This window comes from Solanum dulcamara, chromosome 8, assembly GCF_947179165.1.
Source record: "Solanum dulcamara chromosome 8, daSolDulc1.2, whole genome shotgun sequence".
Taxonomy (NCBI): Eukaryota; Viridiplantae; Streptophyta; class Magnoliopsida; order Solanales; family Solanaceae; genus Solanum; species Solanum dulcamara.
In genome coordinates this window covers 4,927,342-4,999,430 of record NC_077244.1, presented here as the reverse complement: position 1 = coordinate 4,999,430, position 72,089 = coordinate 4,927,342, and the positions used below count along the sequence as shown (strand labels likewise).

At 34.8% G+C, this 72,089-nt stretch overlaps 2 protein-coding genes, 1 long non-coding RNA gene and 1 pseudogene across 3 annotated transcripts; 3 read left to right on the top strand and 1 right to left on the bottom strand.

The window, feature by feature from the left end:
* The first annotated feature begins 11,647 nt into the window (after positions 1-11,647).
* Positions 11,648-17,750, top strand: LOC129899436 (elongation factor 1-alpha-like; annotated as a pseudogene).
* Positions 17,751-21,412: 3,662 nt separating this feature from the next.
* LOC129899435 (elongation factor 1-alpha-like) lies at positions 21,413-23,850 on the top strand. Its single transcript, XM_055974403.1, has 3 exons — positions 21,413-21,518; positions 22,208-22,682; positions 22,763-23,850. Exons 2-3 carry the CDS (start codon positions 22,221-22,223, stop codon positions 23,642-23,644), a joined length of 1,344 nt encoding a protein of 447 aa, XP_055830378.1. The 5' UTR covers positions 21,413-21,518; positions 22,208-22,220; the 3' UTR covers positions 23,645-23,850.
* Positions 23,851-26,542: 2,692 nt separating this feature from the next.
* Positions 26,543-40,562, top strand: LOC129898592 (uncharacterized). Its single transcript, XR_008769404.1, has 3 exons — positions 26,543-27,001; positions 27,516-27,629; positions 39,910-40,562. It is a non-coding gene; the product is annotated as an uncharacterized LOC129898592 (long non-coding RNA).
* A 3,113-nt stretch (positions 40,563-43,675) lies between these two features.
* Positions 43,676-51,004, bottom strand: LOC129898591 (uncharacterized). The gene is made up of 4 exons (XM_055973183.1): positions 50,780-51,004; positions 45,141-45,243; positions 44,768-44,844; positions 43,676-44,036 (listed from the first exon to the last, which is right to left on the bottom strand). Exons 2-4 carry the CDS (start codon positions 45,239-45,241, stop codon positions 43,921-43,923), a joined length of 294 nt encoding a protein of 97 aa, XP_055829158.1. The 5' UTR covers positions 45,242-45,243; positions 50,780-51,004; the 3' UTR covers positions 43,676-43,920.
* Positions 51,005-72,089: the final 21,085 nt, after the last annotated feature.

Sequence of the window (72,089 nt, the reverse complement as noted above, 5' to 3'; positions counted from 1 at the left end):
GAGTCTGTGACTTTGTGAGAAACCAACGTGAGAGGAATAAAAATATAAAAGGAAAACAGATACTAGGGTTTTAAAGTTTTAACTTTTATTTTATGTTGTTGTCTGCTGCTCAAGTGCTTAGTGTTTAGTAGAAATTTAGGATTTAGAATTTAGAATTGGGCTTGAGAGCTGGGCTAATGGACTTGGATTGTTGGACTTGGACCGCTGTTTAGTGTTTATTAGAATTTATAATTGGGCTTAAGAGTTGGGTTTGGATTGTTGGGCCTTAAAAATAAGTATATTAATATTAAATTAATAATTAAAACGTATAAAATATCTTTAATTATTTATGAAAAACTAATATTATACATATAAATAATTATAAATTTTATGTATATAATTATCGGTTTGGTTCGGTTATTTATTCGGTTATTTTTTCTATAACCATAACCAAACCAAATATTATCGGTTATTCAAATTTAAAACCAAACCAAACAAAACTGAATGTCGGTTTTTTTATTCGGTTTGGTTAAATTTTTGCTTTGGTTTTGGTTTTAACCAAAACTGTGAACATCCCTAGTAACAACATATCCAAAATCAACTCCAAATCAAATAACAGTTTTGAAAATCAAAATGTTTACTTAATACAATCACTATCTGTCTATGAAACCTCTATCGCTATCAATGACAAGTCCATGGCTACCCAAAATAAAATACTCAAAGTAAAGATGAAAATAAACATCATCCATTCGAAAAGCAAGGAGATCTCACACTATCAGGAAAGAAGTAGATCGTCAACGCAACACCTGGTGATGATCTCTAGTACTTGTATCATAAAACGATGCAGGCCAAATAGCGTCAGTACATGGAATGTACAAGTATGTAAAATGACAGGAAAAGAATATTATTAACAGACTCAACATCAATAAACTCATCTCAAGAGACTCAACTCCACAATCAACTCAACTCAATACGGAAGGCAAGTTTAAAAATAAACGATGTTTTAAAAGAGAAATAGACTCTATAAAATACAACTCAACCAATCAACTATTCATTTTAAAAGTTTGAGAGTTTCTCTTAAACGACAACCACCACCTATGAGTTGGTGATGTATACCAAGCTGACGTTGTTGCCACGCCTATCCAATAGTTTGCCACGGTAAGGGACGAATCAACCAATCTTGTATCCATAATCATTCAAATCAAGCCCTTTTTTGGGACAAAGGGAAATATATGATTTTACGGTTCAATCCTCTTCTATGCTGGCTACATAGTTTATTGAGTTCAACTTGTTAGTTACTCTTACTCAATTTGATGCTCGATACTCCTCTCAAGACTCAATATGCTCATAAGACTCAAATCAAATCACATTATTTAAATTATCTCATCTAGTCACATTGGACTCAAATAAACTCGATCTCATCTCAATCGTCAATTCTTTCATTTAGACCTCTTTTCAAAACTTATTCATGACTCATCAAAACTTCAAATCAACAATCATTTAGACTCCAAAAAGTTCAAGTTCAAAATGACCATAAATGTAAAGACTTCTACTATCCAATTCAATTCGACTCATTCTCAGTCACATCACCAATCAAACTTATAGAATCAATCATGGTGTAACAAATATTAAAAATAATACTTAATTAGGGTTCATGGAATGAAAGCATTAACGGTTATCTTAAATATTCAACTCATCAATGTCAACTAGGCATAATCGAATATATATATATATATATATATACAAGGACTCATTAGAATCATAGTTACATAAAGAACTCAAATTATATGAACATTCGGACTCAAGTCATGGATCAATTCGACTCAAGGAAGATGTAGGGCACGTGGATGAACTTAGTCTAATGTTCTATAAGACTTACATACTTGGAAATAGAAGACGCAATCAAGACTTGAAGGAATGACTTGAAATCTTGAACCCTAGTTCTTTCTCTTGTCCAATCATTGCTCTAAAATAATTTAAGTGTTAAATAAGAGAATAAACGTACATAGTACTGATAAGGGACTCGAAATAATCCCAAAATATTGAGATTTTGATTTGGAGAGGAAAAGATCAAACTACCCTTCATAAAATTTGACTTTAGCCATCTACGGGTCGTTCTTATGAGCCATCATTTCTTATACAGGTCGTAAGACCCATTCGTAGGAATTTTATGCACATTCGAGTAGCTACTGGGATGTGACACTGAAGTCTATGACTCATTGTTATGAGTCGTAAGAATTTCTACGAGTCGTAACCAAGATTCGTAGAAAAGAGCCCAAAGACTGAAATTTTTCTAAATATTTAGAGGTTCTATAAGTCCTTTCTACGATTCATAGAAAACTCTATGAGTCCTAGAGTTGAATCGTAACTTTTGATGATCTGGAAGCCTCTAGTTAAACGGTCACAATGTTTTACTCTGAACTTGAATGAACTTTAATTTTATTTTTCATAGGCCACATAATTCTTTATATTCTAGGAGATATGATCATTTCAAATTGACCCAAGTAAAATCTTATATTGAAATTCAATCGGTAAGAAAGCTTTCAACTCAACTTTATGCTAGAGGATTCTTGTGACCCTAATTCACATCAAATACACTTTAAATGCTCAAAAATCAGTCATGATAATTATATTACAATTAGAACTTATTGGATTCGGGCCTATACGCATACGAAGAATGGTTTAGGTCTTAACATAGAAATCTTTGGGGGTGCTACAATATCTCCCCATTGGGATCATTCATCCTCGAATGATGACCAAGCTAAGAATTTATATGGCATGAATACAATGCAAGAACTTAAAAGATTCAAACTCAAGAATAACTCACTAAATTGCTCAACTCAGGAAGGGACTATCTCAAAGATAAAAGTAGGAATAGTACCTTCAACATCCATGGTAGGATGAACGAATAGGTGAGGTTACTTGGATTTCATATCCTCCTCGGCTTCCCATATAGTTTCCTCAACAAATTGATTTCTCCATAAAAATTTAACTGAAGCGACCTCTTTGGTCCTCAATTTATGAACTTGACGATTAAGGATTTAGACTGGAATCTCCTCATAAGTCAAATTCTCTTTCACCTCAATGCTTTCAGTCGGAACAATAAGTGAAGGGTCTCCAAAACACTTCTTAAGCATAGAGATGTGAAACACAGGATGAATAATTGCTAACTCTAATGGCAACTCCAGCTCATAGGCTATACCAGCAACTCATTCACAATCTTATAAGTACCAATGTTGTGGGTATTAAGATTCTCTTTCTTTCCAAATCTCATCATACCCTTCATGGGTGAAACCTTCAAGTATACCCAATCATGCACTTCAAACTCCAAATCTCTCCTCCTAATATCAGTGTAGGATTTTTGACGACTTTGCGCACTTTTTAACCTCTCTTGGGTAATCTTCACTTTTTCAATAGCTTGATGAACTAAGTCTGGTTCAATCAACCCAGCTTTATGAATCTCGAACCAACCAATTGGTGATCTACATCTCCTCTCACATAAACTTCATAAGAAGCCATCTGGATGCTCAAATGGAAGCTATTATTGTACACAAACACAATAAGAGGTAAATGATCATCCTAATTTGAAGTCGATGACACAGTCTCTTAACATATCCTCCAAAGCTCTTGAATTGTATGCTTTACCTGGCTTTCTGTTTGTGGTTGGAAAGCGGTGCTAAGTTACATTCTTGAACCCAAACCTTTCTAGAATGACTTCCAAAATTAAGTAGTGAAATGAGATCCCCTATCTGAGATAATACATAAAGGAACCTTATGAAGTCTGACAATCTCTCAAAGATACAATCTGGCATAGTCTGCTATGGTGTCCATAGTCTTAATCGATAAGAAGTGAGCTGATTTGGTCATCCTATGCACAATCACCCAAACAAAGTCATGCTATATGCAAGATCGCGGTAAATCTATTATGAAGTCCATATTGATAATCTCTTACTTCCATTCTGGAATTTCAATATTCTAAGCCACTCCACAAGGCCTTTGGTGCTCAACTTTGACTTGTTGAAAGTTTGGGCACTTGGACACAAACTCTGCTATATCTCTCTTTATTCCACTCCACCAATATACTTCTCTTAAGTCATAGTACATCTTTGTAGAAGTTGGATAGATAGAATACCTGGAGCTATGGGTCTCTGCCATAATTCTTTCTCGAATGCTATCAACACTTGGAACACACAATTTCCATTGATACCTCAACACTCCATCTCCCCTTTGGCAAAAGTCATTACCTTCTACTTGTGGACATCATCTTTCAATTGGAAGAGAATAGGATCTTGATCTTCCTTTTATTTCACCTCTGCAACTAAAAGTGATTCAGCCCCATTCTAAATAATAGTACCACCATCACTAGAGTCAATAAGTTGAACTCCTAACGTGCAAGTCTATGCACCTCTCTAGCCAACTCCTTCTTTCCCTTATCTACATGGGTAGTGCTCCCCATAGATAACTTGTTAAGAGCATCAACAACAATATTAGCTTTACCTTGGTAGTAGAGAATGCTCATATCATAGTCCTTGAGCAGCTCTAGCCATCTCCTCTACCTCAGGTTCAGCTCTTTTTGAGTAAACACATATTAAAGGCTCTTGTGATCAGTGAACATATCAATATGCATGCCATAGAGTTAATGACACCAAATTTTGAGTGTAAATACAACGACTGCCTAATTAAGGTCATGAGTCGGGTAGTTCCTCTCATGAATCTTAAGCTATCTAGAAGAATATACAATAACCTTACCCTTCTGCATCAACACACAACCAAATCCAACTCTAGATGCATCACAATAGATCACAAAACCATCAGTTTCCTCGGGTAGGGACAAAATTGAAGCAGTAGTCAACTTTTTTTTTCAATTCTTAAAATCTCTTCTCACAAACATCTAACCATTGGAATTTAGCCTTCTTCTGAGTCAGGTTAGTCAATGGAGAGAATATATATGAAAACCTCTCAACAAATCTATAGTAGTAGCCGGCAAAACCTAAGACGCTTCTTATGTTAGTCGAGGATGTGGGCCTTGGCCAGCTTTTAACCACTTGAATCTTCAGTGAGTCAACTCGGATACCCTCACCATATACGACATGGCCTAAAAGTTCCATAAAAGCAACCTAAAATTAACACTTCAAAAACTTAGCATACAACTCCCTATCTTTGAGAGTTTGAAGAACAATTATGAGATGATTAGCATGATCCTCCTCATTCCTCGAATAGATCAGTATGTCATATATAAATATAATTACAAACATGTCCAAATACTGTTTGAACACTCGATTGATCAAGTAAATGCTTCAGGCGTATTAGTTAGATTGAAGGACATAATAAGAAACTCGAAGTGACCATATTGGGTCCAAAATGCAGTCTTTGGGATATCATATTGTCTCACTTTTAACTAATGATAGCTTGATTTGAGATCTATCTTAGAGAAATAGGTGGCACCCTGAAGTTGGTCAAACTAATCATTTATCCCAAGAAAGGGATACTTATTCTTTATGGTGACCTTGTTCAGTTGACGATAGTCAATGCACATTCTCAATGACCCATTTTTCTTTCGCACGAATAGGACAGGAGCACATCAAGGTTAGAAAATTGGCCTATTGAATCCCTTATCTATGAGATATTTCAACTGCTTTTTCAACTCTTTCAACTAAACGGGAGCTATTCTATACAGAGAAATAGATATGGGTTACGTATCAGGAAGAACATCAATCCCAAAATTGATTTCTCAATCAAGGGGGACTCCAAGAAGATCATCAAGAAAGACTTTGGGAAATTTATTAATAATTGAGACTGATTCAAAAGATGAATACTCCACACTATCATTTTTAACTCGCACGATGTGATAAATACACCATTTTAAGATTAACTTTCTGGCCCTAAGGTAAGAAATAAATCTACCCTTAGGCACAATAAGACTACCCTTCTATTATAAAATAGGTTTATTTGAGAATTTGAACTTAACAATCTACGTCCTACAATCAACAGAGGCATAATAGGTATAAAGTCAGTCCATGCAAAGGATCACATCAAAATTAACCATGTCTAACTCAACTAAGTCAGCCATGTTATTCTTGTGATAGATTGACACAGTACAATCCCTATAGACCCTCTCAGCTAAGATATACTCACCAATAGGAGTGGACATACTAAAAGGCTCAAGAAGACACTCGGATATTTTATCTAACTTATTATCCATATAAGGGGTTACAAATGACAATTGATACTCGGATCAAGCAAAGTATAACAATCAAAAAAAAGACTTGAAGCATACCAGTGATAGCATCTGGTGAGTTCTCCTGATCCTGGCAATTAGCCATAGCATATAGACGGTTTGACCCTCCGCCCGTACTTGAAGTAACAGCTCTCTAATTACCTCTAACTAGTGGTGCCATATTAGAAGACTAGGTTCTGTTGCTCCACGTCGGACAGTCTTTCTGAAAATGGCCCACTTGATCACATTTATAACAACCACTCTTTCGCTCTCTGCACTCTCCCAAATGAAGCTTACCATACTTGTCATAAGGTGGCTTCCCCTTTGATCCTTAAGCCATAACACCTTGGGGTTGGGAGCCCTAGGCTATGGAATTTTGGTGGATCTATTCTTGTTTATCATACATGTGATGCGGTGCAGGTGCACTTGCTGATGGCAGAACATAGTTGGAGAATCTCTTCTGAAAAAAGGACTTGTTCTTATTACCTTGCCTCTGCTCATTCTTATGCCCAGCTGATTTAGCTTTCTTGCTCAAGTGTTTTTCTCTTTTTTTTTCTTATGATCCTCGACCTACTGAGCATACACTATCAACCTTAAAATATCCATATCAAAAATCAATAATAATTCTTTACATTCTTTCTTTACATGTTTACCCAGGCTTGAGACAAACTTCCTCATCTTTGATCTCATATCTAGGATCATCTCTGAAGTATATCTCGACAGTTGGATAAACTTCAGACCATACTCTTTTACTATCAGACCCTTTTATTTTAGGTTTACAAACTCCTCAACTTTTGCTTTACTCAATTATCTAGGAAAGAAGTGATCAAGAAATGATCCCTCGAACTCATCCCAAATAGCAGGCACACCCTCCTTACCACGACCCTCCTTCCACAGGTTATACAAACATTAGCAACTTTCTTGAACTGATAGGAAACCAACTACACACCCTCAATATCAGTAGCATGCATTGCTTTCAGTATCTTCCATATTTTATAGATGAAGTTCTAGGGTCCTTTCCAGCCTTAGAACCCATGAAAATTGGTTGGTTCATTCTCAAGAAGTCTCTAATCCTCGTGGCAGTAGACGACTCTTGAAAACTAGAGCTAGGAGCTGGTAAACTCTAGCTACTATTTTGGGCAGCTATCAACTGAGTGAACATAGCAATCGCTCCTCGAAAATTGGCCTCTGAAGTCGGTGTAGGCTCAGTAGTAGGCTATTGGGGTGCCTCAATAGACCTTGCAGATCGATACCTAGTTCTTACTTGTGATGGTAGGGTTATCTCGGATAGTGGGATCTCGGTGCTAGCGACGTTCTTCTGACTGACAGTATGTTTAGGAGCATTATCTACAATCTGTAAATGCATGAATTAGAAAGGAACTTGGAGAGGTACACTCTTTTGCACAAACTCAAAATATGAAGAAGTGAAACAAATTCCTAATGTCCTATACCCTCCTGATTATAAGTGTGGTACATGACACACCCATAAGAAAGACTCTACTAGATATGACTTTATAGACACCTTAGGACTCTGAACTTTCTGCTCTGTTATCAAGTTTTTCATGCCTCGGAAGGATATCCTAGGCGTGGCCGGCACTTGAAAACCATCGCTAGTCCCCAAGCGAACCACTGGATCTAATTACACATTCATTCATTTAGCAAAAGATTCAATTTGAATTTAAAAGAGATTTATGTAAAAACAGATCCCAAGTCAACTCCAAATAAAATAACAATTTTGAAAACCAAAACGTTTACTCAACACAGTCACTGTCTGTCTATGGAGCCTCTATCACTATCAAGAAGGTTCCAATGACAAGTCCATGGATACCCAAAATAAAATACTCAAAGTAAAGATGAAAATAAACATGATCCCTTCGAAAATCAAGGAGGTTTCGCCACTATCAGGAAAGAAGTAGACCTCCAACGGAGTATCTAGTAATGATCTCTAGCACATGTATCTGCATCATAAAATGATGCAGGCAAAACGACATCAGTATATGGAATGTATAAGTAAGTAAAATGGTAGGAAAAAAATACGATCAACAGACTCGACATCAATCAAATCATCTCAAGAGACTCAAAGGAAGGCAAGTTTAAAATAAACAATGCTTTTAAAGAGAAATAAACTCAGTAAAATACAACTCAGCCCAACAACCATTCGTTTTAAAAGTTTGGGAGTTTTTCTGAATCGACAACTACCACCTATGAGCCGGTGATGTACAATGAGCCAACGTTGTTCTATCTCTATCTAATACTTTGCAATGGTAAGTGATGAATCAACCAATCTTGGATCCACAATCAATCAAATCAAGTCCTCTTTGGGACAAAGGGAAACATCCAATTTTATGGTTCAATACTCTCTAACGCTGGCCACGTATTAAGTTTGAGTTGTTAGTTACACTTACTCAATTCGATGCTCGATACTCCTTCCAAGACTCAATATACTCATAAGACTCAAATCAAATCACATTATTCAAATTATCTCATCTAGTCACATTGGACTCAAATCAACTCGATCTCATCTCAATCGTCAATTCTTTCATTTAGACCTCTTTTAAAAACTCGTTCATAACTCATCAAGAATATAAATCAACAATCATTTAGACTCCAAAATGTTCAAGTTCAAAATGGCCATGAATGTAAAAACTTCTACTATCTAATTTAATTCAACGCATTCTCACTCATATTCACCAATCAAACTTATAGACTTAATTATTATGTAACAATATTAAAAATAATATTCAATTAGAATTCATGAGAATGAAAAAATTAACGGGTTATCTCAAATATTCAACTCATCAATGTCAACAGGCACAATCGAATATATATACATATACAAGGAATCACTAGAATCATAGTTACATCAAGAACTCAAATCATATGAACATTCAGACTCAAATCATGGATCAATTCAACTCAAGAAGATATAGGGCACGTGGACAAACTTAGTCTAACGTTCTAATAAGCCTTACATACTTGGAAATCGAAGAAAAAATTAAGACTTGAAGGAATGACTTGAAACCTTGAACCCTAGCTCTTTCACTTCTCCAATCCTTATTCTCAAATAATCTAAGTGTTAAATGAGGGTATATGCTTATAAGGTACTGATAAGGGACTCAAAATAGTTTTAAAATATCGAGATTTTGATTTAGAAAGGGTGAAAAAAGACCAAAATACCCTTCATAAAATTCGACTTTGGTTGTCTACGGGTTGTTCTTACAAGTCGTCATTTCTTCTACAGGTTTTAAGACCATTCGTAGGAACTTTGTGCACATTCCAGTAGCTACTGAGATGTAACACTAAAGTCTATGACTCATTTTTATGAATCATAAGAATTTCTACGAGTCGTAATCAAGACTCGTAGAAAAGAGTCTAAAGACTAAAAATTTTCTAATTGTTTAGAGGTTCTACGAGTCCTTTCTATGATTTGTAGAAAACTCTATGAGTCGTACATTTGAGTCATAACTTTAGATGATTTGGAAGCCTCCAGTTAAACAGTCATAACGTTTTACTCTGAACTTGAAATGTGGCAAACTTATTGGCATTGGAAAGAGGACTCAAAGAACTTTAATTTTATTTTTTATACGCCACATAATTCTTTATATTTTAGGATATATGATCATTTGAAGTTGATCCAAGTAAAATCTTATATCGAAATTCAATCGGTAAGAATGCTTTCAACTCAACTTTGTGCTAGAGGATTCTTGTGACCTTAATTCACATCAAATACACTTCTAATGCTCAAGAATCAGTCAGGATAATTATATTACAATTAGAATTTATTGGATTTGGGCCTATACGCATATAAAGAATGGTTCAGTTCTTAGGATAGAAATTTTTGGGGTACATTAATTGTAGGAATCCTAATAATTAGATAAAAAAAAACTTCTCCCAAAAAAATAGCGTCAAAATCTAAAGAGTCAACCAAAAAAATATATGTATGAGAGAGACAAAATATTTTTATAATAATATGATTGTTGGCTAAACTTCTCTCTTGTTCTTCTCTCTTGGGAGAATGGAAAGTTCGGATCCATAGTTGAAATAGTGGGGTAAGAAAACACTCGGCAAGTTTGCTTGTTGTGATTTCACATGGCTTTCTAAGTTTACCAAAATCAACTTGATGCAACTACGACAATAAGTTTACCATTACAACACTTGTTGTAATTACAATAACATTCTGAATTATTAAGTTCATCAATTGGTAATGGTAAAGTATGGCTTGTTCCCGGACTTTTAGAGGACGCATAGGCAAGGAGAGACGCAAAATCCCATCTATGTCGAAAAAAGTTGTACCATCTATTTTGTGGTTTACTACTTAACAATAAGAAAGCTATTATGGTTGGAATCTCGTAGAGTTTTTATGGCATGCTGCCTATATAGACATGACTCGCCTATTAACTTATTCTAGTTGTGTTCTTGATGGACTTGCATGACATATAGTTCCTAATCGCGTAAGTTAAACGAAAAGCTATTTACGTCTCAATCATGCTCCCGTGCATATGTGTCTTCCTGTGCCCTTCTCATTTTTCCTTTTTGATATCAGACCAGGCCGTCCTCTCCAGAGGGAGGAACAAGGTTTCGTATATCTGTTGCATACAAGAAATTTAGTGGTTAGTGGAGTAAGTTTGATGGATAAAATTATCTAATATTTATTGCCGGCGAAAGATAACATATATTTTGTCAAATTAATATAACTATACACAAGTTAACCCAAACCCTATGTCAAAAATAATAACTAAAGCCAAGTGATAATTGAAAAACTGAAATATTTCAATTTGCTTGAGTTTTTCTATTTTTAAGAACAGAATGCCCAGCTTTACTAATCACAAACAAAGAATAACTATTAGCGGTCGTTTGTTTGAATAGAAGTTATCCTGCTATTATTTTTATTGGTTGTTTGGTTTGTTGAACTAAAAGTAATATGGATACATAAATATGTCCTTCAACCTGACCTTATTTCATAGTTAACCTTCCAATTTTAATGTGCACAAGTAGACACTTAGACTTATATAAAATTAAAAAATAGACACACACGTCTTACGTTTATCCTATTTGAATTATAAACTAATAAGTTTATCCCATGACAAATTATGATGAAATTATTATATCATCCAAAAGGAGGGATAACTTTTCTCATTACTAATTATTAATTTCGGAATAAATTATTTCAGGTTTGTCAACCAAACAACAAATTAAGTAACATTATAATTTAATCTCAAAACTATTTAGTGTTATGTTTCACACCAAACAACCCCTTATTATCGAACATATATAAATTATTAATTTAAATTTAAGTTAAATAGATAACGTATAGTGGGTGAAATACCGAAGAGAAAAATGTAAGGGGTATTTATGTAAATAGACTTAAAAGCGGCACTGAGTGAACCCTAATTTTCATCCTCGTGACTATAAAACGCCCATTATCCCTTCCACATTAAGCCTTCATCACTTTTTTTGTGATTCCTCTTCTTTTGTTGTGCCGCAATCTAAGCTTTATCGCCTAATTTCTCTTTTCTAAGGTAATATTTTTATTAATATATAGTCAATTTTTTATGCTTGTCTGTTCTTGTTCTCTCAGTAGATCTGTAAATAAATTGTTATACATATTTTTATTAATCGGCTAGATGATTTTCAGTGTCTTCTAGTAAGATTACACATATTAAAAGCATTTTGACTTAATAAGCTAGATTAACTTTTCTTTATTGCGAATACCTGTTATTATTATCTAGTTTGATTTGTATCCCGTTCTTATACTGTCGATCCGTGGTTGACCTTGAATATAACCATTTCTGTATCTCTAAATATAAATCTGTAAATGTTTGTAATGAATTTTTCATATGCACATTACGTTAGTTTATAAACTGTAGGTATTTTTTCACTCACTGGGTGGACGCCTCTCGTCCTATATGTTTGATATAATTCAATTTTTGTACAAGTTTCACATCGTTCCATGAATTAGATTCATTCACTATACAATAATTTAGTCCAAAAATGAGTTTTTTTCTATCTTCAACACATCAGTTGCTACTTTTTGGGTTAACTTAAAAAAATTTGTATAATGTAGATAGACTTTTTGAGTATCATCACCACTAAAGGAGTTGTAGTTGTTTACCTTTTTGCAATCTTTTTGAAACCCTAAGTCATGTACATATGCAGCACTTGCTCTAAAATAATTCAATTATTAATTTTTTTTTCTATTTAAGTTTTCAATAAGTTCTTTAATATTGCCTTCCACATAATATGTTAAATGGAGAAGTATATATAGCAAGAAGTTCATTGTTTTGTTGTATATTACTTGTTATTGAAGAATCAATTGGTTAAAAGCTATGACATGATTATTTTTTCAGTTGTAAATGTTGAATGTGCTGAATTTAGGAATATTTTATATGCTTTTTGATATAGGTTTTTAATCTGTGTTGTGCAAGTTGCAGTTTCTTAGTCTGTCAAGATGGGTAAAGAGAAGATTTAGATTAACATTGTGGACATTGACCACGTCGACTCTTGAAAGTCTACTACCACCGGTCACTAGATCTACAAGTTTGGTGGTATTGAAAAATATGTTATTAAGAGGTTTGAGAAGGAAGCTGCTGGGATGAACAAGAGGTCATTCAAGTATGCATGGGTGCTCGACAAATTTAAGACCGAACGTGAGCATGGTACTATTGCTTTGTGGAAGCTTGAGACCACTAAGTATTATTGCACTATGATTGATGCCTTTAAACACAGGAACTTTATTAAGAACATGATCATCGAAACCTCCTAAGATAACTGTGCTATTCTAATTATTGACTCCACCACTGGTAGTTTTGAAGTCGGTATCTCTAAAGATTGTCTTAGACGTGAACTTGCATTGCTTGCCTTCACCTTTGGGGTCAAGCAAATGATTTGTTGTTGTAACAAGGTTTGCTTTTATTGATAGATAGAATTATTGTTGTTTTAAGCAGGATATGTGTGATGCTAATTGTGTTTTTTTTTCTCAGATGGATGCTACCACTACTCCAAGGCTAGGTATGATGAAATTGTGAAGGAAGTTTCTTCCTACCTCAAGAAGATTGGTTATTACCCTAACAAGATCCTCTTCGTCCCCATCTCTAGTTTTGAAGGAGATAAACTGATTGAAAGGTCTACCAACCTCGACTTGTACAAGGGACCAACCCTCTTTTAAGCTCTCAACCAGATTAATAAGCCAAGAGGCCCTCAGACAAACCCCTCTGTCTTCCACATTGGTGTTATTGGAACCGTCTCTGTTGGTCGTGTAAAGACTGATGTGATCAAGCCTGGTATGGTTGTGACCTTTGGCCTTCTGGTTTGACAACTGAAGTCAAGTCTGTAGAGCTGCACCACGAAGCTCTCCAGGAGGCACTCCCTGGTGACAATGTTGGGTTCAACGTTAAGAATGTTGCAGTTAAGGATCTTTGGTGGTCATACCTTCTTTCCAAACCTATCCATAATTCAACTAGACCTTTTTTACTGTCTAGTATTAAACCTTTAGGCTTTCATCCAGATGATGATGAAGAAAAATCATATCCTTCGTTTTATCCTGACTTAATGTTTCATTTTCTTTGATTATTATATCACCAAAGACTCTTAGTGTTATGCCCCTTATTTTTGGTACATAGAAACATCTATCTAGCTTTTCTAGAGCTACCGTGTGATCCATATTATCTATAACGTTATCAAATAACTCTAAGAAAGAGAGGATGTGATGCCCCATAATAGTGAAGGTTGGAAATAAAGTTATAAAGATTTGGAAGGAGTTGAAGGCCAAGTAATAAGTCGTGGAACTCGACTTACTTGCGTAAGCTACCAATTTGGGTGTTTTACATACTTAAGCTACTGGAGTGCATGTCGAGCTCACGTAGCAAGGATTACAAGGTTCTTAAAGTAAGACAAGGTTACGCACCCACGAAAGAGGCGGACGGAGGCATAGCACCTACTTGGAAACAAGTAGGTGATGCACCTACATGGACCAAGTAGGTGATGCACCTACTTGGACCAAGTAGGTGACATACTTACTTAGAGTGGACCCTCACGTTGCCATGTGGTAGCTTTGGATTGGTTGCATGAGATGGCGTGGCTGCCTAAGGGCTTGACACGTGTCATTCTTAGGGACTAACACATGTCACTCTCCAAATATGGTATATATATAAAGTGATGACTAATTCATCATAATTCATCCATCTTTCACTTGGAAAATTGAGAGAAAACGTGAGAGACTAAAGAAAGGAAGCTATGAGTTTGGCCTAGGCAAGGTAAGTCCTCTGATTTTGCTCCGTGAATTAATTATTTAAGGTATCCCATGGTGATATAACGGTATTTAATAGCATAAATTAATTATTTGGGGCAGCAGGATAGTGCAACAAATATCCCGCTAATTTTTAGCATGTTAAGGAGCTTCCAAAGGTGAGTTTTGGCAAGGTAAGATCCCTCCTTTTGAGTTGGAGTTAATAAAGTTGTTATGGAGTATATTACTTGTGTTAAATGAAGTTGGAAGTAGGAAAAATTGCATAAGTAGGTTGGACGTTGTGAGCAAATGAAATCAAAGTCGTTCTAGTCAAGTTAAAGTTGTATAGGATTGTTATGATTGTGGGTTGTGTGTATGTTTTGTTCAACGGCATCTATTCAATGTATGATGCATCTTAATATGAAATGGCAACCTTGTCGGCTTGCGTTCCCTTTCACAATACGATCAGTGATAACTCCTCCGGAGACAAAAAAAGAAGAAAAAGAAGGGGCTATATGTATATAGAAATGTCATGACCCATTGGGGGTTCTTAGGTATATATACGGGGTCCAGGTTGGACCCCAATCACGGCCTACGGGGTTGGGTCGTGACACTTAGCCACAAGGGTGAATTTCATCATCAAGTACTAATGACAAATAATTTTTTTCAGAAATATCAAGTGCCACAAATTAAAGTTTTGACAAATTCGACATGATGAAAATTGAATTGAAAAGAAAATTGATTGACTTTTAAGAAAAAAGATAATTCTGATTTAAGCATATCTTAGTTGGTTAGAGATTTGTAATGACCTTAAGGGTCATTTTTGGAAATTTATGAAAAATTACCATTTTACCCCTATCATTGGTGTCCCCGAGTGTAATTTGTTTCATTTGTGTGATTGAATGTGTTAAAATATTAATAGTTAGTGAATTGGAAAAGTTCTTAAGTTTTATAGAGTTAAGAGGTAAAAAAATAGTTTTCGATACCAATCAAAGCTACGGGTCTTGAAATGGGTCCGTCAGTTCCATCAACTCCAGAAAGTGGAAATTGGTCTAGGGGAATCGTCAGAATCAGATTTGGAGTTGATATTTGAATTTGAGGTCTCAAGTTGTATTGTAGTTTTAAATGAGTTACGTTTGACTTTGGTCAACAAATTAAGTTCGGAGACTTGGATTGTATTTCTGATGATTTCAATGGTTTCAAGGGGTGTTTCTAATGCTAGAAATGGCTTTGTTGTAATTTTAAAAAGGTTCCGAGGGTATTTTGGGTATTTCAAGTGTCGAAACTAGTTTAGTTGTGACTTATCAGATTCTTGATCAAGAAGACCTCAAATTTAAATTCTGATAGTTCCATTGAGTCCGGACATTCAATTTAGTAATAGTGCATATATGGTTTGTATGTACGGGATTCCGAATGAATTTTGAGGGCCCGATCAAAAACTTGATCCTTAAATCTTTGGCTGATTTAGTGTCTGGTGCATGAGGAATCGCGATCGCAGGTCCCTTAGAGCATTCGCGGAGAGCAGCATCTCCCTTCTCCGCATTCGCGAAGTAGGTTTGCGTTTGCAGAGGGTCCTTTCATCGTGCTCCGCATTCACGGAGTTAAATGTCTGTGTTCACGGAGATCAAATTTCACATGAATAATGAAATATCGGAAAAATCTCCATTTTTCCATTTTGTATTCTTGGAGGTTGGGGAGGCGATTTGAGAAAAGATTTTCGAGGAAAAGTGTTGGGTAAGTGATTTTTGACCTAAAATCTTCCATTTTCGTTAATTAATTGGTGATTTTAACTCCTAATCTTTAGTTTCAATCCCCAAATTTCTCCTTTCTCTACCTAACCCGAATTTAAGGAAATGGTAATTTCTAACGCGTTTTGAACTCTATTTTTGTGGATTTTTCAACAATGAGTTTCTTATTACTAGTAGAATGTGATTTTACAATAAAATTCCAAATTTGATCCTTTAAAAAAAAGATCAATTTTTAGACTATTTTACCCATAATTTTGAAACCTATCAATATGGGTGTCATTGGACTCCTTATGACGCATATGTTTCATTATTGATAGTTGGTTAGCATTTTGAGCGTTGAATTCAAAGGTTGTTCGTTCGGTAAAACATTCGAGTGCGGTTTCGGCAATTGAGGTAGGTTTGGATATTCTTCTTGAAGCTGAGTTGGGTGATTAGACAAATTCTATGTTATAGACTTTGGAATAGAGTCGTAATGTAGTTTGAGACTGATAATTTATATTGTGATGCCCGTGTGGGAGCTTATATGTGCTGTGTAGCTCATGTAGGAGGGGCATATGTGACATTTTATATGTTATTTGAGGTTGTGTAATCCATGACTTAATTGAGTTAGAAATGTGAAGAGGTTATTTGAGTTGTAGCGCCTGCCTGAGGGGTTGATTTGGGGGTTGTGAGCGTGTATGAGTATTAAAATATTATTGAAAAAGGGGTGAACATTTAAGTTGAAGCATTTCCTTCTCATTACTGTTTATTGAGAGTGAATATTATGTTTAGGTGAAGTTTTGAGAACTTTGAACCTGATACTACATGTTGAGTTGAATATTACCTCCATGCCTTGTATGTTGTAAATGCATTCATCCTTATTCATATTATCATTGATCATTGAGAAGTTGAGAATTGTGGAAATCTTTTTTGAGAAAGAAAATGTGACATCTTTTGTATCCTTGACCACGAGTAGATGGCAAGCAGATAAGATATTAATATCATGAGTTCTTGGCCATGAGCTGGGTGGCGAGGTAGTTGATACATTGAAATTATGATGAAGTATATGGTATGCGAGACCCTCATGGGTCCTGCTTGGTAACACGACTCGGCAGGCATATACGACAGGTTGTGCGACAACCTTAAGCCCATTGTACTATTATATCATTGCATCATCATAATGCATTGCATTGATACCTGTGATATTTGTTCTATTTGTTTAATTGTGATATTGAACTGTAATTATGTATTTACTTTATTTGCACCGTTCTATATAAATTGGCGACAACATAGCTGGAGTGGAATTTTTCTGCGTGCAGGTGGAAGTATTCCTTAATTTATTTCATAGGTTTTGATTAATTCCTTATACTCAGTCGGTTAAATCTACTGAGTACATGTGGATTTACTCACCCTTACTTTTGTGTCCTGTTTTGATGGAGTTACTGGCCAGGGTGTCCAGCGCGATAGTTGATTTTAGCAGATACATCATCATCGGATCAGTGGTGAGATTTTGGAATTCAGATGATCGCTAGTCCATTTTTCTTTTATAGTCTTTTCTATATTCGATGACTTAAAATGTGTATTCAGACTCAAATTTGTATTTAGATGCTCTTAAACTTATGATACCATGTTTTGGAATAATTTTATTGTTGTCCTTTATTTTGTGTTTATTCGTGGCCTGACTTCCCTTTGGGAGTCCTATATGGTTTTACTTTTCAGCTTACACATCGGGATGAGGTTTGGAATGTGCCCCATCATGACCTCAATTTTTGGATTGTGACAAACTGTTATCAGAGCGAGGTTCACCGGTTTCATAAGTTAAAAAGCAGTGTTTCTCAGTACTAACTCTCTTATAAAATAACTCTTAATGAAAATACGAAAGAAAGCAATGAAATATTTTCATATGCTTCAAGGTGTGTTTCAACTAATGGTCAACTTCCTTATTTATAGGGGGAAAATGGATTGATTAATGTCAAGGATGATGTCATGGATGATATCATTTGAAGATACAAAAATTCAACATCTTAGTGTGAATATTTCAAATATTGTGGCTACAAAATCTTTGACATTTATGGTTGTTAAATGTGAACCTTATCAAGAATATCAAATCTTTGACAAATGTGGTTGCTAAATGTGAACCTTATCAAGTATACCAAATCTTTGACAAGTATGATTGCTAAATGTGAACCTTATCAAATATACCAAATCTTTATGATTGCCAAATTTCAATATTTGTGGCTTTCAAATCTTTGACAAACAAAGGTCACATTACATATTTATCCAAACTCTTTTATGAGTTTTGATTAGATAAGAAAAGAGTTTGGATAAATATATGAGGTACTTATACAACGTACTATTTTCAAAAGTACAATGTATTTGACATGTTAATATCCTAGCTTAGCAATATTCTTCAACGAAAAATCCTAATTCCTCTATATACATCTTTAACTTCAACTCCTTAACACTCAGTGCTTCTATTTCATGAAGTGTTATCTTGCATTAATTTGTCATGCTTTGGTTTGATTTCCTTTCATAGTAGAAAGAATAGAAAAGAAATCGTTATTAGAAAAAATGTAAGGGAGGAGAATTGTTACCATCGGAGTTGAATGCCGAAAGAGTGTCAAGTAGGGGTGTATTAGTCGGTTCAGTTTATTGATTTAACTTAACAGTTATAGATTTGTACACATGTTAAACCGTTATAGAATTATTAAAATATTGACTTATTGGTTATTGATTTATTGATAATTGATCAGTATCAATTCAATCATTGATTTAACCATTAAGATTTGACCATAAAAAAATCACTGAAAATCACTTCAAAAATAAGGTGACAAACCAAATGAACTACAAACCCGAGTTAACAGATTGCATCTAGCTCAAAAGCAAACACCTTCACATGGTAGAATATTGAGAATTTGAGATAACCAAAAGTAAAAGTATGAACTAAATTATAAGTCAAACACTTTATATACCAAATGATTAAATATAATTATTTAATTCACTATTGGGTTATCGATAAAAAAATCTCAAACAGAAAAGAATCGATACCCCAATAATAAAACAAATCAAAACTATTACCAAAATCGTTAAATCAATAACCCATTATTGATAAATCAATAAAAATATCATTTTGAATTATCGATTTCAATTCAATTTTGAACAACGTTAGTATCTTTTCCAACATGTCCTCATCATTTATAGTTTTCGCACATAATTTCAATTGAGACGTTATTCAAAATACATCAAATTATACTTAATTACGATTTTTAAAATCTTGAAAATGTAAGTGCATCCACTAATAACGAACCCGTGACAATACGTTTGCCTTAAGGTGGTCATATCTTCCTTTCAAACCCACCCACAATTCAACTGGATCTTTCACAATGAAGTATTCAACCTTCAGGCTTTCATCCAGATGACGACGAAGGAAAATCATGCCTTTCGTGTTATCTTGACTTGATGCTTTAGTCCTTCGATTATTGTATCACCAAGACTCTTAGCTACAGGGGTGATTTTCATCATCAAGTACCTGTGACAAATAATTTTTTTCAAAAATGTTAAGTGCCACAAATTTAAGCTTTAAAAAATTCGACATGATGAATACTGAATCGAAAAGAAATTTGATTAACTTTTAAGAAAAAAGATAATTCTGATTTAAGCATATCTCAGTTGGTTAGAGATTTGTGCTAATAACATGTTATAAAAGAATAGAAAAATATAAGAATACTAAACAAGAAACAAAAACAAAATAATATTGATAGTAGAATGTAGAGAGTCTTAGTGAATATACAAGCCATCCATTTTCAATTTTTGACAAATACTTTAGTACAATATATTTAAGTAATACAATAAGGGCCTGTTTGGAAAGTCACCTTGGTAATTGAATTTGGTGTAATTACACTTTCTGATAATGTTTGGTTTACCATGTAATTACTTGGTCAGTAGGTAATTGGGTGTAATTGATAGGGGTAATTACACTCTCCAATTCTCGGGAGGGGGGGGGAGGGGGCTGTGAATTGTTGTAATTACAAGCTAATTACTTTTTAATTTCTTCCTAATATTTCTATTTGTATTTCTTTCGTTTTAATTTATTTTTTATTACTATTTTTAAATTCTTATTATTTCTATTATTCTAATATTTTCTAAAAATATATTTTTTATTTTTTATTTTTTATATTTCATTTCCTTTTTATTCTCAATCTTTAGTTCATGTGATTCCAAGCAATTTTTCGTATTACCCTTTCTTAATTCTATGTTTATTTTTTATTAGCATAATTTTGTTCATATTCTAATATTTAAATTAAAGTAGAAGTCATTGTTGAACAAAATTGTACACTTACGTTTTTCTTTTCTTTTAAATCATATTTATGTACTTTGAAATTTGACATAAAAGTAGTATTATGTTAAAAATATTATTTTGAAATTTAGAACTTATATTATATTTTCAGTTTTATTTATTTTAGTATTATTGACTTGATATTTCACATTGCAAGCCATTTATTTTTTAGTTAGACTTGATAAATTATCTTTTTGTCAAATATTTTAATAATTTTATGACATTATATTTATAATATTAATATTTGTATCAAATATGCATTTCATAATGTTCAAAGAAATCTTATATTTTAAGTTTTTATAATAATTTAATTAAAATATATTAATTTAAAAAATATATCAATTATTTTTATAATATTAGTAAAAATGTATTATTAATTAATATATTTTCAAAAGACTATATGTATCTTAAATATTTAATTTAATATCATTTATAAAAGCCCTTATTTGTCTAATATAAATTTTAAGCTTAGATAATTAACTTTTATTTTTTAAATGTAATATAACTTGTGCAACGAAATAATACATTTATAATTACACTAACAAACATGTCATTATAATTACTAAATTATGTAATTACTAAACTGATAATTACTATACTAATAATTACACAAATTCTAATTATCAGGTTGCTTTCCAAACATATTCTAAATAGATCCACAATTGAATGGATTTATAACAAAATCTCCATTTTCTAAGCTAATTTGGGGATTTACAATTAATAATTACACAAATTTTAATTATCAGATTGCTTTTCAAACAGACTCTAAATAGATCCACAATTGAATGGATTTATAACAAAATCTCCATTTTCTAAACTAATTTGGGGATTTACAATTATTGCCCTTGTACAAACCTAAACGTCCTTGTAATTGGAGAAAACACAAGGACATTTAAGTAAATGTATGCAGTGGATGCCGAAAGAGCCCTACTGGAGCATTGCTTCCTGGGCTATAAAGAGTATCACACTCTACATTTCTCAAACCCTACGGCTTCGCTTATTTGTTTTGCGCGGCCAGTTCTTCCTCTTCAAAAGGTTCGATCTATACATTTCTTCTTTGCGTATTTTCGCTGTGATTTTATATCTGAATTATAAGTATTGTTTTTTTTTTTTATAAATTAGATTTGAATTGGATGTTGTGTGAATGTAAAATCGATTTAAGCATTTTTCCTTGGTTAATTTGGTTTTCACCAGATCTGTTGATGTTTATTTCCTTGTTATGGATCCTTTTTATATCAGCACTTGGAAATCAATTGAATAATAAATATACTACTATTTGTATGTTTTGAATATTTTTTTTTGGTGAATTTTCTATAGATTTTTGTTGTGATGGAGAAATGTGTCGTGAGTTGGTCAAGAAACTAATTGGTTGTTATAGACAGTCAATAATGTTTTCGTCATGGAAACTACACAACTGTTGCTCTATATCACTTCTATCAACAATACATACTCAGAATTTTTCAAAATACTATTTTAAAATGCAAAAATTTGAATGATTTTCTTGTACCCTATCCACACGTACCTTAGTCAATTCCTTGATGGCAAAATTTACATATTACTGGTCTAGTATGTTTTATCTTCTATGTTAGATCTAAGTTTCTCATTACTCAGTATCAAAGAGAACCATTACTGCTTAATATTTGTTACTTTGTAGAAATTATTTTTGGTTTCCATGATTGTCAAAAAAATAATTCTTGGTTTTCTGCTATTTGGATGATCTTCAGTTTCTAAGGCATCATGGGTAAGGAGAAGATTCACATCAGTATTGTGGTCATTGGCCATGTCGACTCTGGGAAGTCGACTACCACTGGACATTTGATCTATAAGCTTGGTGGTATTGACAAGCGTGTTATTGAGAGGTTCGAGAAGGAAGCTGCTGAGATGAACAAGAGGTCATTCAAATATGCCTGGGTGCTTGACAAGCTTAAGGCCGAGCGTGAGCGTGGTATCACCATTGATATTGCTTTGTGGAAGTTTGAGACCACTAAGTACTACTGCACTGTGATTGATGCCCCTGGACACAGGGATTTCATCAAGAACATGATCACTGGTACCTCACAGGCTGACTGTGCTGTCCTGATTATTGACTCCACCACTGGTGGTTTCGAAGCTGGTATCTCTAAAGATGGTCAGACCCGTGAACATGCGTTGCTTGCTTTCACCCTTGGTGTCAAGCAAATGATTTGCTGCTGTAACAAGGTTTGCTTTTATTGATAGACAGAATTAATTGTTGTTTTAAGCAGGATATGTGTCATGGTAATTCTGTTATCTTTTCACAGATGGATGCTACTACCCCCAAGTACTCCAAGGCTAGGTACGATGAAATTGTGAAGGAAGTTTCTTCCTACCTCAAGAAGGTCGGTTACAACCCTGACAAGATCCCCTTCGTTCCCATCTCTGGATTTGAAGGAGATAACATGATTGAGAGGTCTACCAACCTCGACTGGTACAAGGGCCCAACTCTCCTTGATGCTCTTGACCAGATCAATGAGCCAAAGAGGCCATCAGACAAACCCCTCCGTCTTCCACTTCAGGATGTTTACAAGATTGGTGGTATTGGAACAGTTCCTGTTGGTCGTGTAGAGACTGGTGTAATCAAGCCTGGTATGGTTGTGACCTTTGGCCCTACTGGTTTGACAACTGAAGTTAAGTCTGTAGAGATGCACCACGAAGCTCTCCAGGAGGCACTCCCTGGTGACAATGTTGGGTTCAACGTTAAGAATGTTGCTGTTAAGGATCTTAAGCGTGGTTATGTTGCCTCAAACTCCAAGGATGACCCAGCCAAGGGGGCAGCCAGCTTCACCGCCCAGGTCATCATCATGAACCATCCTGGGCAGATTGGAAATGGATATGCACCAGTGCTCGACTGCCACACTTCCCACATTGCTGTCAAGTTCGCCGAGATCTTGACCAAGATTGACAGGCGTTCGGGTAAGGAACTCGAGAAGGAGCCTAAGTTCTTGAAGAATGGTGATGCTGGTATGGTTAAGATGATTCCGACCAAGCCCATGGTTGTTGAGACCTTTGCTGAGTACCCCCCATTGGGCCGTTTTGCTGTGAGAGACATGAGGCAAACTGTTGCTGTCGGTGTTGTCAAGAATGTTGACAAGAAGGACCCAACTGGTGCCAAGGTCACAAAGGCTGCCCAGAAGAAGAAGTGAACAGTGCATTGTAATGTTGCTGGTGTTTCCAATGCTATCTATTATCATCGAGTGTGCTATCTAGACTATGTTTTATTTAGTTCTGCTTTAGTTTGGTCTTTGATTTGCTTATTAGGTCCTAGTTCTCTGCCTTGTATGTCAATTAACTATTCTCAGAACTGGGTACTTGACAGGCGGTGGCAAGCATGATTTTGAGTCCGTTTTCATTTGCTTTTGTTGAGGTGCCTTGGTTTGTTTTCCACGGTGGCTCAGGATTTTTGCTGTTTTTGTTAACCTAAAATTGAGACAGTTTTCTACTCATTGCCTTCTTTTGGATTTAAAAACGTCACATGGGGAACATTCTTTGTGGTGGTGGCGGCAAGAAAGGAGACTCCGACTGTTTCTTTTATTATTAATAGGGAAAAGTGTCAAGAATGCTACTAATCTACTATTTAAAATGCTTTAAAAATACTATCTTTTCACCTTTTGGTCTAAAAATATCGTTTATTTTTGTTTTTGGTTCAAAGATACCTCTCTTCACTTTTTGGTCTAAAATTACTCTTAATCCAAACTTAATTGAATTGAATTTTTTTACTAGTTAGTTAATTCTTTTATTTGTTCTAAAAGACAATTTTTTATTTTTTCAAATTCATAATATTAGTTTATCTCAAAATATTTAAATTTAAATATTTAAATCTAATGTAAAATAAAATAAAGAATTTTATTATTATTATTATTATTATTAAAATTTAAATCAAATAAAATATTAAATATTGGTATAATTAAATTTTAACACGATCATTTGAATATATTAAAAAAATCAATTCAAATAAATTAAAAATTATTCCAAAACTTAAAACATAAATTAATAGTGTATAAACGTAAAATAAAATAAAGAATTTATTGTGTAAAAATTAAGAGTAAAAATTTTAAGAATTTATTTGTGTTATTTTAATAGTAAGAATAAGAATTTTATTCTTTAGTTTTACACAATAAATTTTTTATTTTATTTTACGTTAGGCTTAAATATTTTGGGATGAGCTAATATTAAGAATTTGAATAAATAAAAAATTGTCTTTTAGAACAAATAGAAGAATTAACTAATTAGTAAAACAATTCCATTCAATTAAATTTGAGTTTAGAGTATTTTTAGACCAAAAGATAAAAGAAGGGGTATTTTTGAACCAAAAGCAAAGGTGGATGATATTTTTAGACCAAAAGGAGAAAAAAAGATATTTTTGAGTCATTTTCAATATATTAGGAGTATTCTTGACCTTTTTTCCTTATTAATAGAAAGCATAAATCCATAGCCAAAAACAGATATGAGCATCTGAATTCGGCATGTTCCTAAAGGCGACTAGAAGCATTGATAGATCAGAACAATTCTATCGAAGAAATGTGGCAGTGATGAACTAATTGGGTCCTTTTTCCCAAATTAGCTATATTTTTTTAGACAAAAAATTACTTGAGTGAACATTTTTTAATAAATAATTATTGGTTTTAGCGATACTTTTTATTTATTACTATCTATAGCAATACATATCAATATTATGATAAATCTGTCATGTATTAAAAATGAATTATGCATGCAATTTAAATGTATTATAAGTGTTTTAAAATATATTATGCTTGTTTGATAAGAAATCGACACAATATTTTAGAAGTGTATTAAATTGTATGATAAATATATTATCCATGAATAAAACTTGTATTATATGTGTTTTATAAATTATTTTTTGATAATATGTATTAAAACTGTATTATACATATATTATAAGTGTTCAGTGAGCAAAAAATATTATTGCTATAAATATTAAATATTTTCTTAATATAGTACATTTATGTAAGTTTCCCTTTTTAAAAAAAGTAAAAGTTTTATTATGTTAGGTAATATAAAGTCTTATTTAGATATATAGTGTGATTTTTCCTTAATATTTAAACTAATTTGAAGTCCAAAGCATGGTTTTGGGCCAATTTTAATAGAAAAATTACTTAGTTACACAAACATTCCTACCATATATATTAATCTACTTTATAGTTTGAAATTATTACATATTGTCTCACTAATTAATAATATCATACCAGATTTCAATTAAGATACACCACTTCTTCATATTTCAAGTCAGATACATGTATCAAATATATTAGATATATGTTTCTTTGATACTAGATGCATTCTGAAAAACATATACATGGGAAGAGAGGGAGCGAGAGAGGAGAGAGGCGAGCGAGAGAGTCAGTGTATCCTAAATACATGCGAATCACACCAGATATATCCCAAATACATTTCAGATTCATTCTGAAATAGAGATACATTGGGAGAGAGGCGAGTAAGACAGAGAGAGAGGTGAGAGAGAAAGGAGAGAAGCAAGCGATAGAGTTAATCTATCTCAAATACATGTGAATCACGCTTGGATTCAATGTAGCTGGAACAAATTACATGTATCTGCCAAAGTAAATATGGTACAAAAGATAATTTCAAAAAACTAAAGTGAAGACACATAATTAAGTACTAAACTAGTGGATTTGTGTTTGCTCAATTTTAATTCACAATTAATGCCCCAAGTCTTTTCCCAAAATTCAGACAAAAATGGCCTGTCATTTTCAACCAAAAATAAGCCCAAACCCGATATCTCAAATCAGCCCCAACAAATCCAACTCGTCAATCTATATGACGCCCTCTCACCAATCAAATGGTGACACATTATGAAGCCAAAGAAGCACAATCTAAGTCTTCTCGGGTTGAATTGAGGCCTTATTTATTTGCACTTAATAAAGGTCTGAATATGAACAACTGCATTTGTTTTCATTAAAATTTAAACATTTATCTGGTCTATTACAAAATCATATCATTATAATTGTGCAATATTGTATATATGATAGTCTAGCTTATTTATAGGGATTTGATTATCTAGTTACCATAGTTAGTTAGTACTCTTCATGTATTTATATCATTGTAATCTTTGAGCAATAAAAAATAAATTCTTTCCATACCTTATCGACAACATGGGATCAGAGCCTTGTCGGATTTGAAAAGGTGGTATGTCGAACTTCACGGCTGGTTATTGTCGGAATTAGCCACCGCCTTATTTTTTATTCTTGTGACTTAAAATATAATTTTCACCATCCTTCCAGGGAGAATCATCTCCCTTTGATCCGTCATTACCCAAAAATCTGGTGGCCGGAGGAGACGCAAGTGGGTTTCTAGTGCCGGCTTCACCACCAGAGACTTTTGAGTTAGAGCCACATGTGGAGGCGCGAGTGTGGACCAATCGTGATTTGGATTTTTGATTTGGCATCGCCTTGTAATTTCCGACTGACTTATGGCAGTCTTCTAATCATTGGACCAAGTTTTGAAGAATAAGCATCAACAATCAGGTTCTCCGATTTCTGATCATATTTGAGTTCGAATTTCTTTGTTCGCTGCTTTGATTTGTTTTGAGGCACAAAGTTGTTTGAATTCTCTTGCTATTGTTCGAATTTTACTCTCCACTGTTCAATTGGTTTCACATTTGGGCATTTCATATTTTAGTTTCTGGACCATCTCCTGAACAACTGATGTTTCAATCTATTTGTTTTGTATCTTAAATTTTGTTGGGTATCCCTTTCAATGGTTTATGTCTATTTGAATTGAACTCTTTAGTTGGGAGTTGATTACTTCACTGTTAAGACCTTTATATGTGAGTGGAGCTCTTTTTGAGTTGAATTAAACAATTGGACTTGTTGGTATGGACATAACTGTTGGGATAACATTTTGGTGCAGAGCTTTGGCAAGTTCTCTATTATTCTGATTTGATTTAGTGAGTTTGAAAAAATGACTGCTTCTAGTCCATTAAATGATAAAATGATTTTGATTTCGGCGGAAGAATTTGCTAAATTCTCTCAATATCAGAACTCAGTGAAGGAATCTACTTCAGTTAATGTTTTACGGAGTCAGATAAGACATGTCTTATCACGTCTTCAAATAAATGGGTGATTGATTCAAGTGCAACAAATCACATGACAGGTACTCGTAATGTATTTTCTAGCTTTCAATCATATAAAGCACACTCTCTGATTACTGTAGCTAATGGATACTCTTGCAACAATGTTGGATATGAGATTGTTAAACCAACCTCATCTATTACCCTGACGTCTTTATTAAATCTACCAAAGTTGGACTTTAATTTGATTTCTGTTAGCAAAGTCATTAGAGACCTTAATTGCTACATATCTTTCTTTCCCGATCATTGTTTGTTTCGTGATCTTACAATAAATGAGGTTATTAGTAAAAGACATGTATCTGATGATCTCTACATCCTTGATGAATGGGTGTCTTAGTCAGTGGCTTGCTCAAGTGTCGTGTCTCTATTTGAAGAACATTGTCGATTGAGACATCCCTTTGTACCTCTGTTAAATAAGCTTTGTCCTCAATTTCAAAATATTTCTTCACTGGAATATGAGTCATGTCGATTTGCAAAATATTATCGCAACTTAGTAGGTCCAAGGGTTAATAAGCGGGTTGAGTCGGCTTTTGAGTTAGTTCATTATGATGTTTGGGGATTATGTCCAGTCATTTTCAAAACTGGACATAAGTATTTTGTCACTTTTGTGGATGATTTCTTTCGGATGACTTGGATTTATTTTATGAAGAGTGGCTCTGAAGTTTTTACTCACTTTTGCGCCTTTTGTGCTAAAGTTAAAACTCAATTCAATGCTCCGGTTCATACTCTAAGAAGTGACAACTCTAAAGAATATATGTCAGAGTTGTTTCAGTCATATATGAGACAACATGGTATTCTCCACCAGTCTTCATACATTAATACACCCTCTCAAAATGGGACTGCTGAGAGGAAGAATAGATATCTACTCTAGACTGCTCGGACACTTTTATTCCAGCCGAAGGTTCCTAAATAATTTTAGGCAAATACAGTCTCTAAAACTTGCTTTCTAATTAATCTCATGCTATCTACTGTGCTTGTTGGTAATACACATTACAATGTTCTTTTTTTTCTTTCTAATAAGCCACTATTTCTAGTGGAACCTAAGGTGTTTAGAAGCATATGTTATGTTTGAGATGTTCGACCATCTAATACTAATTTAGATCCTAAGATATTGAAACATGTTTTACTAGGCTATTCTCGCCTTTAGAAAGGGTATCAGTGTTATTCTACTAAACTTGGCAAATATCTTATGTCAACTGATGTCGTATTTTCAGAGACAACACTATTATTCTATGCACCTCCTAATTCTACAAGTCGGGGGGAGGGGGGTAAGATGAGCGGTTAGCTTATCAAGTCAATCGTTTTTTGACAAGACAATCTGATGGTGAAAAATCACCACCCAACTATTGTACCTTAAGTACCTGCTCCAGCTGTGGTAGCAAGACCGCCTATTGTTCAAGTCTACTCAAGGAGGTGAGAGACTGATGATACTTATCATACACCAGTTCAGTCACCTAATCCTTTAGAAAATCTTGACCTCCCTATTGCTCTTTGCAAAGGAACAGGCACTTGCAAATTCACATATTCTATTGCTAATTTTGTTTTCTATGGCTGCTTATCATCTATGTCTAGATTTTTAATTACTTCTCTAGACTCTATCGATGTACCCTATACAGTGAATGAGGCTTTAAACCATCCTGGATGGTCTGATGCAATGCTTGATGAATACATGCCTTAGAGAAAAATCACACATGAGATTTGATGGATTTACCGAAAGGAAAGAAACTAGTGGGATGTAAGTGGGTCTTCACAGTTAAAGTCAATTCTGATGATTATGTAGCAAGATTTGAGGCCAGACTTATGTCTAAAGGATATTCTCATAGATATAGGGTAGATTATTCAGACACTTTCTCTCCAGTCGTCAAACTCATTTCTGTTCGTTTGTTCATTTCTCTAGCTGCTTTTGAGAATTGGCCTTTGCATCAGTTAGATATCAAGAATGCATTCCTTCATTGCGATTTGCAAGAGGAAGTGTATATGGAGCAACCACCCAATTTTGTACTCAGGGGGAGTATGAGAAAGTTTGTCATTTGAAGAAGTCTTTGTATAACTTGAAGCAAAGTCCATAGGCTTGGTTTGGAAAGTTCAGTGAGGTAGTTCAAGATTTTAGGTTGAAAATAAGCAAATGTGATCATTCACTCTTTTACCGGCAATCAACAGTTGAATCTATTCTCCTAGTTGTATATGTTGATGACATTGTCATGACATGAAGAAATTATGCGGGGATTTCTTCCTTCAAGTCTTTCCTACATATCAGATTTCAAATGAAGAATTTGGGCCTGTTGAGATACATTTTAGTAGTAGAAGTAAATAGAAGTAAGAAGAGAATTTTTCTGTCTCAGAGAAAGTATATTCTTGACCTTCTTGTAGACACTAGAAAGTTGACAGCAGTATATTCTTGACCTTCTTGTAGACACTAGAAAGTTGACAGCCAAACCTTGCAGTACTCCAATGGTTCCCAATGTGCATCTTATGCTAGATGATGCTAATTTTTTTGATGATCTAGAGAAATATAGACGGTTAGTTGGGAAGTTAAACTACCTTACTGTCACTCATCCTGATATTTCTTTTGCGGTAAGTGTTGTTATTAGCCAATTCATGTCTGCACCCACGACCAAACATTGGAAAGCTTTGGAACAGATTCTATGTTACTTGAAAGGAGCCCCTAGACTTGGCATATTGTATGGCAATCAAGGTCATACTTGTATTGAGTGTTTTGCAGATGCGGGCTATGTTGAATCCAAAATTGATGGGAGATCAACTACAGACTATTGAGTCTTTGTTGGAGGGAACCTAGTTTCATGAAGGAGTAAAAAGCAAAGTGTTGTATCTCGATCCAATACAAAATCCGAATACAGAGCTATGTCACAGTCTACATGTGAGATTATGTGGATATATCATCTGTTAACAGAAATTGGAATAAAGCATCATACACCAGCAAAGCTCTGGTGTGATGATCAAGCTGCTCTTCATATTGCCTCAAATCCGATATATCATGAGGTGGAATGTCATTTTATTCGTGAGAAGATTCAGGAAAAACTGATTTTCATTGGGTACGTAAAGACAAGAGAGAAACTAGCTGATTTGTTCACCAAAGAGTTGAATGGAACTCGAGCTGATTACTGTTGTCACAAGCTAGGCATGATTATTATCTATGCTCCAGCTTGAGGTGGAGTATTACAGAATCATGTCATTACAACTGTGCAATATTGTATATATGGTAGTCTAGCTTATTATTTACGTTATTCGTTATTTGTTTTCCCATAACGCTTTGAACTTCTTAGCCGTGTCTGACCTCCTTTTATGCTTCTTTTGAGCCGAGGGTCTCTTGAAAACAGCCGTCCTACCTTGTTAGGAGTAAGGTCTGCGTACACTTTACCCTTCTCAGACCTCACGTTGTGGGATTTCATTGGGTTGTTGTTGTTGTAGCTTATTAGTAGGGATTTGATTATCTATTTACCATAATTAGTTAGTACTCGTCATGTATTTGTATCATTTTAATCTTTGAGCAATAAACAAGAAGTTCTCTCCATACCTTATCGACAACATGGTCTAAATATGTCTTAATCATTAAAATCTTGAACAAAGTCTAATGATCATTATGAGGTTGTCACGCCCCGGGAGGGTATCCTAGACGTAACCGGCACTCAGAAACCATTTCTGGCTCCCAAGCGAACCACATAGCCTGATCACATATCCGTTCATTCATTCAATCAGCGGAAGATTTAAAAATAAAGAAATAATTTGGCGAGCAATCCAAATCAACGATCTAACTCAAGAAAGAAAGGCCATGAGCCAACAAATCAAACTCCGATCTTTGTCATTTAAAATAGTTTGACAAAAATAATTCAAGAACGGAAAATACTCAATCGACCCATCACTATCTAGTCTATGAAGCCTCTATCACTACTATCTATTTGGTGCCAATGACATGTTCATGGCTACCTCAAACCAAAATAAAAAAGGCTAACTCGATGCAATAATGTTATAAGCGGTGTCCTCCGAATGTAGGGAAGGACTCACCAATATGCTGAGTGTGTATAGATCCTCGATGATGCTCATATTGACGATCTCCTAAACCTGTCTCTGCATCATGAAACGATGCAGGTCCAGATGGACGTCAGTACATGGAATGTACGAGTATGTAATATGGCAGAATAAAACATACCTCAAGGAAGAATATCATCGGTCCAAATATCTCAAATCCGAAAGATAAGAGAGACTCAAATAAGGCGTCATAAGTCTAAAGTAAGAATACATTTGTAGACCAAGACCAATCACACATCATACCATCCAATCCAATCATACACAATATAGTTCAATCAAATCGTATATCCTCCGATTCAATCCAATCGTATACAATCGGTTCAATCCGGTCATATACGATTCAATCCAATCCAATCATATAAAATCAACTCAACAATCAACTCAAAGGACTCAACTCAATAAATATGCAAATTAAATTATGCAATGTTTTTCAATCCAACTCAATCATCAACCAATCTCAATCAAACCAATCATATCATGCACAAACCACTCAATTTGGGAGTTTCTCTAACCGACAATAATCCCACCACCTATATATAGGTGATGCACAACGAGTCACGCCGTTGCTCCGTCCGCTCATACTTGCCAAGGTATGAACAGTTCAAACCAATCATGGATCCGTCAATCAATCAAGTCCTATCATTTCAGGATAATAAAATAGGGAAACATCCGACACGGTACAATCCCTTCCTATGTTGGCGGCGTAGTTTATGGGATTCGAGTATGGACTATACTCTTACCCAATTCGGTGCTCAATACTCCTCCCAAGACTCAATACACGCATAGCTATTAAGTGAGTAAAATATTTAAAATACTCATTTAGCCTCATCGGACTCTTTCAAATCAACTCATTTAGTCTCATTGGACTCTCTTCAAAACTCAAACAAATCTGGCCTCATTGGACCCTCTTTCAAATCGACTCATCTCCAATCATCAAACTCTTCTCTTTAAAAATCTATATAAATCTCAAAATTTACATTTTAAAGGAAAATAATGCTCAACTCATTTATACTCCAAATACTCATGTTCAAAAATATTTAAAATGACTTCTCAAACTCAAATCATGCTTAAACTCTTTTTAAATCGTAGATGAAAATAATAATCCTTTAAAACTCAAAATAGTGTGTAAATAATTTATGCAAAAATGTTCACAAAACATTTATTTAAAACTCTTTCTCAAAAGATTATTTATTTTCAAAATATTCGTAAGACTCCAATCAACTCAATTTATGCACGTCACATACCACAAAATCACATTAGACTCCAATCCACTTCATCACACCACATCGTCAAATACCATTATTCACATCATCATCAAACATCATCATCACCTTATCATCATCATCAGACATCTACTCCAAAATTCTTATTTTAGTCCTATGTTCAATTTATAGAAGCAAAAGGACATTCTTAACTATCCAATTCATTCTTTTCATTCCAATCAATACACATATACACAAAACCATCCATCTCAACTCAAGACAAATTATGACCAAAGAAATCTCATCTTGGGTTCATGTGAATGAAACATGAATCCATACTCTCAACAAAACTCAACTCAAGAATATCGTCAACATCTATAAATCTATATACAAAGGTACATTTGAAATCAATAATATAAAAGATAACTATTTAGTAACTCAAGTCATTAAAAATATCAATCAACTAATAGTACCTAAAAACATTCTATAATTTAGGAAAACTTTCAAGAAAACCTTCTTTGAAGGTTCAACTCTTTCACAACTCCTATCCAACACATCTATGGGCATATGGAAGAACTAAATCCATATTTTAGGTTAGCCTTACATACCTTGTTTGAAGACTTGAAGAAACTTTGATGTTAGGTCTTCAATGGAAGGCTTGAATCCTTGAAACTCTTGTAGGCAATCTTTGTTGGAGAAGGATTTGAAGAAGAAGAGGAAGAAGAGAGGGAAAATTTCTAGGGCTTTTTTAGAGAGAGAGAGAAGCTGAAAATAATGGTCCAAAATGCTCAAGGATGGTGTATATATAATTTGGAAAAAGTCCAAGTTGCCCCTCTTCCAAAAATCTAGAAATTTGGGCAAAAGTCTTCCTAGCGCTATAGTGGCGCGTCGCGCCACTGCAGCGCCAAGCCAAAATAGGCTTAAAACCCTGAACATCTACTAGTGGTGCATCGCGCCAAGCCCCAAACTACTGAGGCTGTTTTCTGGCGCTATAGTGGCGTGGGGCGCCACTGGAGCGCCAAGCCCAAATTTCGCCAGGCTTGAAATTCCTGCAGTACTAGTCTGTAGAAAAATGGCCATAACTTTTGACTCCAAAGTCCAAAAATTGCAATCTTGGTGGCTTTGGAAAGAAGACTCAAAGACCTTTAATTTGATATGTCGTGGGCCACCCAGTTCTTTATATCCTAGGAGATATGGTTGTTTGAATTTGACCCTTATACTAACTCGTCCGAAAACTTTATCGATTGAAGTTCTTTGGACTCGACTTGGTGTTAGAGATCCCTTATGACCCCTAAACACATCTAACACACTTAAAATACTTAGGAATTAATCCTAAATCATGTGTAGAATTACAAGTCCTCCGGTCCTAGTCTACCCACACGTAAAGAAATATTTGAGTTTTTGCGAAAAATTTTCCGGGGTGTCACAGAGGTATTCTTGTGTGAATAATATTCACCGCCGCTCTATCCACAATCATCAGCCATCACCACCACTATCATTGTCTACCACCATTACCGTCGTCAGCCACTATTACCTTCATCAACCACCAATCACTTTTATCATCACAACTAGCATTGTCGCCATGACCACCAACACATCGTCAACCACCACACATTCTTCAACCATCAACATCAAACAGTGAACTACTAACATCAATCAACTACTCTTCATTTGGATATGGCTATCATTAATAAAATTAGATAAGTTGTGCTAAAGTTAGGGTCTTGATTGATCTTATGGCTAATTTGCATGATCATGTTAGGATGAATATCGAAGATTTTAAAAAATGAAGCCCAAAGGGAAAAAAAGGAGAAAAGAGGGGTAGAACAAAAGAAAGTGGAAGAAAATCAAGCCATAAAAGAACTGTAGGGACCAAATGGTCTTTTTCTAAGAAATTGGCTAGTGAAAAAATTGTAGAGAACCCAAATGAACGAAATGTTGTCAAGGGTAAGATATGTAAAAAATGAAATGGACAAAATAATTCTAATCCACTTTAATCTTCTAAAATCAGAAAGTACATATATAGTTTTCTTAGGATTCAGCTGATCGATCAGCTCAACTTAGACTATTTTGAATTTTTGACCCATTTAAGCTTCAACTACTGCATTTCAGACCTTTAACCTTATATTAGCTTCCCTTTCAAACGACGAGGTTGACTCGAAGAGGATTGTTGGGTTTAGCCCAATTTAGATATGGAAAGGAGGAAGTCCAGTTTGAATCGGATGGGAAGTTCATGTAAACGAAGAACTACAAATCAATCTTTATTCTAAAAATTGTTTAAACTTGTGCTTGTTTGGATTGACGTATGACTTCTAATTTATAAGTCAAAATTCACAAGTTAGAAATCTTAACTTATGATTTCTGATTTATTTTTATCATTTTAGATTAAAACTAAGTGCTTATAAGTATTTTTTTTAATTTATTCAACCAGTTCAAAAATGCTTAAAAACTATTTTAACTTAAAAACAAGCTAATCCCAATAGGCTCCTAATTAGTTCATCAATAAGCTCTTGAATGCAAGTTAAAATCACATTATGCCCGGAATGAGACAAATTAGCAGGAAGATTTTTAAGCACATTTATTGATTTTTTCTTTCCTTTTATCATTAGCAATTGATCAATCTTCACGCATAAATAAAAAATTCGAAAAAAATAAAAACTATTTAACTATTTAACTTGCACCAACATTTTCTCCAGATGCATGTTTTTGAATATCGAAATTAAAGAAAATTAGAAGTGGCGTGCACAATGAGATTCATATTTTTGAAATTGCATTTAACTGATCTGAGTTACGCCACTCTCTTGCCATCAAAATATTACTCCCTCTATTCCATATTAACTGAATTTCTAAGGTAATACACATATTAAGAAAAATATTCAATGACAAAATTTGAAACATATTTTCCTCTATTACCCTTTTGTTTAATCAACCTCATAAAAATGATTAAATGTGAAATCATAAGTACAAGTAATCCTTTATTGGAGTATAACATTGTAAGTAGTGTAGTTTAACTCCTAGAAAATTACAAAACTTCATTAATGAAAAGGGTAATCATGGAAAAAGTTTTAAATATTTCTCTTGAACTTTGAACAATTCAACTATTTTGAACAATGAAAAATGCTCTAGAAATTCAGTTAATATGGAACAGAGAGAGTATCTTTTTTGTTGGTGTTAGGAACAAATTTAAAACTTCACGTGCAACTCACGTGACTAAAATGTGAGAGTTGTTCACTTCTAAAGATATTTGTGATGTTTATTGATTAAAGAGATATCTTAAAGTTGTAACTTTTAAGTTTTGTATATAGTTTATTTCAGCCAATTATGACACGTAAGGCACAAAATAGTGCCGAGATAGAAATTTGTGATTGATTGAGATACACAATAATTAATTCCGTTATTGAATCTTTGTCTTCACGTTGGTTATCATTTTCGTTGAAATAATATTGCATGGCAAAATCAGAGTTTTGAAATTATACTATTGTTTTTAGTTTTTGATTATTTCTTGAATGCAAAAGTCATTAGTTAGGAGATTTTTTTTTTTGGTTAATTTTTTTTGCTGTTAAGTCATTTTATTTATAAATCACAAATAAACAAGTAAATTTTATCTAAATCTCATAGTGATTCTTCCCAATTATATTTTATTCATACTCTTTTAAAAATTACCCGAAATTTCTTCTTTTTTGTCACTTTTGGATACATCACGTAAAGTGATGTATTCGACGTCCTGATACACCACGTCAGTGATGTATCCGATCGATACACCACGTCAGTGATGTATCCGATCGATACATCACGTAAAGTGATGTATCCGACTTCTCAATACATCGCGTAAATTGATGTATCCGACCGATACATCACGTACAGTGATGTATCAGAGAATAAGAGAAAGTAGAAATTTTTGTAATTTTTTCAAATGGTAGAGAATTTTAGAAAATATGATAAAACAAGATGTGTATTTATGTATTTTTTTTCCAATAAACAAAGCACAAAATCCGGCCCAAGTTCAAAATTACAAATCATATAGGGCGGGCCCACTTTCCTAAAAGTTTCTCTATATAAGTGTCTCTTTCTCCCCTTTGATGCATCGCCACAGTACATATGCCTCTTTCCCTTCTTTGCCATGTTTCCGCCTTGCTGTCGGTGTAACTCTACTCTTCGTTCTCTTCTCCTGTGGGTGGTGCCATCTCTATATCCGCTCATCCTGACTTTTATATTATTAACACAAAAAAATTCACGGGACCAAGGTATCTTTCTTCCTCTTTTCAGTTCCCTCTTTTCAGTTCTTCCTCCGCAAGTGTCAATCTAACATTTCTTTGTCTTTTCAAGAGAAAGACTATTTTTGTCTGAAGATGAAGTACATGAAGGTAGCCATTCAGAGTTTGAAGCTCATTTCCTCAAGAGTTTGAAGCTCTCCTCCTGCACTTAAAGCTAGATTTGATGCCGCTCCTCTTTCACTTCATTGGTGTTTTTGTGAGCTAACCACGATTAGAATCTTTGTTTTAGCAGCTGTAAAAATGTGTATGTTATACCACCCTTTTATGAACATAATCATGCTGCTTAAAATCACCTCCATGTATGCACCACACCTGCTCATCTGTTTATGCATGTTTGAATCTTTTGGCGCTAAGTCTTAACGAAGGGATTTGTGCTTTTTCAGTGTTTATAATTTTCCTTCCAAGTGTTGGTCCTTGCTGGAATAAACTAAATATCTTTTTTTCAATAGAATTAATGGCTAAGTTAGCATTGTAGTTCGCAAGTTTGTTACCTTCTCTGTAGATGTGCTGAGTAGTTACCTCAAGATGCTTTCATTAATTGTTGTATACCCTTAAAATAGTCAGCTAATTCCCAAGGCACTTTCCATACTTCTTTAATGATATTAACTATTAATAGAGAATCTGATTCAGGCGTCATGTTGTTTATCTGATCCATCACACAACATTTTAGCGCCTCCAGAATGGCTCTCATCTCTGCTTCTGTGTTGGTTGTGAGCCCAATACTATCTTCCTCTGCATATATCAAATCACCATAGCTATCCCTCAAACAAAATCCATATGCATTGCTTCCTGGGTTTCCTTTGCATACACCATCCGTATTGCACTTGAGTGTTCCCTCCTCTGATAACTCCTATTTCACTTGGTTTGTTAGTCCCCTAAGATTTTGATTATACCTTCCCAATTCTCCCTTGCAATCTTTATCCATGGGTACTTTCTTTTCATCATGAATTATATACTTTAGACCACTTGATAAATCATACTTTGAAATGACATCTCCCCACCATGCTTTCTTGCATTTAATCTTCTCCATAGAATTTAAATAATCAGGGCTAGTATCATCCTATATATCTCCTTGGGCCTTGATTGTACCACCACATCATCATAATGTGATGTAGATTAGCTCCTTCCACTGCCATACCTATAAATTTAGCAAAATGCTTCCACAACTTGATAGCTATGGGAGTTGTTAGAAATAAATGTTTCATAGTATCTTGATGATATTTGTCACAACACCAATATCTAGACACCAAATTGATCCTCATTCTCTGTAGGTTATCATCTGTGGGGATTCCGCCTTTACACATTCTCCACAGGAAAAAAATGATTTTTAACGGAATTCTCTTATTCCAAATGAATCTGAAGATCTCCCTCTCATTCTTTCTATGTCTCAACAGATCCCAAGTTGATTTGACACTAAAAGTGCCACTTGAATTTCCCATCCACCACACCTTGTCCCTTCCTGTTTCTGCTAGTGTGGGAATAATGTTCTCTGCGATATATCTTACCATGTCCTCTGATATATGTTGACTCAGCTTAATATTGTTTCATCTCCCTTCACAGATAAATTCCTTTACCTCTATCTCTTCTTCTCCATTGCTCCCTTATTCTAGATAGTATAAAGCCCATTGTTTTGTTCAGTTGTCAAATCAAAAACTAACTTTGCCATTCTTGATCTGCCACCATATATTATGCTCCATTTCTTCTATAATTTCAATCATCTTCCTCCATACAAGTGATATAGCAGTACCTTGAGCAACGACATGATGCTTTTTTGTACAATACTTATTCCATATGTACTGACTCCATAGTTGTTATGCCCCGTGCTTTTGCACTTCGGAACATCTTTGTAAGCTTCTTAAATGTTGTCATGTGACCTAGATTATCCATAACGTTATCAAATAACTCTAAGGAAGGGAGGATGTGATGCGCCATAAGAGTGAAGGTTGGAAATAGGGTTATAAGGATTTGAAAGGAATTGGGGGCCAAATAACAAGTCGTGGGACTCGACTTACTTGCGTAAGCTACCAACTTGGATGTCTTACATACTTAAGTTACTTGAGAGCATGTCGAGCTTACGTAGTAAGGATTACATAGGTTCTTAAAGTGAGATGAGATTACGAACCCACGGAAGAGGAAAAAAGAGGCGTAGCACCTACTTGGAACAAGTAGGTGACGCACCTACTTGGGGTGGACCTCACACTGCCACGTGGTAGTCTTGGAGGGGTTGCATGGGTGTGTTGGACCAATGAGGGCTGGACACGTGTCACCTCTTAAGAGATAGCATATATATATATCATTTGATGACTAATTCATCACAAAGTCTTCTTAAGCTTAAAAGAAAAGGAAAAGAAACCCTAAGGAACTAGAGAGAGTAGCGTCGGCCAAGGGAGGAAGAAGGTAAGGCTCTGACTTTGCTCCGTGAATTAATTATTTAAGGTATTCTTTTGTTAAATAACGGTGTTTAATAGCGTAAATTTACTGGTTGGAGCAACACCAAAAGGGTAACGAGCAGCCACCACAATTTCAGTCGCGTTAGAGAGCTTCCGAGGCGAGTTTTGGCAAGGTAAGGTTCTCCCTTTCGAGTTGGAGTTAATGATGTTGTTATGGAGTATATTACTTGTGTTAAATGAAGTTGGAAGTAGGAAAAAGTGCATAAGTATGCTGGACGTTGTGAACAAACGAAATCAAAGTCGTTCTAGCCGAGTTAAAGTTGTTAAAGTTGCATAGTGTTGTTATAATTGTGGTGTTGTCTTTGGAGATGATTTAATTGCGTGTTGCAGGGCTGGAACGTGGGTCAAAAGAGGTGTGGGTGCTGCTGGTTCGATTCTCGGTGAATCTGTATTCAGTCCTTTTTACTTTGAACAGTTGAGTACAAAAAATTTCATCTTTCGTTCTAAGAAACATTCATACAGATTTCGAATTAATCGTTGCAAACTGATTTCGTTTTCAAAATTTTTCCGATAAATTTTGAAAACAAAGAGTCAGACTCTTATTTTCAAGTGTACATAATGTGAAATTGAAGCAACTTAACCACGCTCTGATATCAATGTAATACTCATGTAGGTACAATATAAAATTTGTGTACCTTATTGTTGCAGTGAATTGAAATCACAAACCGACAAGTGTTGCTCCAAGTGTCTTCGTTTTAATCAATAGAAAATAAAGACTTAGTTTATCACAAACTAGATGCCTTTTTGGTGTTAATGTTTAGTGAAGAAAGATAGTTCCTCTTTTTGATTTTTCTGTTTAGTTTTTCGTCACTCTCATTTCTGAGGAAGAAGCCATCCCTTCTTAAAGGGTGTTCTTTAATTAATCAGTTAAAAAGTTAATTGTTCCCCACATATTTTTTAATCAAGAAAAAAAACTTTATCTTCTTTTCCAAGAGTAAACAAAAACGGGTCGATGATCAAGAAGGATGCGCTAATAAAATTGACAGGACAATAGACATTATGTGTCTGAGAATTTTCATCTGAAATAAGGGGTTGAGCATGGTTGGTATGGTAGATCGAAATGATGAGCAGATGCATTTTTGAAAATTATGTTCTATCTTGGATATGATATACAAACTCTATACATCTATATAGGCTTGATAGAGGAATGATTTAGACCTCTTCTGTTTGCACTTAATGAAAGTCTAAATCTAGGTTAGAATTTGAATGGTTCAGACCTTAAGCCATTAAAGCATTTATTTGGTCTGAATAGGTCCTAATCATTAACATTTTGAATCAAGTCTTAACATCATTACGAGGTATTTTTGTGCAGATAATTTTCACAATCACTCTGTCCATAACCACAAGATACCATCATTAACCACTTTTGTAATCACAACCACCGTTGTCACAAACCATATGTCACCACCATCAACCACCTCCATCATTATAATTATATCCACTTTCAACACCACCACCACTGTCGCAGTCGTCATCGCCAATGTTACCATTATCTATCATTCCCACCATTGCAGTCAATCCCTACTATTAACCATCTCCACTTTAACAATTAGCACTTCCTCTAACTGCCAACAACACCATTATCAATTACCATACATTCTTCAGCAATCAACACCCTAACTCCAAACATCAACCAACTCTACCATTATAATCATCACCGTTAACCATCTCTGTCATCACAATCACCACCATCGTTGTCAACCACCACTACCACTGCCAACCACTAGTTACCACCACTAGGAGTGTCATCGATTGGTTCGGTTAGATTTTATGTATTATTGATTCGATTTTTGATTTTTAAATAAGCTAAACCAATAACAACCCAATAAGATATTTTTTATCGATTTATTGATTTTTGGTCGTTAACGGTTCGATTTTCGGTTTACCCAATAAGAAAATGGTCATAAAATAAATATATGACTTCTTCTTCTCTAACAATTTGGCGCGATGCAGTGAAACAAGCAAATCAATTGTAAATGCTTTGATATAGTGAAACAAGAAAGATAATGAGAAATTGCATCAATAAGAGCAGATGTAGTACAAATGCTACATCAATTACATGTTACATCCAAAACATAATATGAATTTTTTTATGTTAATCAAATTACATATGTTTACAAACTTGCAAAAGCTACAATTACAAACTAACACAAAAACCAAAGTAGTCCAACAAGACAACTTGAACAGTTGCCAGATCCCCTAGTGATATAGACATAAAGTGTCTAGTTAGGTTAATTATTAATATTTAATATTAATATTTATGAAGGATAAAGTAGTAAATTACTATTGTCTTAATGAGTTATAGATTTACCTAATAACCCAATACTAAAAACCAAAACCAAACCATTAACCCAATAATTTTTTTTTATAAAATCATTAAAAACTCGTTAACCCAACAACCCACTAGCAATAATCCAATAATATTTTTTCGGTTCGATTTTTGCACACCCCTAACCACCACCAACCACCTCTACAATCGATGTCATCCACTATTGTCAGTCGCTACCACACCTAACATCTCCATCATTATAGTTATATCCACTGCCATCACCATTGACGCCACCTTCGCCATCACTGTAAGCTACTACCACCACTGAGTTCAATCCCTACTACCAACCACCTCCACCATCACAACTAGCACCGCCATTAACTACTACCAACATGTCTTCAACCATCGCACATTCTTTAGCTGCCACCACCAACACAGCCAATTACTAACATCAACAAATAAATAAATTATGCATATTTAGATGTTTAAAAACTAACAGTTTTATTCATTCAGTGTTCAAATCTAAAGACAATATCGTAATCATTCAAATGTACATTCAGATTCAGACATCTTAATTTTAATGAAAACAAATGAGACCTTAGAACGGCTTGTTAGGCAGAGCATACTGCCTTTTCTATTATGTCTTTTGTAAGCAAACATGAAAATTTGTGATCTGGCCTGCGGTATTCTGCCCTTTGTGTGTACATTAGTTCCTCAATATTTGTCTTAAGTTATGATAATTCCCTGTATTCTATTATTCAGAATTTGTGAAATCTGTGGTACCAATGCACTGAACATTGCTGGAGAGAAGACAAATGAAGCCAATAATGCTACAGTAGCCACTCTTGCAGGATCTGTTGCCCTTTCTGAAACCTGAGGCTAATGACATGAGTGTTGTGTCATGAATTTCCTACAGGCATCCATGGTTTTTGCTTGTCATCTCATGGTTCTTTCACTTCAATTTATTGCCCTACATGCTACTGAAGATCGTCCTGGCAGAAATAATGTGTTCTATATTGTCAGGATTCAACATAAATTAACTAGCTTTTATGTTTGGATATCAACCTACCGCAACTTTTCTCCTTCATCCGAGCTTAGAACTTGCAGAAATGTATTCTTAACTCACAACATCAACAGCTCCACCGACAGAAATTTCTAATGTCGAGCTACATCTAGGTAGATAACAGGTTTATAAAAGGCGAACTGGCATCCAATACAGAGGCGAATCCAGAATTTGACATTTGTAGATTCCCACCCATCTCAAATTAAAAAATGAAAAAAAAAGACAAAATAAAGGGCTAGATGGTGACCAAGGGATTCAAACCCTTGACCAAGAGGGCAACAAAGCTTTAAAAAGTTCTTTTCTGCTACTAAACCAAGTCATTTTTCTTATATATTTACTGGAGTTTTCAATACAAATACAGAATTCTTGCAAAAGTTACTGGGCTCCCGGGATAAAGTTACTTCTCCTTACATATTCTTGTGGCATATGAAATGAAACATGATAGCATATTGAGTCATATATGAAGCTCTAATCTTTTACAAAAGGTATTCCTCCATAGACGGCCTTCAAGCACATTCTGAGGGTGCTCTTAGTTCTTGGACCGAATGGAAAGTTTATAGAGATGTGAAAGGCTTACACAACTAAAATAACAGAAGATAAGATTACAATAACAACTAAAGAATAGCTAAGTTTAAAAACAAAAGGCCAACCAAATTTGAGAACTTGTTGGCCTCATTTACATACTAAGGTTTCTATGGGTGGAATTCATAATGCAAAAACTAAGACAATACGCGCATGAATGCAAGCTGATATGAGATCCATGATTCACTATCACATAAACTAGAACATAAAATTACTACTGACAACAAACAATGTGCAGATTAATATTGCCATACAACCCAAGGTGCATTCTTTAGCATGATTTTGCAAAAAAAGCAACTTAGTGCACCAAATAAATAGAGCAATTACATTAACAGGTTTCCTCGTGTTTGCAAAACAGGAAAAAATTGCACATGGACAGAAGGCTATATAAACTATTAGTCAAATTATTTCTTGATATCCATAGTGCTCAGACCTTTCCGGTTTTAAACTTTAAAACAGCCTGATCAAATGTGCCTCTAACGTGCTCGCAGATAAGCATTAGATCCTGACATGAATCATTCAATACCTCTCTTGCTGGATCCCCTGCAATAGAAGACCACTAAATGTTGCAGAAAAATCTTAACATACCAAAACTCAAACAGAGATCCACAGCATTTCTCAGAATAGAAGTGTATAAACATATGGAAGCATAAAAAGACTATTGTAAATTGTTTGAAAGGATTCCCAAACAGTCATATCATACGATGTACAACACCCAAGGGTGTGGCTTAGTGGTCAATGAAGTGGGTTGAGAACCATGAGGGTTCAAATCCCAGCAGAGACAAAAAACACTAGATTTCTTCCCATTTGTCCTAGCAATCCGTCTGAACCTTGGTGGATAGAGTTACCTAGTACCTGTTGTTGGTGGGAGGTGACACGTGTTCCGTGGAATTAGTCCAGGTGCGCGTAAGTTCGCCCGGACACCAGGGTTATGATTTTTTTTTTATCATACGAGGTACATAGGCATGCTGTAGAAATATCTAACAACACAATCTACTGCATGAACCAGATCAAATAAGCTGAAAGAAAAAGGCGAGTTTTTATTGGGAAGGGCATCAAAATATTTTCTACAGCAAAACCAAATGGCCAGAAAGTCCTGAAGCAGCTATTTAAAAAGTTCATTATGAAAGTTTTCGCCAATATCAAGCATGTTATGTTAATACGGAAGCAGGATGCAAATTCCAGTTATAGATAAAATAAGTTCAAAAAAAAATCAGAAAATATAAGCTTTTCTTTTTATAAGTTATAGAAATATCTAGATATTTAAGCTTTACCAGTAGTCTGAACCCTTATATTCACTCTAGCATCAGAGGGATGTGGAATGCTGTAACCACAAAATGTTACTCTGGGACTGCAAAAAAGTAGATATAAGTTAATCATTGTCCTAAGCTTGTTGCATAAACCACTCTAGAAAAACTAGGGAGGGTGAGGCAGGGTGGGGGGGGGGGGGCAAACAGAACATGTCAACATGCAACAACATTAACATAAGATCAGTGGAATGTAACAAAATGAGATAAGGAGGCTATCTATTTTACGAGTTGAGTAATAATCTTCAAGCAAAATTCTAAAAGATAGTTTATATTAGTACTTGCAGTGATTACTGAATAATGAAAGAAGAAAGGAAAGAGGAAGAGATGAATTACTAACTCTTGATTTAGAGTAAATCTAACAGCATTTGCCAGTGTATGGTCCTCATCTGTCAGCGAGAATGTTGCTTGTGATTGATCTTCGAATGAACCGTGCTCCATGACTGTTTACAGAAATGAGGATAATTTGAAAATAATTACCAAATTTTTGAAAAAAATGTAATCTATAATCGAAACAGAAGAAAAGAACCATATAAGAAGTGAGATAAGAGTTGTCAAATTGGGTACGAAAGCAAACTTCTTTCACCTGACACATGTTTCTCCTGACTAGTGCTTTCAGTGAACTATTATCTAAAGAGCAAACAATATTATACTACTATGTTTTGAGAAAAACAATACTGTACTACGATTAGAAAGCAGTCAAAACCCCAAGGACCTTAATTATGTGATTCAATGTTTTACAAGACCAAAGCATAATCAACTATGAATGTTTAGTCAGTGTTGTCAGAGGCACAAAACATGTTGAGTGCTTCGCCTCGCTTAACGAGTGGTGTCGTCATCAAGACTCTAAGACATACTTTTCCTTGTCATTTAGCGTAATCCCGAAGAGGTGGCACTAAACAACTGATATGCCACTTATCATAATCTTTTTTTCAATTTCTTTGTCCATATACTTTTTATTCATGCTTATAAGTAGTAGACTTCATGCCTAGTCAAACACCTTCACATAAATTGAGACGGAGGGAGTACTACTGTTCAAACAATGACTAAGATCTCATAGCAGGCCCGAAAGCTGTTCATCTCATCTAATTTTTTTCAGAATTAATGCATTATCCCTAACATGCTTTTATGCCTTTAGATCTTCAATATATTTCTTATTCAATATCTATTTTTTCTATTTCATCAAATTAATCGGACTACACATACATATTTGTATGTTTTCTCCATTTGTGCCTTTCTTCATTAAAGTCCACGCTTTATTTACGCTTTGCACTTAAAAGCCCCAATAGACCTTAGAGTTTTTTGCACTTTTTGCCTTTGATAACACTGTTCAACTAGTCAGAGGTACTGCTTTTCTAGATTTGGATCATATCAAAAAATATTTCAACAGACTACAGAGGACAAAATGTATGAAAAAACATGAAAAAGTGCCAAAAGAAAGGTAACTTGAGGAAACAAGTAACCGCATATAAAATAGCAGTAGAAGTAAATGTAGTATCCAAGCAAACTATGTCTTGGAGTTCCTTGGCCAGTGACGCACTATTTTGGAGGCTATGGGTGCAATATTGTCACTGCATGACTCAGGTTTTTTAAATATTTTTTCATTTGAACAAATCAATCACCTACTCCTCATTCCCAAACTCTCTTCCTGTACCCAAGATTAGGACAGGATATATTTTGTAACTCACCAAAGGATATTTTTTGATTGGTAAAAGTGTAAAACATATCACATCTAATATAAGTATGAATTTCAAAAGAGACTATAAGAGGTCATTTCATAGCTGGTTAGAGTTATGCAGATATTAGTAATGTAGAGATTAGTTATGAGGGAATCTACGTATTATCTTATGCAGGGATTAGTTATTCATGTATTAGTTATTCCACTTTCTATGTTGCATAAAATAATACATGGATTCTCTTATAACTTATATATGTAGTAGTTATGTAAGTTTCTAAATTGCAAATCAAACAACGTATTAATTTAATACATGAATAACTTACCTGTAACCAGATACCCAACGTGGTATTACTTGAGCAGGATTTAATACCTGCATAACTCACCACCAAACCAGCTACCCCTAATTGTTCTATGTAATATATTTAACCATAGTCCTACCATTTCATTGATAGTCTCACTACATTGTAGAATGCAAACTGCAAAGTTTAGCTTTTCCAACAATGATAATACAAGCTAAGAAAATCTGAAATTTTAACATATGCCCACATAAATGAGCGGATATGCATTCTGTGTCAAGCCTACTTTCCTCGTGTTTTCAGATTCAGAAATCAATGAAACCAACATGAAGCAAAATAATTTTTTCCTTCAACTACGATTTTCTCAAAACTCATTTCAATTTATTTTTTTGGTTTCTCAGCCGGTGTCCGGTACCTACATATGTGTCGGGAAGTCCCACCTTGGGGCAAAGTTCTCACTAACAAAGGTGACTCCATAATGAGTACTTACCACTCCACCACAACCTTTGTTGGTAACACTTTTTAAATCATTTGAATTACCAATTATGTAGTTTTTCCAAAAATGTAAATTTTACTCTTTCAAGAAAAATCTATGCCCAAATAAACAAAAAAAATAAGATGCTTTGACCCATTCACCTAAATTGGGACAAAGAAAGTACTACTACATAATTTAACCCAATTAACTAAGATTGTGAAATTATAATCAAGAAACTTGAATCTTTGAGTAAAAGAGGGAATTTTCAGCAATAGAGATGAAAATAAACACTTAGAACAAATGGGTACCTTAATTCAAGGTCAAAGATGTAAACTTTGATGCTCCACCACAAGCAAAAGAATCTAACAGAGAAGTGATGGCAAAAGGTCCAAGAGAGCGAGAAATAGTTTAGGGTTTAAGAAGGGTTTAGCTGTTTAGGGCAAGACCTAGGTTTACTTATTTCACTTTTTATTAAATTAATTTAGTTATAAAGTGAATATTCAACCAAAATAGATTATTTGTTTAGAGGGTGTTTGGATTGGCTTATTTTGAAGTATTTTTTGACTTTTAGGCTATTTTTTATGTTTGGAGGTGTTTGGAAAAGATAAAAAAGTGCTTTTACAAATAATCTATTTTGGTTGAATATTCACTTTATAACAAAGTAATTTAATAAAAAAAGTGAAATAACTTAGATGAAATTAAACCTAGGTCTTGCCCTAAACAGCTAAACCCTCCTTAAACCCTGAACTATTTCTCTCTCTCTTGGACCTTTTGCCATCACTTCTCTGTTAGATTCTTTTGCTTGCGGTGGAGCATCAAAGTTTACATCTATGATCTTGAATTAATGTACCCATTAAGTGTTTATTTTCATCTCTATTGCTGAAAATTCCCTCTTTTACTCAAAGATTCAAGTTTCTTGATTATAATTTCACAATCTAAGTTAATTGGGTTAAATTATGTATTAGTACTTTCTTTGTCCCAATTTAGGTGAATGGGTCAAAGCATCTTATTTTTTTTTGTCTATTTGGGCATAGATTTTTTTTGAAAGAGTAAAATTTACATTTTTGAAAAAACTACATAATTGGTAATTTAAATGATTTAAAAAGTGTTACCAACAAAGGTTGTGGTGGAGTGGTAAGTACTCATTATGGAGTCACCTTTGTTAGGGAGAACTTTGCCCCAAGGTGGGACTTCTCGACACGTATGTAAGTACCGGACCCCGGCTGAGAAACCAAAAAAATAAATTAAAATGAGTTTGAGAAAATCATAGTTGAAGAAAAAAATTATTTTGCTTTATGTTGGTTTCATTGATTTCTGAATCTGAAAACACGAAGAAATAAGCTTGACACAGAATGCATATCTGCTCATTTATGTGGGCATATGTTAAAATTTCAGATTTTCTTAGCTTGTATTATCATTGTTGGAAAAGCTAAACTTTGCAGTTTGCATTCTACAATGTAGTGGGACTATCAATGACATGGTAGGACTATGGTTAAATATATTACATAGAACACTTAGGGGTTGTTGGGTAGATGGTTTGGTGGTGAGTTATGTAGGTATTAAATCTTGCTCAAGTAATATCACGTTGGGTATCTGGTTACAGGTAAGTTATTCATGTATTAAATTAATACGTTGTTTGATTTGCAATTTAGAAACTTACATAACTACTACATATATAAGTTATAAGAGAATCCATGTATTATTTTATGCAACATAGAAAGTGGAATAACTAATACATGTATAAACTAATACATGAATAACTAATCTCTGCATAAGATAATACGTAGATTCCCTCATAACTAATCCCTACATTACTAATATCTGCATAACTCTAACCAGCTATGAAATGACATCTTAGTCTCTTTTGAAATTCATACTTATATTAGATGTGATATGTTTTACACTTTTACCAATCAAAAAATATCATTTGGTGCTTAGTTAAATGGAAAATCTTGGCAGACCAAAATAAATTCTAGTAGTTTGGCTGGAAATTGAACAAATCAAACCTTAAATTTTAAGGTATTTTGCCTATTTGAAATTTGAGTTACAAATTATATCCTATCCTAATCTTGGGTAAAGGAAGAGAGTTGGTGTAGGTAGATAGCTGATAAAAATGGTCTAAATATGATGAATCCTCTGAATATGAATACAAAAGACTTTATACAAAGACTTGGGTACAGGAAGAGAGTTTGGGAATGAGGAGTAGGTGATTGATTTTTTCAAATGAAAAAATATTTAAAAAACCTGAGTAATGCAGTGGCAAGAGGCAATAATGCAATATTGCACCCATAGCCTCCAAAATAGTGTGTCACTGGCCAAGGAACTCCAAGACATAGTTTGCTTGGATACTACATTTGCTTCTACTGCTATTTTATCTGCGGTTACTTGTTTCCTCAAGTTACCTTTCTTTTGGCACTTTTTCATGTTTTTTCATACATTTTATCCTCTGTAGTCTGTTGAAATATTTTTTGATATGATCCAAAGCTAGAAAAGCAGTACCTCTGACTAGTTAAACAGTGTTATCAAAGGCAAAAAGTGTAAAAAAACTCTAAGGTCTATTGGGGCTTTTAAATGCAAAGCGTAAATAAAGCGTGGACTTTAATGAAGAAAGGCACAAATGGAGAAAACATACAAATATGTATGTGTAGTCCGATTAATTTGATGAAATAGAAAAAATAGATATTGAATAAGAAATATATTGAAGATCTAAAGGCATAAAAGCATGTTAGGGATAATGCATTAATTCTGAAATAGAAAATATCAAAATAGATGGCAAGGGTAGTATATTTTGCCATGATTTGGATAAGCTTTTTTAAGCTGCTTATAAGCTGAAAACTGCTTATTATAAGCTTAAAAAAAAGCTGGGTAACCCAACTTATTCTTTTTTGGCTTATAAGTTGTTTTAAGTAGGGTGGGCGTTCGGTAATTCTGTTCGGTTTCCGTTTTTTATATCGATTTTCGGTTTTAAGATTATGTGTACCAAAAACCGAACCGCATTAGTTCGGTTTGGTTCGATTTTTGGAAATTCGGTTCGGTTCGGTATAATAATTTTGGGTTTTTCGTTTTTGGGCCTGTTTAATGGGGTAAATTTTGTTTGTAAATTGGACTATTTTTTAAGGATAAAAATTAACTTTTTTAAACTCAATCAATGAATTCATAATAAATACTACTAACTCCATTTTCAATATTTCAAGATCCACACGCTTCCAAAAAAAAGCAATGCAAAATTGCAGATAACGTTGACTTGATGACTTCTATTCCGTGACATTAGTTTTTGACTCAGCCAAAAAGTAAAACAGATCTATATTTTTTGTGTTTCACCGAGTAGCATTATGCTACATAGACTACACACAGTCACACACTACAAACAGATCTATTTGTTCAGTGAATCTAGTAGCATACGTAGTAGACAGAGAGACTAAAAACAGTAAAACCAACAACTTCATGAACTCATTTCACAAAATCAGAAAAAAAAATCAGAAAGGGAAGAAGGACAACAAAAAATAGAAAAGATAAAAAGAATACAGTACCTTAATCACCGCTGCTAGCTGCCGTTGGTTCGCCGATGGTTGCTTCCGTTTACCACTGGATTTCGCCGCCGTTGCTGATGGTTCGCCCCGATTGGAGATGGAGTTCGCCGGTTCGCCGCCGCTGCTGTAGATGTCGCCTCTTAGCCTTAGGTTATTTTAGATTTTTTGTGTTTTAGACTTTAGTCTCGTTACTCTCTTGAAAATTAGAATTAGGATTTTTAGTTTTTTACATTTTAGGAAAATGCAAATTAGGAATATGAAAATTTTTAAATATATACAATAAACTAATTAATTTATTATAAATTTAGTCCTATTTTATTTACATAAAAAATGATTAAAATCATAGAAAATATATCGGAACTATACACTGACTATATAATATAAATTACTTACACATGATTTATATACTAAATATACATTATGATACACTCAAAAATTAAATATAATTTGACTATACATGAAATATACACTAAATATATATGTATATACAATGAATGACCATTTTTTTTTAATAATTATATTGGCCGAATGACCACCGAATGTAATTTGCCCGTAGGAATATGCTGCCCAGTTCAGTTGGGCTAATTTTAATTCATATTTGGGCTTGGGCATTTGGGCCTATGTATATAACACATATATGTATAATAATTTTTTTTAAAAAGTATTATAAATTTCGGTTTAAATCGAAAAACCGAATTATGTAACCCCAAAATCGAAAATCGAACCAAAATATTAAAATTATAAAAAATAAATCAAAATCGAACCGAATCGAAATATTTCAATTCGGTTCGATATTTTAATTTTTCGGTATTTATGCCCACCCCTAGTTTTCAGTAGGGCTGGGCATAAAATACCGAAAACCAAATTACCGAACCGAACCGGCTATTTCGGTATTTCGGTATTCGGTATTTCGGTTCGGTATTCGGTACCAAAATTGATATTTCGGTATTTCGGTTTCGGTATTCGATATTTCGGTATTCGGTAAATACCGAATACCGAACTTTTTAATTTTTTTTTATTTTTTTTTTACAAAAAACTGGATAAAAAATTACCAAAAAAATAAGAGTATAGTAAGAGAAAACTATCTCATTTTTTCATTTCCCTTACCATTTTCATTTCAACTTTCCCACGTTTACCGCATATTATATGCACACTTACACGTACATTATGGATAACTGCTAAAATTTAATTCACGTACATGTAAAAATTATAAATTCTAATTTCAAATTTATGCAATTGATTAAGAATTCTAATTTCACTTTGCATGATTCCCACGTTAGTTATCTACATAAATTGTTTGGTAGTTACATTGAAAACGAAAGATTCCAACTCTTTCATATCTTTGCATGAACTAATTAATAATTAGTGCAGTGATGTAGAATTTTTGGATAATTCAAAGAAAAACATATGTATAAAAATTATGTATGATATATTAGAGATTTTTGTTTTCACTCTTTTTCATTATTTTTATTACATTGTAATATATTTTTTATTCTGTATCGATTCATAAATTATTTTCTCTTTGTTTACGATGTATCATTTCTCCTCCGTAGAATGTGGCTTACGAGCAATTTTGATTTCGATATTCGGTAAGTTAAAATGCATATATTACTTAATTATGGTGTAGTAATAAAAATGTAAGTTAAGATATGTATTCTTTAGGTTAATGTAAATATTAAATGCGGATAAATTTTTATTGTATATTAACTATTAAAAAAATATGGTATTACCGAATACCGTACCGAACCGAAGTTTGATTTACCGATTACCGAATTACCGAACTGAAGTTTGAAAGTTCGGTATTTGGTATATACTTTGAATTACCGATTACCGAATTACCGAACCCAAACTTTAAAAATACCGAACCGAATACCGAATGCCCACCCCTAATTTTCAGCTTATAAGCTGTTTTAGATAAGTTAAGTCAAACAAATTTAATTATTTTTAGAGCTTATTTTAAGCACAAAATAGCTTTACGTTGGCCAGCCAAATACTCAAAAAAATCTGAAAACAACTTATAAGCAGCTTATAAGTTAATCCAAACGGGCTCCTAATTTCCAACTTCTTACAAGTCTTTTTAATTAATAAAAAAAATCATTATTTTGTAGAATTTAAATGTATTTAATATTATTTTCAATATTCAAGTTCTTTTTATTAAATATGATTAGTATGTATATGGTTGAACTTAGACTAATTTTTCTATTGTCAACCAGAAGCAACAACATAAAAGTCGAGATTATAAACTAATTTTTCTATTCTCAACAACTGTTAATTATATCAAAAAATTTATTATTATTATTATTTTTATTATCATCATTATTATTATTATTATTATTAAAATTTAAATCAAATAAAATATTAAATATTGGTATAATTAAATTTTAACATGATCATTTGAATATATTAAAAAATAAATTCAAATAAATTAAAAAATATTTCACTAATTAAAACATAAATTAATAGTGTATAAACGTAAAATAAAATAAAGAATTTATCGTGTAAAAATGAAGAGTAAAAATTTTAAAAATTTATTTGTGTTATTTTAATAATAAGAATAAGAATTTTATTCTTTAGTTTTACACAATAAATTTTTTATTTTATTTTACGTTAGGCTTAAATATTTTGGGATGAGCTAATATTAAGAATTTGAATAAATAAAAAATTGTCTTTTAGAACAAATAGAAGAATTAACTAATTAGTAAAATAGTTCAATCCAATTAAATTTGAATTGAGAGTATTTTTAGATCAAAAGGTGAAAGAAGGGGTATTTTTGAACCAAAAGCAAATGTGAATGTATTTTTAGACCAAAAGGAGAAAGAAGGATATTTTTGAGCAATTTTCAATATATTAGGAGTATTCTTCACCTTTTTTCTTTATAAATAAAAAGCATAAATCTATAGCCAATAACAGATTCATGTACGAAGTGCTTTTAGAACTTTTCAGTGCTGAAAGTTATTTTTATAAATAAGCAGTTGAGTGTTTGGATAAAAGTGTTTATGCTGAAAATAAGTTGTTGATGTGTTTAGCAAATAAAATATAAGGGATATAAAAGTAATTTCCTTGGTCAACGAAAATAGCTTTAAGCCCTCCAAAAAAAGTTAGAATTTCCAACTTTTCATTTTTGGATGACTTTAAGAACTTTATGACTTAAATTTAGCATTTTAAGTTGATAGTCAAACACCATAATAAACTAAAAAGGACCATCCAAATGGGATGAGCATCTTAATTCGGCATATTCCTAAAGGCGACTAGAAGCATTGATAGATTAGAACAATTCTATCGAAGAAATGTGGCAGTGATGAACTAATTGGGTCCTTTTCCCCAAATTAGCTATATTTTTTTAAAAAAGTAAAAGTTTTATTATGTTAGGTAATATAAAGTCTTATTTAGATATATAGTGTGATTTTTCCTTAATATTTAAACTAATTCAAAGTCCAAAGCATGGTTTTGGGCCAATTTTAATAGAAAAATTACTTAATTACACAAACATTCCTACCATATATATTAATCTACTTTATAGTTTGAAATTATTACATATTGTCTCACTAATTAATAATATCATACCAAATTTCAATTAAGATACACCACGCCTTCCTATTATTTCAAAATCTCCAAGTTGCATTTCAGCTTCCCTCTCTAGAAAGCCCTAAAAATATGCCCCTTTTCTGAACCCTAACAAATTATGGCCGCTTTGGCCGCCGGCCAACCATCACCGACGGCTACACCGCTAACTACGAACCATATGAACTTCCCCCTCCTCACTCAAACTCGTCGTGATACTCAACCATCTCTATCATCCACTTCTTCCTCACCAAACTTCGCCCAAATCCTTATGCATGGAACCTCTCCTAAAGCCAAAGGTCCATCCATACCAATGAAAGAGGTATCGTACCTTGAGGGTACCCCGGTGGTGCGCTGGACAGCCACAGAAGTGTTAAGAATGGAGCAGATGGAAAATGTACAAAATGCTATAGTGGGTAAGTTTTCTTATGGATGGCCGGAGTTGCAAGAGTTGAGAACAATCATCCCTCAACAGTGTGGAGTGAAGGGAAAGTGTGATATCGGTCTCTTGAGAGACAGACACTTACTGATAAGATTTTCTCTAATGGAGGATTTCATCAATATTTCCTCGAAGGGTGCCTATTGGTTGAAATCTAAGGATGGTTCTACATATCAAATGAGGCCATTAATTTATACTTCTACCTTTAAGGTTGAGGAAGAAACATCAATAGCCATGGCCTGGATCTCTTTCCCGAATTTACTCCCAACATATTTTGTGAAAGAATCGTTATTTACTTTGGCATCTGCAGTTGGGAAACCTCTAATTTTGGATATGGCTACCATAAATAAAACTAGACCCAACTGCGCAAGGGTAAAGGTCCAGGTAGATTTGCTATCTGATTTACCTAAGTGTGTGCTGATGGAAATTGAAGATGAGAAGACTAAGGACATCAGAGTTGAAAAGGTAAGAATACAATATGATCATTTGCCAAAATATTGCACACAATGCATGTTACAAGGACATTCAATTGATGACTGTCGAGTCCTGCATCCTGACCTGGTGGCAAACACGGCAAACATCAATGAAGCTGCAAAGAAGAAGGGGAAGGAACATGAGAAGGGATACGATACAAAAAGCAGAAGACAACAGGGATGGACACGCCCCTACCAAATATATGTTCCTAAAGTTCTATCAAGTGGGAAAGTTGTTACTTATCCAGGAAAAAAGGAAAAAGGAATAAACAACAATAAGAAACATGGTAAATTGGGGAGTGTTGTTTCGACCCATAATAATTTTGCTGAGTTAGGAACAATTTTGGAAGAAGAAGCTGATAATGTAGAATGCAAGGGAACAGATGAAAAGAGCAAGGAGGAAACAAGGCAGATACTAAAAAATGAGCACGAAAGTGAGAGTGAGGTGACTGATGAAGGTCTCTGTGTTATTAATGAAACAGAGCCTAACAAGAAGGAAATTGAATCGACTGATCTTTCTAAGAATTTTGAAGAAACAAGAGCAGATTTACAACAAGTAAATAAAGATGGTATCAGTACTAATGAGGAAGACATACTTTCTGACAATGGACACGACTCAGGATTTAATTTGGAGCAGACAAAAATGATCCCAGTCAATGAAATGCAGGGGATAGAAACAAGTGGGAATGATATGCAGATTTCAACAACAGGCAAGAAGGAGTTGGAGAAAAACCAGACTTCAAAGCTTGCACATTTGGATCACAGCCACGAATTCTATCTTAATGATACAATGAAAGATGGTGATCTGAGCATCTCAATTGACAATGGAATAGGCTCATTTCCTCCGCAAAGGGAAGTGGGCATGGATTTAGCAGTGGCACAAGTGGAAATGAACAGCTCTCAGTCATCAATCCACCAAAGAAAATCTTCTCCTTTGAAGGAACTGCATGATGTGATCTCTCATCACATACATGAGGCCACTGAGGTGCAAAATGTAGAGGACATTTTCTCTAAAAGTGAAGAAGAAGATTCAGTGGAGCAGATTTTAAGCACTGTGGTCAAAGAAGTAGATCTTTCACCAAGGTCTAAGCAACAAAGTCTCAAGAAAGGAAAGAAACAAGTAAACATAGATGCTATTCCCATGAGAGTGGTGTCAAGGAGAGGTTGTAAGCCAATTTTTAAATAATGATGAAGACACTATTTTGGAATATCAGATCTGTGAAAACACAAAAAGCTTTTCACAGAGTTCAAATGTTACACAGACATCACAAATTTTCCATTATAGCTTTAATGGAACCTTTTCAACACTACAGGCATATCCAGGCATTCAGAAGAAGATTAGGCATGACACATGCCCACTACAACTGCAATGGTAAAATTTGGTTCTTTGTAAATGAAAATATACATGTAGACATTATACAGGATCAGGAACAACAGATTACTGTAAAGCTTTTTTGCAGGAATTGGAAAAATCACTTATAGTAATAATGATCTATGCAAAGTGTGATCATCTTGATAGAATCAGTTTATGGGATAGTCTATACAGTCTGGCTAATCAAATGGAACTACCATGGTTGGTAGGTGGAGATTTTAATGTCATTATGAATGAAGATGAGAAGATTGGTGGATTGCCTGTTTTCCCACATGAATATGAAGATTTTGCATTTTGTATCAACTCATGTGAACTTCTTGAAATAAATTATAAGGGCAGCATATTCACTTGGTGGAATGGGAGGACAGGTAGTGACTGTATATTCAAAAGGCTGGATAGGATGATTGCAAACTCAAAATTACAAGATTGGTTTGCACACCTGGAAGTGCAACATCTATCCAGAACTGGCTCAGACCATGCTCCTTTACTACTTACTTGTGGTGAATTTGCACAACACATAAGGAAGCCTTTCAGATTTTTAAAATTCTGGACAGAACATGACACATTCTTGGAAGCAGTTAAACAAGCATGGAAGACAGATTTTGAAGGAAATGATTTTGTCAGTTTCAAACTGAAATTGAAAAATGTGAAATCTGCTTTAACTCATTGGAGTAGGGCTACTTTTGGTGATATCTTTAAACAAATAACAGTAAGAGAAGAGGTGGTAAGAATTAAAGAGCAATATTTTGAAGATGATCCTACTCCTGAGAATAGGATGGTACTACAACAAGCACAAGCGACTTTAAAAAAATACCTGCATTATGAGGAAGAATTCTGGAGGCAAAAGTCACATATGACTAGTTTTGCAGAGGGTGACAGGAACACAAGATATTTTCATAATATTGTGAAAGGTAGGAGGAAGAGATTACAAATCAGAACGATTAAAAATCAATAAGGTGCTTGGGTAGAAGGGGATTCACTAATAGCAGAAGAAGCTTGCAGTTTCTACCAACAACAATTCTCACAAGAAGCTACCATTCTTGATTTCAATCTGCTAAAACATGTTCCCAATATGGTGGATCAGGGAACTAATGATCAACTGGTAAGCATACCAACTTTAGAGGAGGTGAAGAAGGCTATTTTTGCATTAGCTCCAGACAGTACTGCTGGTCCAGATGGGATGACTGGTACCTTTTATCAGGTGTGTTGGGACATAGTAGGTATTGATGTGCACAGAATGGTGAAAGCCTTTTGTGATGGCCAAACTCTTCCTAAATCAGTAACACATACCAACCTGGTTCTGATACCAAAGAAGAACAACATTGAAACTTTTGCTGATATGAGACCAATCAGTCTCAGCAATTTTATCAATAAGGTCATTTCTAGAGTGGTCCAGGATAAACTGAAAGGCATCCTACCTTCTATAATATCTCCTAATCAGTCTGGATTTGTCAAAGGCAGAAGTATCATTGAAAATGTCCTCCTAACTCAAGAAGTAGTGACGGACATTAAACTAAGAGGAAAATCAGCCAATGTGGTACTCAAGCTTGATATGGACAAAGCATATGACAGAGTGTCATGGAGTTACTTAATCAGAGTTTTAAGGAAGATGGGATTTGCAGAAATCTTCATAGACATGATTTGGAGGTTGATAGCAAACAACTGGTACTCTGTACTAGTTAATGGTCAAACACATGGTTTCTTCCACTCCACCAGGGGGGTGAAACAAGGAGACCCTCTCTCTCCTGCTCTATTCATCTTATCTAATGAAGTTCTATCAAGATCATTAAACTCTTTATTTGAGCATACTGAATTTAGAAGCTATGGAATGCCCAAATGGAGGGAAAATCTGAATCATCTAGCTTATGCAGATGATACAATAATTTTTTCTTCTGCTAATACTACTTCTTTAAAATTAATTATGCAGGTGCTACAATCATATGAGCAATTGTCAGGTCAGCTCATAAATAAAAACAAGAGCTCCTTCTATATGCACAGTAAAGTGTCTAATGATCTGATACAACAGATGGAGAATATTACTGGCTTCAAAAAAGGTACTTTTTCTCTCATATACTTGGGTTGCCCTATCACTCACTCAAGAAAAAGGAAGGCTGACTACAATGATCTGATCAAGAAAATCAAAACGAAGCTGCAGAATTGGAAAGGAAGATTATTATCATTTGGTGGAAAGGCTGTCCTGATCAATAATGTATTAATGAGTATACCAATACATCTATTATCAGCCATCAAACCTCCAAAGTGTGTTATCACTGACATGCACAAAATCTTTGCAAAATTCTTCTGGAACAATAGTGAGGAAGGCAGAAGAAGACACTGGGCATCTTGGATACATCTGTGTAAGCCAAAAGAAGAAGGAGGAATAGGATTTAGATCTTTATTTGATGTATCAAAAGCATTATGTGCAAAATTGTGGTGGAAATTCAGAACAATAAATACACTATGGGCAAATTACTTATGGATCAAATATTGCAAAAGAGATAACCCTCAGACTGTGCAGTGGAAGGGGGTTCTCAAGTATGGAAAGCTATGATAGAGGCTAGAGACAACATAGAGCATGAAATATGGTGGGAACCAAGGAGTGGAACTGCAAATATATGGTTTGACAACTGGACAAAATTAGGGGCTCTTTACTACATCATCCCACAAGATTTTGTAATAGATGAGAGTGTTCAAGATGTAAAGCAAATTATGTTGCAGGGTGGTTGGAATATACAAAAAATGCATCAATTATTTCCTACTGATATTGTGGATCATATACTAGAAGACTTGCAATTTCATGAAATAAATGAAGATTGGGATAAACCAAGATGGATGATGACAACATCAGGTAAATTCAGTTTAGGTACTGCATGGGAGTTACCGAGGAGCAAAGCAACCAAATCAAATGAATATAAAAACATATGGATACAGGGGTACCTTTTAAGATATCTTTCTTTGTATGGAGGTTGTGGAAATATAAAATACCAGTTGGAGATGTTGTAAGAAGGATAGGGATCACTACAGAGGCATCATGCTTTTGCTGTGATCAAAGACAATATGAAACTGTGGATCATCTTTTTGTTACAGGAAATTTTGCAAAAAAAGTTTGGAACTATGTTAAAAATGCTGCAGGCATCACAGCACAGTTCCAACAACTCAAACAACTACTACAAATCTGGTGGAACACAGAGTATCCCTCAAAGTTCAGTAATATTTTTAAAGCTATTCCTTTGGTTATATTGTGGCAGATATGGAAGTAGAGGAACACAGTTATACATGGAGGGAAGATGTCCATCAACAAGGTGCTATATGAGATAAACATGATCATCTATCATTTGTGCAGAATAAGGTTCCCAGGGCAACAAAATTTACCAAGATGCATACCTCAAATTCTTCAATTTTTTGAAGAATACAGGCCTAGAATTATAAGCAAAATAGTGAAATGGGACTTTCCTAAACAAGGATGGTATAAATGTAACACTGATGGAGCCTCCAAAGGAAATCCTGGACCAAGTTCTCTAGCATTTTGCATTAGGAATGCTACAGGTGATCTCCAGTATGCAGCAACAAAAAGAATACCAGATGGTTCAAGCTTGGTTGCAGAAGCAAGAGCAATACGTGAAGGGCTCCAATACTGTGTTACACACACATTGCTGCCAGTAATTTTGGAAACTGACTCTTTGACTATGAAAATGATCTTAACAGAATAGTGGGAGGCTCTATGGAGTATATCAATGATCATAAATGACATCTCAAAGCAGAGGAGGGATAAGGAAGTGAGGGTGGAGCATGTTTTGAGAGAAGGAAATGGACTGGCTGATTTTTTAACTAACTATGCTTTTGATTTTGCAGGAGATCATCACTTTGACAACTTTACTTCACTCCCTGTGAAAGCTAAGAGAATTTTAAACACAGAGAAAGTACACATACCATACATGAGGATTAGACCAGCCAAAGATCATCACATATATGCTTATTAGCAAATGTGAAGACCAACAACAACACACAACATCTGCATAACAGCAGATAAACTGTGGAGCTGCGATAATGGATAATATTTCAATTCTTCCCAAGATGTTTGCAATTACATCACAAGGAATATGGAGGATTTCTACTCCATCCTGGAAGCCTGAATAAATATTCTTTTGACTTTGAATCATAGCACCTGATGAGAGTTTATAGGTGTCGAAAATGGTAAAAAGTCAAGGCCAGAGGATCTGCAGCAGGATACTCTCCATACTACTACATTGGATGTAATACTTTCATCACCTTCTATAATTTTCATATTAGGATAGTTATTTTGAACTTTCATTTCTTTTACCTTATGTACTGATATACTCCTATTTTAATATACTACCAAAATTTTCTTTGGTAGCCAAAAAAAAAAAAGATACACCACGCCTTCAGATTTCAAGTCAGATACATATATCAAAGATACTAGATATATGTTTCTTTGATACTAGATGCATTCTGAAATACATATACATGGAAAGAGAGGGAGCGAGAGAGGGGAGAGGCGAGCGAGAGAGTCAGTGTATCCCAGATACATGTGAATCACATTAGATATATCTCAGATACATTTCAGATTCATTCTGAAATAGAGATACATTGGGAGAGGGGCGAGCAAGACAGAGAGAGAGGTGAGAGAGAAAGGAGAGTAGCAAGCGATAGAGTTAATCTATCTCAAATACATGTGAATCACGCTTGGATTCAATGTAGCTGGAACAAATTACATGTATCTAGCAAAGTAAATATGGTACAAAAGATAATTTCAAAAAACTAAAGTGAAGACACATAATTAGGCACTAAACTAGTGGATTTGTGTTTGCTCAATTTTAATTCACAATTAATGCCCCAAGTCTTTTCCCAAAATTCAGACAAAAATGACCTGTTATTTTCAACCAAAATTGGCCCAAACCCGATATCTCAAATCAGCCCCAACAAATCCAACTCGTTAATCTATATGACGCCCTCTCACCAACCAGATGGTGACACATTATGGAGCCAAAGAAGCACAATCTAAGTCTTCTCGGGTTGAATTGAGGCCTCATTTATTTGCACTTAATAAAGGTCTAAATATGAACAAGTGCATTTGTTTTGATTAAAATTTAACACTTATCTGGTCTGTTACAGAATCATATCATTAAAATTGTGCAATATTGTATATATGATAGTCTAGCTTATTTATAGGGATTTGATTATCTAGTTACCATAGTTAGTTAGTACTCTTCATGTATTTATATCATTGTAATCTTTGAGAAATAAAAAATAAATTCTTTCCATACCTTATCGACACTATGGTATCAGAGCCTTGTCGGATTTGAAAAGGTGGTATGTCGAACTTCACGATTGGTTATCGTCGGAATTAGCCACCGCCTTATTTCTGATTCTTGTGACTTAAAATATAACTTTCACCATCCTTCTAGGGAGAAGCATCTCCCTTTGTTCCGTCATTACCCATAATCTGGTGCCCGGAGGAGACATAAGTGGGTCTCTAGTGCAGGCTTCACCACCAGAGACTTTCTAGTTAGAGCCACACGTGGAGGCGCGAGTGTGGACCAATCGTGATTTGGATTCTTGATTTGGCATCGCCTTGTAATTTCCGACTGACTTATGGCAGTCTTCTAATCATTGGACCAAGTTTTGAAGAATAAGCATCAACAATCAAGTTCTGCGATTTCTGATCATATTTGAGTTAGAATTTCTTTGTTCGCTGCTTTGATCTGTTTTGAGGCACAAAGTTGTTTGAATTTTCTTGCTATTGTTCGTATTTTACTCTTCACTGTTCAATTGGTTTTACATCTGGATCATTTGGTCATTTCATATTTTAGTTTCTGGACCATCTCCTGAACAACTGATGTTTCAGTCTATTTGTTTTGTATCTTAAATTTTGTTGGGTATCCCTTTCAATGGTTTATGTCAATTTGAATTGAACCCTTTGGCTGAGAGTTGGTTGCTTCACTGTTAAGACCTTTATATGTGAGTGGAGCTCTTTTTGAGTTGAGTTAAACAATCAGACTTGTTGGTATGGACATAACTGTTGGGATAACATTTTGGTGCAGAGCTTTGGCAAGTTCACTATTATTCTGATTTGATTTAGTGAGTTTGAAAAAATGACTGCTTCTAGTCCATTAAATGATAAAATGATTTTGATTTCGGTAGAAGAATTTGCTAAATTCTCTCAATATCAGAACTCAGTGAAGGAATCTACTTCAGTTAATGTTTTTACGGAGTCAGATAAGACATGTCTTATCACGTCTTGAAATAAATGGGTGATTGATTCAAGCGCAAGAAATCACATGACAGGTAATCGTAATGTATTTTCTAGCTTTCAATCATATAAAGCACACTCTCTGATTACTGTAGCTGATGGATACTCTTGCAACAATGTTGGATATGAGATTGTTAAACCAACCTCATCTATTACCCTGACGTCTCTATTAAATCTACCAAAGTTGGACTTTAATTTGATTTCTGTTAGCAAAGTCACTAGAGACCTTAATTGCTACATATCTTTCTTTCTCGATCATTGTTTGTTTCGTGATCTTACAACAAATGAGGTTATTAGTAAAAGACATTTATCTGATGATCTCTACATTCTTGATGAATAGGTATCTTAGTTAGTGGCTTGCTCAAGTGTCGTGTCTCTATTTGAAGCACATTGTCGATTGAGACATCCCTCTGTACCTCTGTTAAAGAAGCTTTGTCCTCAATTTCAGAATATTTCTTCACTGGAATATGAGTCATGTCTATTTGCAAAATATTATCGCAACTTAGTAGGTCCAAGGGTTAATAAGCGGGTTGAGTCGGCTTTTGAGTTAGTTCATTCTGATGTTTGTGGATTATGTCCTGTCATTTTAAAAACTGGACAAAAGTATTTTGTCACTTTTGTGGTTGATTTCTTTCGGATGACTTGGATTTATTTTATGAAGAGTGGCTCTGAAGTATTTACTCACTTTTGCGCCTTTTGTGCTAAAGTTAAAACTCAATTCAATGCTCTGGTTCATACTCTAAGAAGTGACAACTCTAAAGAATATATGTCTGAGTTGTTTCCGTCATATATGAGACAACATGATATTCTCCACCAGTCTTCATACATTAATACACCCTCTCAAAATGGAGTTGTTGAGAGGAAGAATAGATATCTACTTGAGACCGCTCGGGCACTTTTATTCCAGCTAAAGGTTCCTAAATAATTTTAGGCAAACACAGTCTCTAAAACTTGCTTTCTAATCAATCGCATGCCATCTACTGTGCTTGTTGGTAATACACATTACAATGTTCTTTTTTTTCCTAATAAGCCACTATTTCTAGTGGAACCTAAGGTGTTTAGAAGCTTATGTTATGTTCGAGATGTTCGATCATCTAATACTAAGTTAGATCCTAAGATATTGAAATATGTTTTTCTAGGCTATTCTCGCCTTTAGAAAGGGTATCAGTGTTATTCTACTAAACTTGGCAAATATCTTATGCCAACTTATGTCGTATTTTTAGAGACAACACCATTCTTCTATGCACTTCCTAATTCTACAAGTCGGGGGGAAGGGGAGAGGGGAGATGAGCGGTTAGCTTATCAAGTCACTCATATTTTGACAAGACAATTTGATGTTGTTCCTCCATCTCTTAGAAGAGATCACCACCCAACTATTGTACCTTTAAGTACCCGCTCTAGCTGTGGTAGCAAGACCGCCTATTGTTCAAGTCCACTCAAGGAGGCGAGAGACTGATGATACTTGTCATACACCAGTTCAGTCACCTAATCCTTTAGAAAATCTTGACTTTCCTATTGCTCTTCGCAAAGGAACACGCACTTGTAAATCCACATATTCTATTGCTAATTTTATTTTCTATGGTCGCTTATCAGCTATGTCTAGATTTTTAATTACTTCTCTAGACTCTATCGATGTACCTTATACAGTGAATGAGGCTTTAAACCATACTGGATGGTCTGATGCAATGCTTGATGAATACATGCCTTAGAGAAAAATCACATATGAGATTTGGTGGATTTATCGAAAGGAAAGAAACTAGTGGGATGTAAGTGGGTCTTCATAGTTAAAGTCAATTCTGATGATTATGTAGCAAGATTTAAGGCCAGACTTATGGCTAAAGGATATGCTCATACATACAACAACAATAAAAACAAAAACAACCCAGTAAAATCCCACAATATGGGGTCTGAGAGGGTAAAGTGTACGCAGATCTTACTCCTACCAAGGTAGGACGACTGTTTCTGAGAGACCCTCGGCTCAATAGAAACATAAAAAGAGGTCAGATAAGGCTAAGAAGTTCAAAGCGATATGGGAAAGCAAATAACGAAAACGACACAGATAAAATAGAGTAACCAAAGTACAAAAAGTAATAGATAATAACAGAAATCAGAGCACAAGAAATTATAGTGCTTTAATGCGCCTACTAATACGGAAGAATAACAAGATGATGTACTAGACTTCTACCTTAATATGAGTCCTCCACACCATCTTATCTAAGGTCATGTCCTCGGTAAGCTGTAAGTGCGCCATGTCCTGTCTAATCACCTCTCCCCAATATTTCTTCAGCCTACCCCTACCTCTTTTGAAACCATCTATGGCCAACCTCTCACACCTCCGCACTGGGGCATCTGTGTCTCTCCTCTTCACATGCCCAAACCATCTCAGTCACATTTCTCGCATCTTGTCTTCCACAGAGGCCACTCCTACCTTGTCCCAAATAACCTCATTTCTAATCTTGTCGCTCCTGGTATGCCCACACATCCATCTCAACATTCTCATCTCAGCAACTTTCATCTTTTAAACGTGAGAGACCTTAACTGGCCAATACTCCACCCCATATTACATAGTCGGTCTAACCACCACTTTGTAGAACTTGCCCTTAAGTTGTGGTGGCACCTTCTTGTTACATAGCACACCGAAAGCGAGCCTTCATTTCATCCACCCTGCCCCAATGCGATGTGTGGCATCATCGTCAATCTCCCAACTGCCTTGCATGATTGACCCAAGGTACTTGATACTATTTTTCTTTTGGATGGCCTGGTCACCAAGCCTAACTTCCGCGCCAACCTCCTGAGGTATCTCACTGAACTTGCACTCTAAGTACTCTGTCTTGGTCCTACTCAGCTTAAACCCTTTAGACTCTAAGGTATGTCTCTAATTCTCCAGCTTAGCGTTAACTATCAGGACTATGTCGTCCACGAAAAGCATACACCATGGCACTTTACCTTGAATTTGTCGCGTCAATCCATTCATCACCAAGGCAAATAAAAATGGACTAAGAGCTGATACTTGATGCAACCTCATCACAACTGGAAAGTGTTCTTAGTCCCTTCCTACTGTCCTTACCTTGGTATTGTCACCCTCATACATGTCTTTGATCACCCTAATGTACGCCACAGGTACACCTTTAGCCTCCAAACATCTCCATAGTATCTCTCGTGGAACTTTATCGTAAGTCTTTTCTAGGACGATGAATACCATATGCAAGTCCCTCTTCCTCTCCCTTTACTGCTCTACCAGTCTCTTCATAAGGTGGATGACTTCTGTAGTTGAGCGTCCCGACATAAATCTGAACTGGTTCTCTGAAATAGACACGTCTCTCCTCACCCTCATCTCCAACACTCTTTCCCATACTTCATAGTATGACTTAGAAGCTTGATACCTCTATAGTTGTTGCAGCTCTGGATATCCCCCTTGTTTTTGTATAGAGGGATTATTACGCTCGACCTCCATTCTTCGGGCATCATTTCCGTCTTAAAGATGACATTAAATAACCTAGTCAGCCACTCCAAACCTACCGAGCTCGCGCTCTTCCAAAATTTCCCCAAGAATCTCATCAGGTCCAGTCGCTCTTCCCCAGCCCATCCTACGCACAACACCCTTAAACTCTTCGACCATAATACTCCTGCAACACCCAAAATCGTGACGCCTCTCTGTATGTTCTAAATCTCCCAACACAACCTCTCTATCCCCTTCTTCATTCAAGAGTTTATGGAAGTATGACTGTCATCTCTGTTTAATGAGGGTCTCCTTTACCAATACTTTTCCATGCTCGTCCTTAATGAACTTAACTTGATCCACATCGCGTGCCCTTCTCTCCCGCGCCCTGGCTATCCTGAATAATTTCCTATCCCCGCCTTTCTCTTTTAGTTCAGCTTAAAGGCGTTCAAAAGCTGCCGTTTTAGCCATCAAAACCGCCGACTTCGCCTCCTTCCTCGCTATCTTATAAGTTTTCCTATTTGTCCACTTCTCCACCTCATCTTTTCTTTCTATCAACTTCGCATACGTCATCTTCTTGCTTCCACCTTTCCTTGCACTTCTCCATTCCATCACTAGTCCCCTTGATGCCGACCACAGCTACCTATCGAGACTCCCAACACTTCCCATGCTACAACCCTAATACAACTATCCATCCTATCCCACATACTGTTCGCATCCCCACTACTATCCCAAACCCCCATATCCTTCAATTTCTCTCCCATCTCCAGGGTACTAGCCGTGGTCAAACTCCCCCATCCGATCCTAGGTCGGTTATCCTCGACCCTATTCTTCCTCGTCATCTTGATCCCTAAATCCATCACCTAGAGTTTATGTTGGGTCGTAAGGTTGTCGATCGGAATGACCTTACAGTCTTTGCATAGACCTTTATCATCCTTCCTAAGGAGTAAAAAATCTATCTGAGTCTTAGCCACCGAACTATGGAAGGTTACCAAGTGGTCCTCCTTCTTTGGAAAACTCGAATGGCTATCATCAACCCCAAAAGCTATTGTGAAATCTAAAAGTAAAACTCCTTCTCCATTTCTGTCTCCGAAGCCAAAGCCTCTACACATATCATCATACACTCTCAAAATAGACCCGATGTGCCCATTGAAATCCCCCCCCCCCCCCCGCGAAAAGCTTTTCAATAGGCGGTATGCCTCCCACTAACTCGTCCAAATCCTCTTAAAAATGCCTTTTATCCTCCTCGCCTAAGCACGCTTGCGGCGCATAAGCACTAATAATGTTCAACGTGATCCCTTCAGCGACCACCTTAATCGACATCATCCTATCAGTGACTCTCCTAACCTCCACCACCTGATACCTTAAATCACTGTCTACTAAAATGCCTACCCCATTCCTATACTTTGATCTACCAGAGAACCAAAGCTTATACCCGTCTACCTCCTTAGATTTGGAACCTACCCATTTGGTCTCTTGGACATAAGCTATATTAATCTTTTTCTTCTTTAGAATCTTGACTAGCTCTATGAATTTTTTTATTAACGTCCCAATGTTCCGAGAACCTACTCTAAGTCTAGACGCTCCTTTAACCCACTTACCCCTTCTTACCCTCTTCCCCGTCCCCGTCCCTGAGTGAGAACATGACCCTAGTCTACCATCACTATCCAAAGCCACGAAAATGTGTATGAACTAATAAATTATTCATAGGTCTAAACTCCGCAAACTATAACTACAACTATATGTGCAAAGAATAGATATGGAAAGATATGGAAACCAGATGTACCAACTCCAATTGAAATGAACCTGGTTGCCGCCGAAAAACACAGTTAACATCGAAGTACTGTTCACGTCGGAGTTACTGTTCACGTGGAGTTACTGTTCACGTCTGACAATCAACTTATGTTTAACCTTATTCAATATAAAGAAAGGAAAATTTGCAAAAGTAACTTGTAGCAGAAAATAGGTTGTGGGTATAGCAGAAAATTGTCCTCACACTTCACAGAAATGAGAGAGTGACACAAAGATTTAGTGTAAATAATTTCCAGAATTTGTGTGTTGGAACTAAGAATGTTGTCTGACTTTAAGCAATCTCCAGCTACCGCAATCTCCAACTCTCATCATATGTTAAATCATATGCTCATACATATGGGGTAGATTATTCAAACACTTTCTCTCCAGTCGTCAAACTCATTTCTATTCACTTGTTCATTTCTCTAGCTGCTTTTGAGAATTGGCCTTTGCATCAGTTAGTTATCAAAAATGCATTCCTTCATTGTGATTTGTAAGAGGAAGTGTATATGGAGCAACCACCCGATTTTGTACTCAGGGAGAGTATGAGAAAAATTGTCATTTAAAGAAGTCTTTGTATAACTTGAAGCAAAGTCCATGAGCTTGGTTTGGAAAGTTCAGTGAGGTAGTTCAAGATTTTAGGTTGATAATAAGCAAATGTGATCATTCACTCTTTTACCAGCAATCAACAGTTGAATCTATTCTCCTAGTTGTATATGTTGATGACATTGTCATCACAGGAAGCAATTATGCGGGGATTTCTTCCTTCAAGTCTTTCCTACATGCTAGTTTTCAAATGAAGAATTTGGGCCTGTTGAGATACATTTTGGGAGTAGAAGTAAGAAGAGAATTTTTCTGTCGAAGAGAAAGTATATTCTTGACCTTCTTGTAGACACTAGAAAGTTGACAGCCAAACCTTGCAGTACTCCAATGGTTCCGAATGTGCATCTTATGCCAAATCATGCTAATCTTTTTGATGATCTAGAGAAATATAGAAGGTTAGTTGGGAAGTTAAACTACCTCACTGTCACTCATCTTGATATTTCTTTTGCGGTAAGTGTTGTTATTAGCCAATTCATGTCTGCGCCCACGACCAAACATTGGAAAGCTTTGGAACAGATTCTATGTTATTTGAAATGAGCCCCTAGACTTGGCATATTGTCTGGTAATCAAGGTCATACTTGTATTGAGTGTTTTGCAGATGCTGACTATGTTGAATCCAAAATTGATAGGAGATCAACTACAGATTATTGAGTCTTTGTTAGAGGGAACCTAGTTTCATGGAGGAGTAAGAAGCAAAGTGTTGTATCTCGATCCAATACAAAATTTAAATACAGAGCTATGTCATAGTCTACATGTGAGATTATGTGGATATATCATCTGTTAACAGAAATTGGCATAAAGCATCATACACCAGCAAAGCTCTGGTGTGATGATCAAGCTGCTCTTCATATTGCCTCAAATCCAATATATCATGAGGTGGAATGTCATTTTATTCGTGAGAAGATTCAGGAAAAACTGATTTTCATTGGTTACGTAAAGACAAGAGAGCAACTAGCTGATTTGTTCACCAAAGAGTTGAATGGAACTCGAGCTGATTACTGTTGTCACAAGCTAGGCATGATTATTATCTATGCTCCAGCTTGAGGTGGAGTATTACAGAATCATGTCATTACAACTGTGCAATATTGTATATATGGTAGTCTAGCTTATTATTTGCGTTATTCGTTATATTCTTTCCCATAACGCTTTGAACTTCTTAGCCGTGTCTGACCTCTTTTTATGCTTCTTTTGAGTCGAGGGTCTCTTGAAAACAACTGTCCTACCTTGTTAGGAGTAAGGTCTGCGTACACTTTACCCTTCTCAGACCTCACGTTGTGGGATTTCATTGGGTTGTTGTTGTTGTTGTAGCTTATTAGTAGGGATTTGATTATCTATTTACCATAATTAGTTAGTACTCGTCATGTATTTGTATCATTTTAATCTTTGAGCAATAAACAAGAAGTTCTCTCCATACCTTATCGACAACATGGTCTAAATATGTCTTAATCATTAAAATCTTGAACAAAGTCTAATTATCATTATGAGGTATTCTTGTGTGAATAATATTCACCGCCGCTCTATCCACAATCATCAGCCATCACCACCACTATCATTGTCTACCACCATTACCGTCGTCAGCCACTATTACCTTCATCAACCACCAATCACTTTTATCATCACAACTAGCATTGTGGCCATGACCACCAATACATCATCAACCACCACACATTCTTCAACCATCAACATCAAACCGTGAACTAGTAACATCAATCAACTACTCTTCATTTGGATATGGCTATCATTAATAAAATTAGATAAGTTGTGCTAAAGTTAGGGTCTTGATTGATCTTATGGCTAATTTGCATGATCATGTTAGGATGAATACCGAAGATTTTAAAAAATGAAGCCCAAAGGGAAAAAAGGAGAAACGAAGGGTAGAACAAAAGAAAGTGGAAGAAAATCAAGCCATAAAAGAACTGTAGGGACCAAATGGTCTTTTTCTAAGAAATTGGCTAGTGAAAAAATTGTCGAGAACCCAAATGAACGAAATGTTGTCAAGGGTAAGATATGTAAAAAATGAAATGGACAAAATATTTCTAATCCACTTTAATCTTCTAAAATCAGAAAGTACATATATAGTTTTCTTAGGATTCAGCTGATCGATCAGCTCAACTTAGACTATTTTGAATTTTTGACCCATTTAAGCTTCAACTACTGCATTTCATACCTTTAACCTTATATTAGCTTCCCTTTCAAACGACGAGGTTGACTCGAAGAGGATTGTTGGGTTTAGCCCAATTTAGATATGGAAAGGAGGAAGTCCAGTTTGAATCGGATGGGAAGTTCATGTAAACGAAGAACTACAAATCAATCTTTATTCTAAAAATTGTTTAAACTTGTGCTTCTTTGGATTGACGTATGACTTCTAATTTATAAGTCAAAATTCACAAGTTAGAAATCTTAACTTATGGTTTCTGATTTATTTTTATCATTTTAGATTAAAACTAAGTGCTTATAAGTATTTTTTTTAATTTATTCAACCAGTTCAAAAATGCTTAAAAACTATTTTAACTTAAAAACAAGCTAATCCCAATAGGCTCCTAATTAGTTCATCAATAAGCTCTTGAATGCAAGTTAAAATCACATTATGCCCGGAATGAGACAAATTAGCAGGAAGATTTTTAAGCACATTTATTGATTTTTTCTTTCCTTTTATCATTAGCAATTGATCAATCTTCACGCATAAATAAAAAATTCGAAAAAAATAAAAACTATTTAACTATTTAACTTGCACCAACATTTTCTCCAGATGCATGTTTTTGAATATCGAAATTAAAGAAAATTAGAAGTGGCGTGCACAATGAGATTCATATTTTTGAAATTGCATTTAACTGATCTGAGTTACGCCACTCTCTTGCCATCAAAATATTACTCCCTCTATTCCATATTAACTGAATTTCTAAGGTAATACACATATTAAGAAAAATATTCAATGACAAAATTTGAAACATATTTTCCTCTATTACCCTTTTGTTTAATCAACCTCATAAAAATGATTAAATGTGAAATCATAAGTACAAGTAATCCTTTATTGGAGTATAACATTGTAAGTAGTGTAGTTTAACTCCTAGAAAATTACAAAACTTCATTAATGAAAAGGGTAATCATGGAAAAAGTTTTAAATATTTCTCTTGAACTTTGAACAATTCAACTATTTTGAACAATGAAAAATGCTTTAGAAATTCAGTTAATATGGAACAGAGAGAGTATCTTTTTTGTTGGTGTTTTTTTTTTTTTTTTTTTTCCGGGAATAGACCCTACACGAGGCTCCCACCTCTCGTGCGCGGCCAGGGGTTAAGCCGCTCACCCCCAAGCTGTATTATACATAAAACAGAAAAAAAATACAAGGAGGGGGCATAGA

Excerpts from the sequence above, each read along its gene's own strand:
- LOC129898591 (XM_055973183.1), bottom strand. The coding sequence starts at position 45,241 with ATGGAGCACGGTTCATTCGAAGATCAATCACAAGCAACATTCTCGCTG. Across the intron at positions 44,845-45,140 it reads AGATTTACTCTAAATCAAGA|TCCCAGAGTAACATTTTGTG; the intron begins GTTAGTAATTCA and ends ACTTTTTTGCAG. Across the intron at positions 44,037-44,767 it reads TATAAGGGTTCAGACTACTG|GGGATCCAGCAAGAGAGGTA; the intron begins GTAAAGCTTAAA and ends CTTCTATTGCAG.
- LOC129899435 (XM_055974403.1), top strand. The coding sequence starts at position 22,221 with ATGGGTAAGGAGAAGATTCACATCAGTATTGTGGTCATTGGCCATGTC. Across the intron at positions 22,683-22,762 it reads TGATTTGCTGCTGTAACAAG|ATGGATGCTACTACCCCCAA; the intron begins GTTTGCTTTTAT and ends ATCTTTTCACAG.